At 37.7% G+C, this 72,089-nt stretch overlaps 2 protein-coding genes across 2 annotated transcripts; one reads left to right on the forward strand and one right to left on the reverse strand.

Moving 5' to 3' along the window:
* Nucleotides 1-27,572: 27,572 nt before the first annotated feature.
* Nucleotides 27,573-33,111, reverse strand: LOC103927760 (beta-amyrin synthase). The gene is given in 14 exon segments (XM_009336700.3): nucleotides 27,573-27,964; nucleotides 28,056-28,129; nucleotides 28,221-28,589; nucleotides 28,697-28,852; nucleotides 28,948-29,070; nucleotides 29,168-29,224; nucleotides 29,226-29,591; nucleotides 29,709-29,875; nucleotides 29,963-30,047; nucleotides 30,176-30,282; nucleotides 30,285-30,462; nucleotides 30,606-30,791; nucleotides 32,161-32,373; nucleotides 32,957-33,111. Coding segments are annotated over 13 exon segments (2,115 nt in total). The 5' UTR covers nucleotides 32,362-32,373; nucleotides 32,957-33,111; the 3' UTR covers nucleotides 27,573-27,918.
* A 19,521-nt stretch (nucleotides 33,112-52,632) lies between these two features.
* Nucleotides 52,633-53,049, forward strand: LOC125480894. Its single transcript, XM_048592135.1, has one exon. The coding sequence runs from the start codon at nucleotides 52,633-52,635 to the stop codon at nucleotides 53,047-53,049; it is 417 nt and encodes a 138-aa protein (XP_048448092.1).
* The last annotated feature ends 19,040 nt before the right edge of the window (nucleotides 53,050-72,089 follow it).

A 72,089-nucleotide genomic window follows, 5' to 3' on the forward strand; every position in this document is an offset into this window, starting at 1 on the left:
CCTGGGCTTGCACTGATATCATCTTGTACCGTTCTAGGTACAACTTTTATCAATGTTTTCATACAATATGAAATACATAAATCACCTTTCTGCGTATGCATAAAGGATTCTATTTACGCATTATTTCTTTGGGAGTCAAAGGGTACATTCCCTTTGAGAAGAACAACTTCCTAGTCTCACTAGAATTGTCATTCTAATTGAAGTTTATCATCATATGAGAAACTTCCTAGCATCTCATTGTCTATTTTAGGGATTGATATAATCCAATTATATCTTGAAATCTATCATTATAGATTTCCATCCCATGTATATAGACTATGTCTCCCATATACATTCTAGCATTATAGAATGTCTAAAGTCATAACTTTAACGATGAAGAATTCCTTTCATTTTCAAAATTAATATATATCATGTATATATATTCAAATTTAGGAATATGATCAACTCCCACTAATCTTTTGTAAACCTAGTAAACAAAAGATTCATTTACATCTTTATGAGAAATCAAACAATTGATCTTTTCTCATAAGACGCTTATAGCTCCCACTAGCTTGCTAAGATCCATGATGGATGGATCTCTACAACTAACATGTCTTAGAAGTATATATCATATATATATGGGTAATTGATAATGTCCAACGAACTAAATCTTATTTATGTTCATTCTTCTCCTAATGGAGAAATTCATTATCTTACGATGCTACTTTCCTTGATATTTTTCAAGGAAATTAATCTAAAGTGTTACTTTTTCCTTGGATCAAATCTAAGGAGGAAAATACTTTAGAAGTCTTACTCATCTACTTACATTTCTTGAATTCTTTGAAACCTTTTGCAAAGTATTCGGACTTGTGTTTATTCAAAATAAACTATAGTCTAACCGAGAGTGATCTTCGGTGAATGTCATATAACATGAGTAGTATTATGTTGTGGACAAGTGCCACTAACATCTAAGTGAATTAACCTCAACAACTTTGTGATTCTTTCTTCTTTCCAAAAGAATAAAGATTCGAACATTTCGCCTCTATACAATTTTAACAAGAAGGTATTGGATCCGGATCTAACGATCCAAAGCATCCATCTATGACCAACTCGTAACTTATGTTTTAGAGGTATCACAACTCAGTTGGGATTAGTCATTACCTTGCAACCTTTTGGGTTTTAAGCATCATCGTACTTTAAACAGTAAAACTACCACATCATCTCTACTATAGAGACAACTAATTAGATTACCATAATCTAATCATTCATTAATAAAGAACAATGTTTTGTCAAACAAAACATTCATCCATCTCTACAACTGTGACGGAATTATGTTCCTTTAAAATTAGGACGTAAAGACAATCTTTGGTTTTTCCAATTTCTTTGGTAGTTCATATGAGGAAGTAAGTACAATCCGCTTTCGCAGAGATCTATATTCGATTCACGTTTGGAATGTGAAGTACTTTCTCTTCTCTTATTAATCTTCTACTTCTTATTAGCACACTTTTACAACAATTGTAAAACATAGTTACTAATACAGAATCATGCATTCAAGTAGAAGAACCAACTGTTTTGAACTATTTCAAGAACATATTACAACACCTTCGAAATGTGTGTTCTTGACACTTGCAAGACATTTCTTGCAAATACCCCTTCCAATGTCCATCCTTTCATAAAGAAAGTTTGTTCCCTTGGAGTTATTTTGCCTTCTTCACTTGACTTCTCCTTTGACTACAATAGTCATGGTCCCTAAACTCCCACTATCTCTCTTGAAACTTATTTCAAATGTGTTATACACATCAAACTATTTGGAGAGCGTGCGGTTATTGTTCACTATATAGTTTACAATAAACTTAGTGAACCATTAGGATAGGGACACAAAGGTGAAGTCCTTGCCTAGTTTCCGTCTCGTTAAGTGGTTTAACACTTCAACACTCAATGATTCAAAATCATCATAAGTCCATATAAATGGACTATTTTTGTCAACCAACCATTATGTTCTAAACATAATAACAAACTTTCAAGAGTTGTTCAAGGCAACTCTCATTTCTTCATACAACAATTTGTAAGTGAAGAATCATGGCACATAAAGTGTCCATGCCCTTGTGCTTACTTCTCAAGTTCCTTGTTTATGTAACAAAGAAACAAGCACTAAAGTTTGTGTTGATTAAGGGTTGTTCAAAGCAACTCTTATTTCTTCATACAACAATTTGTATTTGAAGAATTATGACATTAAAAGTGTTGTCCTTCTCATGTTAGACTTATCTAACATATTCTTCCAATGATACATTATCAATAGGAAGATTGTGAGGATGAGACTACTTAGTTACATCTACAAGCCATTAAAGACAATCTATGGGATTGTAGAACTAAGTCCGGAAATTAAAGCATTCGGCTTTTCTTTGTCAAGTTTTGGATAGCGTTTGCAAATATATTGGTAAACAAATATATAACGAATATAAATTGATTGATTTTAAGCCATTTGATTCGGGTCTTTAAATCAAATAGCACCACCCACTATTTTTGGCAAATTCCATATCCCTCATCGGAATTCGAGAGTTTTGGAGGAAACTCTTAGTAGGGTATGGGAGGCTCACTATTACCAAGCCCACCTCACGATGATACGATATCGGCTAGCATTAATAATAATGAGAGAGTACGCTTACTCATTTGCATCTCTTGCAAGTACCCATCTTATTTGGCCTCTAGAGAATGTTGCCTCACAATGATATGATATCGGCGCCATTGCACTTAGTTAAGTTATTCCCACCATGCTTAGTTCATGAAGGGGTTCAAGAATAGCCTCACAATGATATGATATTGGCCATCCTCGTTGCCTACACTCACCTCATCATATGCGTATAGACTCCTCCTGAGTGTAAGCATGCACTTTGTACTCCCCCATGATAGGGTGAAGCCGGTGTACAAGTCACAAACGATTGGAGCCTACCACGGTGGAAGGCCACGAAGAGATATTCAAAGCATCTCTCGCTTATCAACTTAATATTGATTTGGTTGAGGGTTTTTAGGTCTCATCACATATAAACATACATTTTAATCCAATCAAAACATTTTGGTCCTATTACAACTATTGGTCCATATGATTGATTTAGTAGTATATAATACTCCCACTATGCTTTTAAAACGGTTTTTAAAGCAAGACTATATGGTACTACAAACATAAGATTTGCATTCATTGATGGACTATATAGTTGCCTTAGGGCCTTAGGATGACTATGAACCTTTGATTCGATTCAACACGAGCCTAGTGTTGAATCTCGGTCTAGGGATGGTGATTGATTTTAGTTACGCGTATAATCACATTAAGGCGTGTTGTCTTATTGGGCGTTGGACCCAACTACTCCAATTTCATGCATATCGAATAAAACAAGAAAGGAGTACTTCAAAGTAAATAAGAGCTTATGCTTTTTTACAACAATTGATCAAATCAAATTACTTTAAAGTAAAGAAGAGCTTATGCTCTTTTACAACAATTGATCATATCAAATTACAACCAAAATTTAATCTACACATTCCCATGGTTCAAACAAATTTGAAACGGCCTTTCACATAGCTCAATTATAGTAGGCTTAGGTTCATAATCACCCTTTCTTTAATTAATTAACGCTTTAACTAATTAAACTTGAATGCAACATTTTCATTTGGTTTTTGTATCCATAGAATTGATTTAAATGGAGCTAAATGAAATGAAAATCCAATTCTCATTTAAAGAGACAAAACAATTTTGTTCTCTACCTAATTTGGGCCAAAATGCTATGACCTCAACTTGTTTGGGCCATAGTGCAATTAACCTCAACTTTTGGGCTATTTTGCAAAAACTTAAACTTTTGGGGTCACTTTGTAAAAACACAAAAGTCCACTACTTCATGTAATTACAACTAGAACCCAAAAATTTCCACAAAAGCTAAAACTTCATTAAAGGAGCAAAACAATTTGTCCTTTTAGTGATTTTGGACCTTTACGTAAAAACGTAAACTTTTGGGTCAAAGTACAAATACACAAAAGTATCAAAACTTTATGTAATTGCATAAAAGCCCCACAAGGACCCTAATTGAGTAGGGTGGCCGGTTTTGAAGCAAAGTAATAAAAAAAAATTTCAAAGTTTTTGTAAGTGGGGTGTGTGTAATGGAATAAATCATTACACACCTACCCACTAAAATTTCTTTAATATTTCAAAACAAATATCTAAGATATTTAAACATAAGAAATATTTCAAAACAAAAACTTTATGAAATAAATCAAAACTTTGAATCAAAACACCAAACCTTTTGTTCTTGGCAAGAATATATCAAGAACAATGAAGAACATCCATGAAAACCCATAAGAGCTCCATGAACATTCTTCACCCAAAAAACATACCAAAACCACTCAAACTTAAGGGAAATAACATACAACCATACTAGGGTACATAGGGGTTCCAAAAGTCACTTTAAAACACTTTTAACAAGTCAAACAAGAACCCAAAAATCCACCCTTTGGATTTGGCCGAATTTCCCCAAAAACATGGCACCAAATTTTAGCTCCAAAATTCATGCTCATATGAACTACATCTACAACATTTGAGATGGCAAAATTTCTAACAAAATTTACATTCAAAGAAGCAAGAATAAAGCTTGTAACAATTACAACATTCAAATCACAAACTATGAACTACAAAACCCAAAAGGATTCACCAACTACTAGACTTAGGCTCTTGATACCACTTGAAGGAAGATTTGTGAAAAACAAGTTCATTTGAGCAACATCAACAACATGCTATTAACAATTAAAAGGCGGAATCATGTTTATATGCACTCAAAAACAAAACTTAACCCATGAACTTCAAAGCCTAGTAGATAGGTGAACCAAGACTCAACTTAAAACAAAGTGAGTTGAGAAATCAATACCTTTGTAGATTCCTCTTTGCATAAGCAAAGGCTAATCACCCAAAGAGAGGGCCTTCATTCCTTGCATCTTAGATCCATGGATTTGGATGGATGAAAAAGTTTCTCCAAGTTCCCAAAATTGAGAACCTCTAAGTCTCCACACCAAGGCATATTGTAGAAGAAATGAGTGACCTTGAGGAAGTAAGATTGCTAGATGTTTTCCTCAAGGGTGGCCGGCCATTTCTAGAGAGAAAGGAGAGTTTGTGTTCTCATCCTTACTCCTTAGAAAACCCTAAGGATGAAATGGCTATAAAGATGTCTTTATACCACCTCACAATGGAGTGGCAAACTTGCAATTAAGCCAAGTTCACTACCCTCCTCTAAATGGCCGGCCTAAGGGGATTTATTGGGCTATTTGGGCCTTTGTGAATCATTATTCATTAAGTTGTCATACAACTTAAGTCAATGGACTTGACGTTCGAAGCCCATTGGGCCTTAAGGTCCAAAACTATCCCGAGGTCTTTAGCGAACTTATTCGTTTGATTAATTAACATATTAATTAATCCTTGCCATAAGTAATTAAACCATTTAATTATTCTTACTCATCTCCGTTGAATCTTCAATCTCTACCTTACACGGTGTACGATCCATTAGGTTCCTTTTAGCGAGGCAGTGGGCGATTCAAACTCTTTCAAATCGATTGTGAATTGAAACTTACTTTCAATTCTCCCGTTAGTGATAATACACTTTTAGGGCTTCCACAGACCATGGTTGACGCCTAGCAGCATGTCATGGTTACCCAAGCTAATCAGAAGAGGTGGAGAACCTATTCAGTTTTAGGATTACAAATGCAATACAGTCTTTCTCTAATACAATACTATTGACCACATTGTTTGGTTTGATAGTTTATTCATGTCTACTATCCAATGTGAGTCTTGTGCTTATATGATTACCTTGAATGTGATTTGGAACACATTCCTAAATCTCATTCATATTTTGGCCAAAGATTCTTAATCATATCATAGAGTATTCTCCCTCAAACAGTTTGAAGGTTAGAGATCTGATGCGAGAATTACTTGACACTCAAATTAAACCCTCGTTTGACAATTGTAGTAGAATGGATAAGTGAGGGATCGTTCTAGACCGGGGATTAGGAGGGCTTGCTAAAACCTTCTAAATTGACTTAAAAACGTAAAAACAATATAAAACACTAAACTAGACTCAAAGAATGTGAAACTAAACGTTAAAACACTAAGACAAACCAAAAGAATCAAAATGCTTTAAAAACACAAACTAAATTGATTTCTAACTATATTGAACATTAAAGCAAAAGGGGGATTGAGGTTTGACGAAAATTGAAATAACGAAACAAGTTAATAACTAGACAGAATGTAATTGATGAAATAAGATGGTTGGTGAATTAGCTAGAGGTTCTTTCTCCACACATGATATTTATGCATATGAATCAATTTCCAGTTATTCCTTCATTGAATTATGAACGACAATGCCCCAAATTAACCGTGACATCACTAGTTAACCCTCAGATTTTCCTTATATTATTGGATTGGATGGCATCATTCGACAACCCAAAATATTCTCAAAAGTTCCCTACATGTCATCATAATAGAGATACAATCGAAGATCATTAAGAATAATGAAAACCATAAGCATTGACAAAGCATTTGCAACTATGACATCATGTTACTCATGCTAAGAATTAAACTTAACGCGATCGTGACAAGCGACCTTCACTACTTTCAAGTATAAGTTAGTAACGATTATGTGAGACCTTCTTAAACTTTAGCCACATATTCATGCATGCTAATTAAGTGTCGACCCTCAATCAACAAACACAAATAAGTTAATCATCAAATAGTTAAGCCAATTGCATTCACGAATCAAGAGTTCATAACCAGAATTCATCAATTCATATTACATAAATAATCATGGTATTGAAATCACCCCTAGCCAAAAAGGGTTTAGTTCCTCATAACTTTGAAATCAAAGAAACACCTAAACATTCCAACAACTCAAACTTGAATTGTATGAACGTTTAGGCACTCTTCTCTTCCATTCCTCATATTACAAAACAAAGAGAGTTGAATTTAAACATTGAAATCAAAGAAACGCGTAAACATTCCAACAACTCAAACGTGAATTGTATGAACGTTTATGCCCTCTTATCTTCCTCTCTATTGTGGCACAAGGACTAAGGGATGTTGTTGGTGTGTTGAATGGATTGGGGGATTATGGAAATGGAAGAAATGGAGAAGAAATGGAAGGGAAATGGAGAGAAACTCACGGCTAGGGAGAAGATGGAAGTGTTTGTGGTGTGTTGTGTATGAAATGAGATGATTTTTGAATGAATGAATGCAAGGGTATTTATAGGAGGAGTGGAGATGTATATGGCTATTTGTTTAAGGTGTTTGTGGCTGCAATGATGAAGAATTGCATGTGGAAATAAAAGGGAAAATGTGGTGAAATGATGAAGTAGGAAGGTGGAAATGCATGTGAGATGTTGGAAAGGAAATGGGAATATGAGTAGGCCATGGCATGGGAGTTGTTTTGTTGGTGTAAATGTGCTATGGTTGCAATGATGAAGAATAAAGGGTGCATGTAGGGTTAGCTAGGTTGGTTTTGTTTGGGTGCATGTGTGTTAATGGTGGTTTTGCATGTGAATTGATGGATTGTTTTTGATGGAATGGATGGTTCTTTGCATGGCTTTTGAAGTGATTGTGGGCTTTGGAATTGGAAGGAAATGCATGGCCTTGGGGTTGGTTTAAGAGAGAATGGGCTAGGCCCTTTGTTTTATGTCCAAAATGAATACAAGGCCTTCAAATTCGTCCAACACTTTGGCTCCAATCATATGCTATCCATTCCAAGCCCAATTTTGCTCCAAAATGCTCCAAAATGCATCTTTTTGCTTCCTTAGCCATATGAACCTAAAAACACACGAAAATGGCTTAAACTACTAAAACAACTATGAATTAACAACATGGATGCACGAAAACAAGCTAAGTAAGTCGCCTAAATATGCTCCTATCAAACTCCCCCACACTTATCTTTTGCTAGTCCTCGAGCAAAACAGAATAAAAACAAATAAACCAAACGACACTAAACACGTAAAACACAACCTACACCTTCCAACAATCGTTTCAGGGATTTCCAATGCACATGACAAGTTAAAAATTATTATTCCCACAGAATTTAGCCATCTTTACCCTTAAGTACATTCTTAATCATAGTCACCACATACTAGTTCACAATTAAGCATTTAAAACCATGTTTTGAATGTAGTAACATGCCTTAGAGAATTTGCTCAATTCCTTACAAGATATGCACTCAATTTTCACTCAGATTTTCTAACTACACACCCTAATCTAGTCATATGTGAGAAGATAGATGTAAACATGAAAACGAACACTCACATATATGTATCACAAAGAACGCAATTTTTGGAGTTAATAAGCATGTTTAGATTATGATCTCATGAATGGAATGCTACTACTTAGACGCGAGAACCAGTGACACCATATGCTCATACCAAGTTCAAACTCCACAAATTGAAACACATAACACTCAAGATTGAAGTCACGGGTTGTAATGGGGCTTGGGGCGTGTGGATAACAAAGAAGGGATATGGAAAACAAAGGTTCTTAAAGAAATAGTGAGCAAGGCAATTGAATCAACTTAGAATTCACTTTTGAATGAAAACTCAACTTTGGAACAAAAAGGGAGACAATTTAGGGCCAGAATTGGTGTTTTGAGCCCTTACTTCAATCACTCATTCTTTCATTTTTTTCAAGCTCTTTTTTCTTTCTTTCTTTTCTTTTCTGTTTTTCTTTTCTTTTGAAACTCAAAACATACTTAAGAGCAAGCATTCCTTCTCCCACACTCGTTTTCTTGCATAATGTAACTCAAAAGGAATTCATTTAAGTCATGCTCACTATCTTCTAAGAACAAAGGTGTGGATTGTCCTAAACTAGGCTAGGTGAGGATAATGTGGGTTGACAAAGAATAAAGGCTAAACAAAGCTCAACGGGGGTAAAACTTACAACATATACGAAATATGGGAAGTGAGGTTATTTGGCTATGGTGGCAATTACACAACTTCATCTTGAATATGTTATGTAAATCAATAACATGCTTTGAATGAAATGGGCATGAGTTCTAGCATTTGGAACTATATGATGAAACGCCTTCTAAGTAGTAACCAAGCAAAGAATAATGAGATCATGCAACAACTTTAGAAAACAAGAAATCACAGATTATACTCTCCAAAGAACGTTATAGGCTCAAGTCTCTCAGGGTTGTAGCGTTTGTTTGAGTTCCTTCCTTCAAGCATGTTACATTACTAATTTTTTTTCTTTTATGATTGCATGTGAAGTCATACATTATAACCATAACCAAGCATATACCAAGAGTAAATCAAACTTTTCTCCATGTTTATAACTCTTTTCAACAGTCATGCAATTAGAAACCAAATCCTTATCATTGTGTTGGAAGGTGACCTACGACACAAAAACGACTCAAAACACTCTTTTTAGGCTTTTCAAAACATGTTTTTCAAATTTTTATGTGATTTTCAAATTTTTAAGTCAAAACACACTAAACACACTTAAAAACAGCAAGAAACAACATTTGAAGTTATGGTGGATAAAACCCTACGAATTTGCATCAAAACACTTTAGTAACTCCCCCACACTTAAAACAAACATTGTCCTCAATGTTAAAAACCACACTAAACACAAACAAACATATAAACAGCAATTAAACATACTAAACATGGCAGAATGTATCTAACAAAGAGAATAGTTTAGAGATGCAAATCTGGTTATGGAGTTTTCGTTCCATCTTCTCCTTGGTGATTGCAGTGAGGCTTGGATCTTTGTGATTCCACAGGCTTACTCTTGAACTGCGCTGCTCCCATCGTTGATTTTCCTTTGTGCTACTCTTGAACTGGGCAGCAGGCTTCCTTTGGTCTCCCCTGAAGGTCTGAGCTCCCTCCTCTTATCTGTTTCTTTGTTCAATCTCTCCAATTCGTATTGAAGAGGGTTAGAGGATAGCTCAGCAAAGCTAGGTAAGCAACCAGGGAATAGAGTCCAGATAGACTCCAAGTGCCGGCTGATTGCTTCTTTAACTTTGCCATGCAAGTAATATCAAGGACAAAGGAAAAGACAGGGAAAGAGCATGATATGAGATACCTTTGCTTTTGCCCTTGATGATATGAGATACCTTTGCTTTCGAAGAGGCAGCAAATGAATCCACATGCTTCGATCCACCGTTTCCTCTTCCTCATTCGTACTGCAGGCATTTGGTATCTTCTTTGGGGGATACATCCATGTTTGAAAGTGTGTTCTCAAGAGAAGGAGAAATCTGAGCATGTTTGAGAGGGTTGGTTGCAGCTTACATTTTCGGCCGAGAAGGAAAATTATGCATTTGTGGGTGTATGCCTTGCCATGAAGGTTGATGTATATAGGAATTGTAATGGCAAATGGCAGTGCGGATGCGGCAATGTCCTCCACGCGTCTTCTGAAAAGCTGGGAGCTTTTGATAAAGTGGCACGCGTCTTCTGAAAAGCCGGGAGCTTTTAACAAAATTGCACTCGCTTTCTGGAAAGCCGGGAGCTTTCGGCTTTGTCACCCACGTTTGTCGGCTAAAGTGTGCAGCTGATTTCTCGCCTTCCACGCGTCTTCTGAAAAGCTAGGAGCTTTTGACAAATTTGCACATGCTTTCTGAAAAGCCTGGATTGCGTCTGAAGAGCTGGCGATCTTTACGCCGGGAAATCCGGTTTTGAAGAGTGGTGTCTCTTCATTTCTGAATCGGTGAACGCATCTCCTTTAATAAAGGTGATCGATCACCTCTATCTGCACACTTTGAAGACTTCCCAAAAATCATCTTCGGCCCGTCGAGATTTTCCTCCATCCAACCCTTTTCTTTTAACTTCTTGAACAATGGCTAGCTCATCCAACCCATCGAACATTTGCTTAGATTTGAGTCTAAGCAGTGACCCGGTCGCGCCTCGTCAGGGTAAGGTATGGTGCCCGTCTTTCTTATCTTCCCATGGCCCTCTTACAGATAAGGACTCTGTGATGACGGATCCCACAACGGCTACGATAGTGGCTCGGAACCTCCTCACTCCCAAAGACAGTCAGCTGCTTTCAGGACGGTCCGATGAGTTGGCCGTTCAAGAATCCCTGGTTCTGAGTGTTCAGTGCGCTGGCTCTGTGTCCAACATGGGCCAACGCCTTCTTGCTCGCTCCCGTCAGGTTGAATCCTTGATGGCGGAGGTGGAGAGTCTTAAGCAGGAGATCAAACAGCTTAAGTACGAGAACCGAAGTTTGCACGTGCTTGCCAACAATTATTCGACAGGCATGAAGAGGAAGCTTGATGAGCTTGATGACCGTCAACGGTTTGCAGCTTTCTTCCAGAGGCACCTTTTTCCTGGGTCATCCAGCGTTCCACCAAGGCTTGGGGCCTTGAATGATATATCTTCGGTGCCTCCCGCTCCTATGCCTCCTGCTCCGATGCCTCTTGCTCCGATGCCTCCTGCTCCGATGCCTCCTGCTCCGATGCCTCTTGCTCCGAGAGTGTTGCCACGTAGTGGGGCCTCACGTACACAACCTTTGTAAAGGCTCCATCTTTCTGCCATGTTTAGATACAATTGTAATTTATCGAAAAAATCAATGAACAAGCAAAAGTTTTATTTACTGTATTGGGTTGCCTCCCAAGTAGCGCTTGCTTTAACGTCGTACAGCCGGACGATGCTCCCTTGCAGGTTTATGGAACCCCACGGCATGGAGGGGTGCAAATACAATCTGTCTGACGAACCACTTCATGCTTTGGGTCCTTGAATGGAGTGGGATAATGATCCTTTCTTATTGTCGTGTTTTGCTTTTCTACATCAACACGAATTCTCCCACGACGTTGAATTCGATTAGGTACCTGCACCACACAAGGTAACAACCTATTAGTTGAAATGGGAATCGAATTTGGAATAGGTGGCTTACCTTTGTACGGCAAAGAATTGGTAGCACAATGGACGGATGCACAAGGGTTGTTCATGGCCAATCATGGTGCTTTCAAGGTTGGAGCCGTGCATTCCTTGTGCTCTACTCCAAGTTCCTTCTCGGTGGTAGTTCGAGAAACATCCTTCTTGATCTTTGTTGAATACTCCGTCCCTATGTGTTCAATTACATTAATGGCACAACAAGAACGAACATCATTAGTATTCTCAATCGATTCAGGAATCTTAAAGTTAATCATATCATCACCAAAGGTCATAGTGACTGCTCCCTTGGTCACATCAATCTTGGTTTGAGCTGTTTTCATGAAAGTTCGTCCAAGTAAGAGTGGTGATGATGGAGAGTGTGCCGAATCTTCCATGTCTAGGACGTAGAAATCAGCCGGAAAAATTAAATGGTTCACCTGCACAAGCACATCTTCCAAAACTCATTTTGGATACGCGTTAGAACGATCGGCCAATTGTATAATTACACCATCTTGTTTTAATTCACCCAAATTCATAGATGCATAAATAGAATAAGGCATGACATTTATGGATGCACCTAAATCAAGCATGGCATGTTCAAAACGATTATGTCCAATCACACAAGGAATCGTGAAACTACCGGGGTCTTTGCACTTGGTAGGCAGTTTACGTTGCAAAACAGCGGACACATTCTCGCTTACCTTCACTACCTCTTTGTTTGCCCTTCTTCTCTTTGTATTGCATAGGTCCTTGAGGAATTTAGCATACTTTGGAACCTGTTTGATTGCATCGAGAAGCGGTATGTTCACTTGCACCTTCCGGAACGTTTCAAGAATGTCCTTCTCGCTTTTTTCCTTTTTTTCTTGCATGAACCTGCGAGGAAAAGGTACATTGGGCAGATTAGGACGTGAAGTACATGAATTTGAACTTAAATTACCTGATTTGGCCGAGTTAGGGTGATTGGGGGCCTGCGGCATTGGGTTTTTCACCCTTGCCGTGGGTGAGCTAGACACTTCCTCAGGTTGTGTCGTCTCTTCATCTACTTTCTGGGCAGATTTGGGATTGTTTGGCTCGGTCCCAACTTCTTTTCCACACCTTAGGGTGATGGCCTTGGTGGATTCGAATCCTCCCTTTGGATTGACTGTGGTTGAGATAGGAAGCTTTCCTTGCTCTCTAATCTGTCCAAGGAACTCAGAAATCTGCCCTATTTGTTTCTTCATATCCATCATCTCCTTCTCGTTATTTGCTATCCGGTTGTTTTGATTTTGCAACCCCTGCGAAATAGAGGTTAGTAATTGCATAGCTTGATCACTTTCCAAGGACGTACCTGAATGAGATGATGCCGAAGGTTGTTGGGGTTGTTGGGGTGCATACGGCTTGGAATAAAAACCAGGGGGGTTTGGCCTAAATCCTCCTTGTTGGGCAGCTTGTTGTGGCTCCCTCCATTTGAAGTTTGGATGGTCCCTCCATCCGGCATTGTAAGTGTTCGAGTATGGGTTGTTTTGATTTTGTCCTTGGAAACCAATTGCATTGGCAGATTCCCACCCACCATTCTCGATTAGTTGAGGGCACTTGTCGGATGGATGCCCTTGAATTGAGCACACGCCACAAACTTCGTGTTCTTGTGCTTTTGGACCAATCACAACCTGAGAAACAAGAGAAGTAAGATTAGCAAGTTGTGATTGAATTTCAGAAATAGCACTCACCTCATTTACACTTTGTTGTCGTGGGGCTTCCCTTTGGCCCACTCCTTCATATTGTTGAGCGTTGAGCGCTCGGTTGGCTATGAGAATCTTAGCATCCCTTGGTGTTTTGTCTACCAATGCTCCTCTCGCTGATGCATGATAGGAGCATATTCATGCGACTCAATTAGCTTGTTCTCGTGCATTTATGTTGTGTTTACTTAGCTATTTTAGTGTTTAAGGCTACTTTTGTGTATTTTCAGATTATAAGGCCAAAGTGTGCAAGAAGATGCAAATTGGAGTATTTTGGAGCGAAAGAGGAATGAATGAGTTGAAGATTTGAAGAAACGACGAATTCCTACTCCAACGATGAATTCTTACCAAAACGAGGAATCCTACTCAAACAAGGTTTCCTATTTTAGGAAAGTTAACCCTAAGTTTCCCGTTTTGGTAACTGATGCAAACTAAGTAAGCACACAAATTAAAACCCTCTTGTGACAATTGTAGTATATAAATAAGTAGGGATCGTTCTTAACCGGGGATTAGGAGGGATTGCAAAATCACTTGGAAACTGACTCAAAAACGTAAAATAAAGTTTGAAATACTAAACTAGACTCAAAGAATGCAAAACTAACAATAAAAACACTCAAACAAATCAAAAGACTCAAAGAATACAAAACACTTATAAACACAAATTAAAACACTTTCTAACTAAATTAGACACTAAGATAAAGGGGGATTGAGATTTTTGACGAAAATAAATTAAATGCACAAATTGTAATTTAAAGGCAGAATTTAAATATGAATGTGATGAAATATGGAATGAATGCTAGCTAGAAGGTTCTTCTCCACACATGTTACACTTGCATACATTTTGATTTTCAGTTGGTCTTTCGATGAATTATGAAACTCAACACCCCGGGTTAATTAGGTCCGCTTAAATTAACCGTCAAGTTTTCCTTAAGTTAATGAATTGGATGATTGCATGCGACAACCCAAAGCATTCCTCACAAGTTCCCTACATGAATTGCATAATAGAGATACAAGCAAGAATCATTAAGCAACATGAAAACTATAAGTGTTGACGAGGCATTCGTTACTATGATTGCATGAAACTTATGCCAAGAATGTGTTTAACGCGATTGTTTATAAGCAACCTCCACTACTTGTGAAAATAAGTTCATAACTATTAGGTGAAATTCACTTATATTCTAGCGTCATATTCATGCATGAAAATTAAGCGTGCACTCTCAATCAACATACATAAATAAGTTATCGATCAAGCAGTTAAACAAATTGAATTCACCATTCATGAAATTCCAACCAAATGTAATCAATTCATATTGCAAGCATAAACATGGTTTTGAATCACCCCCTAGCTAACTAGGGGGATTTAGCCTCTCATATTCGCAAAAAGAGAAATACAATTGAATTTAAACATAAAGCACAAAGGATTGATTACACCTAGAACGCACGATGAATCCACTTGAATTTCCACGCGTCGAAGCTCCTCTTTCCTCTTCTCTTTATTGCGGCAGAGATGGAAAAAGTGGAAGTGGCTGCACGGTTTTTGGGGAGAATATTGGCTGAATAAAATTATGGGAGAATTTGGGAGATGGTGGGAAATGCCACGGCTTGAATGAAATCTGAAATATGGTGGCTGCCGCTGGAATGTGTTTAGGTGCGGCTGGAAAAAGAATTCTCCAAATGGTGCTGCGGCTGTTTTGGAATGGAAGATGTGTTGCGGCTGTTTTGGAATGAAAATGAATGGGATGATAGGTAATGGAATGGAATTAGGGTACGGCTGTTTAGTGTATGGGAGAATGCGGCTGAATATAAAAATGGGATATGGTATGCACGGCCTTGTGAATGAATAATGGGAAAGAATGGAGTTGCGGCTGTGATGTCTTTTTAGTTTATTAGGGTTTTTTTTTGATAAATGGGGGGGGGGGGGGGGGGGGGGGGGGGGCGCCACGGCTGAATGGAATGGTGGGATTATGGGATGGTTTCCTTGCGGCTAAATGTGGGAAAAAGGATGGGAATGTGGGAAAAAGGATGGGATTTGCGGCTAGGGTTAGGAAAATATATGATTTCAAAAAAAACTAACCCTAGCTTATTTAAAATTAAATCAAAGGCTTACGAAAATAGGAAATTAAAACATAAATATAAAGGTGCGGCTAGGAAGGGAAATAGGGCTAGGGCCTTGGTTTTGTGTCCTAATGTGCCTATAAGGCCGTCAAAGTGGCTAGAAAATACGGACGTTTAAGTTTAGGAAAGGTTACCAAAACGGGAAACTTAGGGTTAACTTTCCTAAAATAGGAAACCTTGTTTGAGTAGGATTCCTCGTTTTGGTAAGAATTCATCGTTGGAGTAGGATTTCGTCGTTTCTTCAAGTCTTCAACTCATTCGTTCCTCTTTCGCTCCAAAAGACTCCAATTTGCATCTTCTTGCACACTTTGGCCTTATAATCTGAAAATACACAAAAGTGGCCTTAAACACTAAAACAACTACGTAAACACAACATAAATGCACAAGAACAAGCTAATTAAGTCGCATGAATATGCTCCTATCAGTAACCTTTCTTAATCTTAAACGTCCGTATTTTCTAGCCACTTTGATGTCCTTGTAGGCGCTTTAGGACACAAAACCACGGCCCTAGCCACACCCTTTAATCTTTCCCTCTTTAATTTCTGATTTTTCCTAAATTCTAGAAGCCTTTGAATTTATTTTAGTTAATAAAAATAAACTAGGGTTTAAATTTCTAAAACCCTAGGGTTTCCACCAATTAGCCGCACCTTAGGGACTTCTTATTATTTCTTTTCATATTTTTTCAGCCACCAAAGATATATCAGCCGCACCCTAGTTTTAAACATGCATTCATTCAAAAAACCAAAGCAGCCGCACCTTTTTCCTAACCTTGGGGGGATTATTCATTCACTTCTCAACCTGCCACATTCATCATTCACCCTAAAAACACAAAGGATGGACTCTTGCCGCAGCACCATAAGCCATTCATTGATATTTTTAATCAGCCATTCATCCTAAATATTCTTCTAAGCCGTGGCCCCCCATATATTATTTTACCCTAATAAACAAAAAAAAAGAAAAGATCCCAGCCGTGACTAATATATCCTATTATTCTTCTAAGCCGTGGCTGGGGGGGGATTCAGGAAAACCTAATTCATAAGCCGCAAGCCTCCATCACCTTTTCCAATAATCAGCCGCACCATTTCCTCTCCATAATCCGTGCACTTCCAAATATATACCTATCACTAACTCATGATTCCTCTCTAATCCGCACCATAACCCTAATTTTTCATCCATTTGAGCCGTGCATCCCAACTCCCAAAAACCGTGCAGCCTTCACACACAAAACATCACAGCCGCAGCAAGGAGAAAGGAGAAAGAGGAGCTTGGACGCGCCGAAATTCACGTGGATTCATTGGGCGTTCTAGGTGTAATCAATCCTTTGTGCTTTATGTTTAAATTCAATTGTATTTCTCTTTTTGTGACTATGAGAGGCTAAATCCCCCTAGTTAGCTAGGGGGTGATTCGAAACCATGTTTATGCTTGCAATATGAATTGATTACTTTTGGTTGGAATTTCATGAATGTTGGATTCAATTCATTTAACTGTTTGATTGATAACTTGTTTGTGTATGTTTATTGAGAGTGCACGCTTAATGTTCATGCATGAATTTGACGCTAGAATATAAGTGAGTTTCACCTAATAGTTATGAACTTATATTCACAAGTAGTGGAGGTTGCTTATAAACAATCGCGTTAATTGAATTCCTGGCAAGAGTATCATGCTTTTCATAGTTACAAATGCCTTGTCGATGCTTATAATTTCCAAAGAACGTAATGATTCTAACTTGTATCTTTATCATGCTGTTCATATAGAGAACTTGTTAGGAATAATTTGTTTGCGATGCATATTCATCCAATTCAATGATTCTAGGGAAATTTGAAGGTTAATTTAAGCAGACCTAATTAACTTGGAGTGTCGAGTTCCATAATTCATCGAAAGACCAACTGAAAATCAAAGTGTATGCAAGTGTGACATGTGTGGAGAAGAACCTTCTAGCTAGCATTCATCCATATTTTCATCACATTCATATTTATATTCTGCCTTTAAATTACAATCTGTGTATTTAGTTTAATCTCGTCCAAAACCAATCCCCCTTTACCTTAGTGTCTAATTTAGTTAGAAAGTGTCTTAGTTTGTGTTTATAAGTGTTTTGTATTCTTTGAGTCTTTTGATTTGTTTTAGTATTTTTATTGTTTAGTTTACATTCTTTGAGTCTAGTTTAGTGTTTTTAACGTTTGTTTTACGTTTTTGAGTCAGTTTCCAAGTGATTTAGTAATCCCTCCTAATCCCCGGTCTAGAACGATCCCTACTTGCATCTTTACTACAATTGTCACAAGAGGGTTTTAATTTGTGTGCTTACTTAGTTCGCACCAATGCATCAAGCATTTGACGTTCGATAGGAAGGAGGCCCTCATAGAAATATTGAAGGAGAAGTTCCTCCTTCATTTGATGTTAAGGACATTAAGCTACAAGGCCCTTGAAGCGCTCATAATAAGCCGGGAATGTCTCACCATGATTCTGTTGAATACCACTAATTTTCTTCCGTAGGAGAATCACTCTCAAAGTAGGGAAGAATTTTTCCAAGAAAGCACGCTTCATACTCTCCCACGAAGTCACAGTTTCCGGGGCTAGTTCGTAGAGCCAATCTTTGGCCTTGTCCATAAGTGAAAATGGAAAGGCCTTCATCTTCAATATACTCCCATCCACAGTGACGGGGGTCATGCTCTAACAAACCACCTCGAACTCCTTCAAGTGTTTGTTGGGGTCTTCCATAGACAAGCCATGGAACTTCGGAATATGGTGTAACAAACTGGATTTGAGTTCAAACACCTCAGTCTTCCCCTCTGCAGCCGTGGGGTATTGGATACAAAGAGGCAATGCATTATCCAAACCCGAGGCCGAAAGCTCCTTGATGGTTCTATTATCTGCTGCCATGGCTTGTTCTTCTTCAAAAATCTGATCCGTGGGCTTTTCTTCTACACCTACTTCGTCTTCTTCAAGCCCAGGTTGTGGTGGCTCTTGTTGACTCCTCGTTCTTCTCAAAGTGCGTTCAAAATCACCGTCAAAGTCGGAGATGTTCTCTATAATAGGCCGAGAGCTACGAGTCATACACAGTACCTGAAAAACAAGAAAACAAACAAACTAAGAATCTGAAATAAGAATGCACGAAAAACAAAAAAATAAAAATAAAGACAAGGGACTAGCAAAGTTGCTAATCCCCGGCAACGGCGCCAAAATTTGATGCGAGAATTACTTGACACTCAAATTAAACCCTCGTTTGACAATTGTAGTAGAATGGATAAGTGAGGGATCGTTCTAGACCGGGGATTAGGAGGGCTTGCTAAAACCTTCTAAATTGACTTAAAAACGTAAAAACAATATAAAACACTAAACTAGACTCAAAGAATGTGAAACTAAACGTTAAAACACTAAGACAAACCAAAAGAATCAAAATGCTTTAAAAACACAAACTAAATTGATTTCTAACTATATTGAACATTAAAGCAAAAGGGGGATTGAGGTTTGACGAAAATTGAAATAACGAAACAAGTTAATAACTAGACAGAATGTAATTGATGAAATAAGATGGTTGGTGAATTAGCTAGAGGTTCTTTCTCCACACATGATATTTATGCATATGAATCAATTTCCAGTTATTCCTTCATTGAATTATGAACGACAATGCCCCAAATTAACCGTGACATCACTAGTTAACCCTCAGATTTTCCTTATATTATTGGATTGGATGGCATCATTCGACAACCCAAAATATTCTCAAAAGTTCCCTACATGTCATCATAATAGAGATACAATCGAAGATCATTAAGAATAATGAAAACCATAAGCATTGACAAAGCATTTGCAACTATGACATCATGTTACTCATGCTAAGAATTAAACTTAACGCGATCGTGACAAGCGACCTTCACTACTTTCAAGTATAAGTTAGTAACGATTATGTGAGACCTTCTTAAACTTTAGCCACATATTCATGCATGCTAATTAAGTGTCGACCCTCAATCAACAAACACAAATAAGTTAATCATCAAATAGTTAAGCCAATTGCATTCACGAATCAAGAGTTCATAACCAGAATTCATCAATTCATATTACATAAATAATCATGGTATTGAAATCACCCCTAGCCAAAAAGGGTTTAGTTCCTCATAACTTTGAAATCAAAGAAACACCTAAACATTCCAACAACTCAAACTTGAATTGTATGAACGTTTAGGCACTCTTCTCTTCCATTCCTCATATTACAAAACAAAGAGAGTTGAATTTAAACATTGAAATCAAAGAAACGCGTAAACATTCCAACAACTCAAACGTGAATTGTATGAACGTTTAGGCCCTCTTATCTTCCTCTCTATTGTGGCACAAGGACTAAGGGATGTTGTTGGTGTGTTGAATGGATTGGGGGATTATGGAAATGGAAGAAATGGAGAAGAAATGGAAGGGAAATGGAGAGAAACTCACGGCTAGGGAGAAGATGGAAGTGTTTGTGGTGTGTTGTGTATGAAATGAGATGATTTTTGAATGAATGAATGCAAGGGTATTTATAGGAGGAGTGGAGATGTATATGGCTATTTGTTTAAGGTGTTTGTGGCTGCAATGATGAAGAATTGCATGTGGAAATAAAAGGGAAAATGTGGTGAAATGATGAAGTAGGAAGGTGGAAATGCATGTGAGATGTTGGAAAGGAAATGGGAATATGAGTAGGCCATGGCATGGGAGTTGTTTTGTTGGTGTAAATGTGCCATGGTTGCAATGATGAAGAATAAAGGGTGCATGTGGGGTTAGCTAGGTTGGTTTTGTTTGGGTGCATGTGTGTTAATGGTGGTTTTGCATGTGAATTGATGGATTGTTTTTGATGGAATGGATGGTTCTTTGCATGGCTTTTGAAGTGATTATGGGCTTTGGAATTGGAAGGAAATGCATGGCCTTGGGGTTGGTTTAAGAGAGAATGGGCTAGGCCCTTTGTTTTATGTCCAAAATGAATACAAGGCCTTCAAATTCGTCCAACACTTTGGCTCCAATCATATGCTATCCATTCCAAGCCCAATTTTGCTCCAAAATGCTCCAAAATGCATCTTTTTGCTTCCTTAGCCATATGAACCTAAAAACACACGAAAATGGCTTAAACTACTAAAACAACTATGAATTAACAACATAGATGCACGAAAACAAGCTAAGTAAGTCGCCTAAATATGCTCCTATCAAGATCCCTTGTTGCGCATTCACTTGCCTCCATGGCTAAGTGGCTTAACCCCAACGATGCCATGGACACCCTCCTGATGGAGTGACTTTGACATAATCAAAGATTAAGGACCTAACCACAAGATAACTGTGATGCCTCAAGTCAAAAGACTAATTTGCATTATCCCAACCATGAGTTCTCATGTGACATGAATATGAGAACTCTTCGTTGATCGTGTTCAGTGAACTCATTCTCTATTGAGCACCTACGTACTTGTCTTGATGTCACACACACCAATGACTCGAGACTAGTTACTCTCCCTGAGAGAAGACATAGCATGTACTGATCTTAACGGACTGTCAATGCCCAATTGACAATCCTATGATCAGGAACGTTTAGGATGTGTCAACGAAAGAATGGCCTCATGAATCTAACTTCTTTAGATCGCATTCTTCCAATCACATATTCCTTGGACTTATCGTTTAAGCATATAACATTTATATGAGACGGCTCAAACAATAATCTTTGCCCTTTACATTTAAACTACATTAGTTTGAAATGTCCGTAAAGTATCATCATATGATTGGTTTTAGGGAACATTTCCAACAAGGAGCAGGTGATTGGCTAGCCGCTAATATACCGTGTCATGTGGGAGGTGCGCTGCCCCACCCTCAAGGATGGTCCAGCCTTCCAAGGAGGTGTTACGGCGTACGTTAAGTACGTCCATCCTTGCCGGTACGTTTGTAGCGGGTGTATGTGATCTCGTCACCTTTGCTAGATCAGTAAAAGTATCTGTATGCTTTGAGCGATGCTCTAAAGATCTAGAATATGTTGCACTTCAGTTTCAGACTGAGGGGTGTGGAGATCTAAATGAGACATAATAGGAGTAATCCATGACAATTCGTTACGTTTTACAGGAACATTAGTGATCTTATCTCCCCCTAATGACAAGAAGACTGTATCATTGAAGTGACAATCCGTAAAACGTGCAGGTAAAAAGATCTCCTGTCAAGGGCTCTAAGTAGCGAATAATGGATGGCGAATCATAACTGACATAGATTCCCATTTTTCTCTGAGGACCCATTTTGGTACGTAGTGGCAGCGCTATTGGCACATGGACTGCGCACCCAAACACATGTAATATATGAGACGTCAAACTCGTATCTAGTAACCAACTGTAACGGTGAATGAGGTTGGGTAGCAGTGGGCCTCAGGTGGACCAACAAAGTTGCGTGTAATATCGCATGGCCCCAGGCATATACCGAAAAATTGGTTCACATAACCAAAGTCCGAGCTATCGTTTGAAGGCGTTTTATGAAAACTTTTGCCAGGCTGTTTTGGGTGTGAACATGGGGTACAGAATGTTCAACTTCAATCCCAACAGAAATGCAATAATCGTCAAAGGTCTATGACGTAAACTCTCCAACATTATCCATTCGAATCGACTTAATCGGATAATCAGGGTGGTGAGCCCTAAGCTTAGTAATTTTATGCTAGGAGTTTCGCAAATGCAGCATTGCGTGTGGACAATAAGCAGACATATGATTATCGCGTTAATGCATCAACCAACATCATGAAGTATCTAAATGGTCCACATGTTGGTTGGATAGGTCCATAATTTGTAAGTGAGGGTTGAATGTTCAACTTCCCTAGGGAACATGCTTTGCAAAGCGGATGGTCGGGATAAGATTGTAAGTGATGTCTATGTGATGCTTTGAGGATACAACGCATCATATCTCGACAGGGGTGTCTCATTCGATCAAGCCAAAGCTGCAAAGTGGTCTGGAACTCAGTCGTAAGGCTGGCCATATGATAGGTCTGAATGGCAGGAATGGTTGTTATGTAAAACCCACTCGGGAGATGTTACAGCTTCTTGTGAATACGCTTCTGGCTATATTCATAAGAAGTGATACAAAGAAATTCAGAACCATTCTCTTCAGTGGTTTCAACATGATATTGATTATCTCGAATATCTCTAAAACTCAGCAGCGTTTTTTCGGAGCGTGGAGAGTAGAGTACCTCTTTAATGGTTAATTTAGTACCATTGGACAACATTATACAAGCTTTTCCTTATACTTCTATCAGGTTGGATGGCCCTTAGAGGGTAAAGCCCAATAGCATTGGGCTTGGGTGCCGTGAATAAGGCAAATCCCTAAAGGAACATATGGGCCTTAGATGGCTGCAGAGCAGCCCAAACATGGTTGCAGGCCAAGGGCCCAGAGTCTGAGAAGCCTAGCAACAAGGCTACTGGCGATGTGGGCCAAAACCAGTGCACGAGGCAAGCCTAGCCTAAGGTTGGCTTGCAGGTGGTGCAAGGAAGCCCAGCCGAAGCTGGGTTTTGGGTCGTTGGGCTGTAAGGACAAGCCTACCGCATAAGCTGGCTTATGGAATCACGGGTTGTGGCAAAGGCAAAGCCCAACAAGCTTTTGGCATGCTGACATCACTGTTCTAAAAATCTCTGCCTAACACCACCTAGGTGCTAGGCGGTTGGCCATCGTCCTGATTAATGCCTAGGCATTTGAAAATTAAGAAATGAAGACTAGATTTGCTGAGGCGTCGGCTTAGACCGCCTAAGCACCCGCCTAGCCTACCCAGACCCACCTAGTTTGAAACTTACTTAGATAGAAAATAGATAACTTTTATTTTGCATTTTATTTTTTTTCAGTAAATTGTAAGAGACTTGTTGAAAAACTTAAATGAACACACATTATATGCTTGTTCCCGTGTTTTCATTATATTCTAATACTTCATAATATATATATGTCATTCTATTTTATACTTTATGATGTAATTACATATATTTTATGTAGAAAAGCACTTATTTACATGAAATATAATAGATTTATTTAAATCCACTTAGTCTGCCTAGGTGCCCGTCTAGCCGCCTAGGCGCTCGACTCCAGCCCGCCGCCCCACTAGTGCCTAACGCCTTTTAGAACCTTGACTGGTGTGGGTTGAGGCTTTAGGCCTAATCAAGGACAAGCCCAGCACAACTTCGGGCTATGCTGGAGTGGGCTTGGGTGTGGACTGGGGCTTCAGGGCCATGTGTAATTCAACCCAGACCAAAGCCTGGTTGTGGGATAATGACAGCAAGCCCAAAGGGCTGCTGTGCTTGGTCCAAAGTGTCGAAAACGACACTGTTCTCCACGCGGCTGGGCTACAAGCCAACCCGGTGGTCTGTGATGGTGCCACGGTGGTGCAGTAGTGATGCCGCATAAATCCCAATTTGCACTTTTTTTGTTTTTTTTTGAAATTCTAGAGTTAAAAACCTAATTGCTTCTAAATTAATTTCGATACTTTGACTCACAAATTCCACATAGCATAATTGTGCATTGCATGAACAAGTATATATATTGACAAAATATATGAACATATATACAATAATATAATTGAAAGGAAAATATAAATATAAGGGGTTCATGCATCATGGGGAATGTTTTTATGCTTCAAGGTTTTTTCAAATATCTTAATTTATTTTAGAAGAACCTGATTGGTAGAAAATAATTGAAAGTCTTTGATTTTGTAGAAGAAAACCTCCTCCACGATCCTTCAGTTCCTTAGCTTCTGATAAGAGCATGCTGATAACATGTCGTAGGTCTATTTGACTGAACTGTATTTAGGACAGAAAGGGAGAGAGGCCAGCGGCAACAGAGAGAGAAGAGAGATGTAATTCTGAGATGTGTGTTGTATTACCCTATTGTGCCTTTATTTATAGTAGTAGGGACGGTTAAATCCTTACCCTATTAGGATTACAACTCTAATACTAAAGGGAATATACAAGATGCTCTTAGATACACTAGAATTTACACAATCACATTCCTAATCCAATAGGACTGCAACACATATGAAATTATAAAATTGTCTCTTAAAAAATATAAACAAATATGTAAATGAAAACCAGTAAAGTCTGCAAATTCAAATGGAAACAACAGAGGTATCCAAATCAAAAAGAATTCAACAACGACAAATTCAAAAATATGATCGACAAATTCAAATGACCCACACACAAATTATTCTTCTACTTTTTCAATGGAAACATAATCTTCTACCTCTTCTGTAGAACCGTCATCTTCCACCTCTTCAATGAAAAAGTCATCTTCTAAGTCCAATTGTATTTTTTTTTACTTTCTCTAAATGAAAGGAGATGAAAATATGAGTTAGGGTTTAAGGTAGACAAATCGTCTCTCACGCCAACCATATTTCTTTTAAAATTAAGCCAAACAAGATAATTAATGTCCTTATTAGTCTTTTTGCAAATGGACTAATTTGTAATTAGAAAATTCATTAAAAGGTAGGAGGGAAGATAAATCATTAAGGTGAGAATAACATCACACAATTAAGCATGCACAAGCATTTTCTTTTCTTACAAGCTGTAATATTTTGGGTCGCTTCTTTTTTTTTTTTTTTTTTTTTTTCTTTTTTTCCTTTTTTGAAGAAAGTACTATATTCATTAAGGAGAATTGGAATACGTACAAACTAAGGATAATGTGCATACTAGGCCTCGATAAAAACCTTGCTGGGGCTTTCAACCCGGTCGAAGGAAAAGAGTGTTCCGCACAACACTAGGCCTATCTTCAAATGAACAATATAAAGAGAAATTACAATCCTTCCTCAAATAAAATGTCTTGAATCAAGTCCGGAGGCTCCTTTAACCACACCAAATCCTGAAAACCAGCAATCCCCATTCGAGCAAGTCGGTGCGCTGCCAAGATGGCTTCCCTCAGGACATGGCTACACACCGCATTCGGCAATTCCGTAAGAAAATATCTCAAATCATTTATAACAGAACCACACACCTAGAATCACCTTCAAAATTAACCTTCAGATCGCTCGAAGAACAACTCTTAACGAGCCCCACCGCACAACGGACTGCAATCAGCTCCGAGTGAAGAGCAGACACGGGTCTCTCAATGGGACCCGCAATGGCAGCCAAAAATTTACCAGTGTGCTCCCTAACCACGACACCATAACCACCCCACCCCACCCCAAGGACCACTAGGACTCCACACCCCATTGAAGTTACACTTTATCCACCCCTCCTCAGGTTTCCTCCATTTCTGAATCTCCCTGTTAGTCTTCCGGGTCTCGGGCTTATGCCATTTATGATACTCATGCATCCATCTCTTAGCATGCACATGCGATTTTCTTTTCTCAAGTGGTTAAACCAAAAAGCAAAGTTTGATTTGAAGCACCCACCATGTCTCATGCAGGAGCGGAGCTAGTGGGGAAGGCTATAATTAACTTTCAAAATATTCAACAAAATATATATATGGAAAAACACTATTATTAATATTTTTTATGTTGTAAGCTGCAACCTATTTTTCATATTGAATAACTTATTTATTACAATTTGCAAAGGGATAAGTATAAATGGGGCAAATTAGAAAGAAGTCAAAGTTTATTAACCACCCGGAATTTAATGGGGGCCGATTAGCTTAAAACGGGGCAAATTTCGGTCAAAATTTGCATGATATTGTATTGCGTTGGTAGAAGATTAGGACGCGGGCCCCGTCCCGCGATGTGGCTCTGCCATAGGTCACATGTTATCTATATTAACTAGTTTTTTTGTAAGTGCGCATAACAATGACTAATTAATAAATTCACATGTTTTGTGAGAATTGGTACATTTACTTAGTTCATATATTATTTAACGGTTATATATCATCACTAGTGCTGCAGCATACATCGAAGACGTACAAAACACTGATGGATCATGGTACATGTTCCTTGTTTGAAACATTTTTGTTTCCCTTGTGTTAGAGGAATAAATCTAAAAAAAGCAATCGGATTAATTCACAGGCATGGAAACTGGGGAATCTGCTTCATGTATGGAACTTGGTTTGCAATTAAAGGGTTAGAGGCTGCTGGCAGGACTTATTACAATTGTAAGGCGATACGAAGAAGTGTTGAATTTTTACTCAAACAAGGTCCTGTTCCCCAAAGTACTCATAGTTACAACATTTTATCTTTAACCATCAACTGGTCTATTTTCAAACTTATCTTTCTCGTTGGATAATAGGCGGAAAGAGACCCTGCTCCTATTCACCGATCTGCAAAGCTGTTGATCAATTGTCAATTGGAAAATGGTGAATTCCGTCAGCAGGTAGCAGTCTTGAATACCATATATTCTGCAACAGGGGAATATAAAAGGGATAGCCCTTAGTTAATAAGTACTAGCAAGTAGTAGTCGCGGGTCACTCATCCTTTCCGTTTTTTTCCTCATGGCAGGAAGTCGTAGGAACTTTCTCGAGGAATGTCACATTGCACTACGCGGCATTCAGGAGTACTTTTCCAATTTGGGCTCTTGCAGAATACTGCAGTATGTTACAAAAATAGAAGTAGAGGTTGACAAAAGGCTAAGCAGTAAGCACACTGTTAAATAGAAGGTTATGTTTCTTCTTCTTTTCTTTAGTTTAGATACCAGATTCCGAATTTGCTATTGCATAACAAGGAACACTTATTGTATCTGACATGGACTTCCTTCCTTGACATTTAATTACAAAAGTAGAATAAACCCTTCAGGTTCTGTAAGAGTAAAAAGCCGGCATCGAATGAAGATTCATATGGTGTGAACTGGAATTTGGTTATATATTTAATCACTGCCCATTTCTTACAGCGTTTCAATGGGGAGTGAATCAAGTTGGAGAGCAGAAAGTACTAAAATGTAACAGATTTTCAAGGAAACCTCGTATTCATTTAGTTTGTATGAGATATGACATTTCGCAATGCATGATACATGTGCGTTTAAGTAAAATATATATATATATATATTTGCATAGATTTCATTCTTTAGCGGTTACAAGTTCATCAACTCTACAGATATAAAAGACGAAAGGAAAAAAAATGACACAACAAGAACTAGGTTTTATTGGTTCTGGTTGCATTGGCAAGTCCAATGAATTTCCTTTAGCTTGTGATCCAAGGCTCAAGCAATCTTTTTTATAGGCAACGAAACCAGCGTGCGGTATTCTCCAAGAGCCCACAATGGGAAGATGTTTCTGTATGCTGCATAGTGCAACATAGCATTCCTCATAAAAACTCCCATCAGTTCCTGTTGTGGGAAATCGCCATCATCCAATTGACCGTTCATTAACAATGCAGCAGCACGGTGAATAGGAGTTGGATCTCTCTCAGCCTATAACAAAGAAAAAAAATCATTTAGAAATTTATGTTTGGAGGAAATTGTAAAACAGAACACCTCTAAAATGTTTAAATCATATACTGACCTGTCGACGTGAATCAGACCCATTAATCCGAGTGCAGTTTGGACCAAATTTGTGCTATCTTGAGCTGTATATTTCTGAGGACATAGAACAAGTAAAATATTAGGATTATGCTTTCTTTAAGGTCAAAAATGTTACATTTTCGTTACTAATGAACTTGATTGGTACCTTGTTTGTGCATGAGGTGTAGTGCTCTCCCCAGCCACCATCTGCTCTTTGTGTTTTGAGCAAAAAGTCAACACCTTTGCGCACCGCCTCGCAGTTGTTGTATGTCCTACCAGCGGCCTCCAGCCCTTTGATTGCGAACCATGTACCATACACGAAGCAAATTCCCCAGTTTCCATACCATGAGCCATCAGGGTACTGTATGTCTTCAATGTAGTCTGCTGCCCTTGTGATGAAATTGTTGATCTCCTTCCTTCTATGGCCAGGGTACAACTTCCTAAACAAAGTTAAGGCCTGGATCGAAGATGAAGTGCATTCGATGTACTCGTACTCAATGACAAGGTCCTCAAGAAACTCCACAGGGTTGAGCCACTGAAGAGGGAAAACAATATAGTATATGCAAGTTATGAGACATAGTGAAATGACGAAATCTTTTAAATTCTTTGAAAAAAAGTATTAAGATTTTCAATTTTTATTACCTCCAACCATTTTGGTGCTCCTGTTGGCTCCCAGGCTGATACACCACCATTTGGACTCTGAAGAGTCAAGATGACATTGACAGCATCATACATACACTCAGCTTCCATTGGCTCACCAACAAGTTCTGGGGACATATTTGCAAAAATGCAGCAACACTGAAACAAAACATATTACAAGTTAGCAACGTTTTCATCATAGATGAGAGGCACAATCTTCAACTTGAGTTAAGTGTACGAGTAAAATCACTCACCCTCAGTGCTTCTGCGGTACAATCCGACACTTGCCATCCATGGTCTCGGTCAGAGAATGTCCACGCGCCCTTAGAAACGTGACGGAAATGAGCTAGGTAGTCACCAGAAGTATTCACCCTCACCTACAATGTTACATATAGGATGTGTACTTTTAGGTCAACTGAAAATCTCAACACATTTGAGTATGTCAAAGACAGTTTCCATGACTTGAATATGTACCTGAGATATCTTAAGAAATTCGTGTGCTTTCTTAAGGGTAGGTGCCATTTCCTGTATTTAGATTGCCAGCCAGCAAAGCTTGAATCACAAGAGCACAATCCCATGACTGGCTTCCAAAACTTTGCATCTTGATTCCATCCTCTCCGAGCCAGATATAATCGGTAACTCTAGGAAGATGCTTCTTGAAAGCTTCTCCACTAGGATCTTCGGCCCAGCAAGCAAGCATCATTAATGGCTTTTCCACACATCCGATTGTAATGTAGCGACTGTTCTCATCTTCGTAATGAATTTGGTCAATTGTGAATTGAATGGCATTGTCTCTGATCTTCTTGAAGGGCCAGCGTTTTAGGAGAGGCTCAACGATATTGTAAAAACTGTCCCACATAAAACGTTGTACACGACCATGGGGATAGTAGTTATCGTCCTGAATTAGTCAACAATGCAAAGAACAGTTAGTTTATGCATGTGAACAAATTTCTTCAAGAACATAATAAAGTTGAACAATAGCGAGAACTATGCAAGGACAAAGAGGTAAACTCACCGGTGCACACCAATGGCGCACTTTAGGCCAGTTGATTTCGCTGTAAGGTTCACAGTAAATTTCTTGTCTCAATTCCTCAACCAGAGGAGTGATCGGGCCAACAAATCTTGTGGCATAAAAGTAAGACATAGGTAGGTAAGTCAACCTACAGTAGCAGAACATTTTTGCTGCAGATATGAAGTAATACCAGTTAGAAAGACATGAAACTATTTTGAGTAACAAAAAACTAGGGTGTGGAAGAAAATTGTGCTTACATGGATGAAAAGGAAGCAGTGTAGACCCTGTCCAGAATTCCGGGGGCATTGGGTTGCTGCCTTCCCAGTCATACACACCAAGAATCTGCAATACAAATCAAGTTAAACCATTTGAACAATATAATGATCTCTTAAGATACATTCCTTAAGCGTGCATCCTTTTGCAGTATGAAATACTACTTTTATTTAAATCAACAAGTATGTTATACGTACCGCCATCCAAGTTTTTCCCCATGATGCAGAATAGTAAGCACCACCACGATCAAGAATCCACTTTCGTGCCCTTGCGCATGCATTGTCACGCCCACCATCAGGGCCTCTCCGAGAATACGCATCATACAGTAGTTAAGGCATGTTGTAAACATCATACTAGGGCCTGATATGTGCAGTCCCCACCCACCATCTTCATTCTGATGGTTGTATGTGTAACGCAAGATTTCCTTCTTGTGCTCAGCTGAGAAAATAACATTGAGATACCCTGGAATGTATGCAGCCATGACCTGTAATTTTTTGGCATTGGAAAAAAAAGAAAGTAACAATTAGTCAGCTGTCATATACAAGTGCACCAAAAACCCAATTTTTTACTGTCACTTGCAGCGTCTCAATTTTTTACGATATGGTAAATAAGGAGCAAATTACTCACCAAGGGAGGGAAGTAAAAGTTAGGGCCTGCATTTTCAGCAGGCCAATGTCCATGGGGTGATTGCAAAGCATTCCAAAAGGTAGCAGCCCTTCTGAATGCAGCTGTGGCCTGATCATATGTAATCTCCTCACCTTCCCCAATTCTTACAGGAGGAATTTCTTGTTTGAAGTTTTTCTCTCTTAAAATCTGCAATTGGTCATGGTAAAAAATATATATATTAGTCAAATAAAATTAGTATTTATTTTTAAACATTGCATTAATTTGTACCCAATTAAAAAAAATAAATTGTTTATCTGATATGTCATCATACAAATACATGGAGAAGTCATAGGCAATCATGATATCCTTCCCCCTTTCCCTTTCACTCACCTAATAATACAAGTCCATATCTGTCTTATCACATATGAAAATTGATTATTAATTTCTTTGAATTAATGCAATATAAAATATCATTAAGCTAAATTTTTAATAGAAGTATAATATGCTTACAATAAAGAGATCTTATTTGGATCTCTTTCACCAATACCACCGGATCAAGTGATCCGGATCTTTGAAATTTCATCTAACGGCTCATCTGTTTTGATCTCTTAAAAGTTATAATAATTTTTTGTCGTTTGATGAAATTTCAAAGATTCGAGCCACTTGATCTGGTGATCTTGGTGAAAGAGATTCGGAAAAAACCTCTTTCTATGCTTACCTACCCACCAACTCAAATTTTGTCCTCTTCTAAATTTTAAATTATAAATTTTATATGAAAGCTCACTTCTATTTAAAAATAGAAAATAAAAGAATGAAATCGTAAGCATTAGTGTACCTATATAAAAGTCCAATTAGTTCAAGGGAAAGTTCCAACTAGGGGCCAACTTTGTTGACCAATAAAAGGAGGGCTTGGGAGAAAAAATAAAAAAGACAGTTAATGTTAAGGAGTTTAAATTTGTAGGTAAAATTTGTAAACTAGGTGATGCGTCATTAATAGCAATAAACATATTTATTAAAGCTTAAGTAATAAATCAATCATCTTCCATATTATTTAATTTATAAAATTTTATCTACATATATAATATCTAGCATTACGGGTAATAAACAATGCTAGACCTACCCAATGAAAACAAAAACAATGCTACACCAACCCACAAACTAACGAGGCATGCATCTCACACGGAGTTCCCTTTTCTTTGCCCGGCCACCACTCACAGTCTCACACATAAACAGTTGGGAGTTTCCAAGTTCACAAAAGTTGACCAATGTTAATTATTAAAATTTTTTGGTGGAGTAATTTGTAAACGTTGAACATAATTCTTGTTATCTGAAAGGGCATAATCTCTCGAGATTCATTTTAATTATTATTTTTATAGCATAAATATATTCAGCAATTAAGATCAGAAGTTTATAATTTATTTATTTTTTTAATAAAACAATATATTTACATTATGGAATGAAATTTAGACACAACAATAGAACTTAAAACTTGTCATCATTTCTATATAAAAAGAAATAACACTGCACTTTATTAGTAAGTAGCTATAACTCATTTATTAGAAACATTTAATATTACCTGAAAACGCCATAGGAGGTCACTGCTAGGCGTGACCTTGAAGCGGTTTTGATAGAAATGCTCACGAGCAGCTTCAACTTCTGCTCGCTCCTCCTCGGTACCTGCATCTGGGTCGAACTCCCATGTCTGCCTTCCATGGAAGTTGTTTGTGCTGAACAACAAGGGGTCGTTTGCACCTTCTCCAAACTTAATCCTCCACATCTTCTTTGATCACTTAATACAAATACATAACGAAATTAATTAGTAAGGGATTGAATATAGATCCAAGCAATTAGTTCTATGTAATTAAAATATATTCAAGTAGGTTTTTATTTTTCCGAAGGAAAGAAAAAAGCTGGTTGAATACGATTGAAAAATATTTATCTAGAGGCTAATGAAATGTTGATCCATCTATGATGGAGCTCCTGTTAGGGTTTGTAGCTCTATTGATTGTGAATATTTACCCCAAATGTCAGAGTTCGAACCATCTTTCCGTTTTAACCTTTTTGTGGAAAAAGGAAAAGGGAAAAATAATGATAAAAGAGGTTTAATTGAAAAGATTGATTGAGTTCTACAACTCACTGAAAGCTCTTCTTGATCATACGTAACTCAACCTCAATCATCCATTTGAACTCTTGCTACCCAAAATCTCTATGTAATGACCGCGAGAGAGAGAGAGAGAGAGAGAGAAAGAGAGAGAGAGAGAGAAGATGATGGTGATGAACTAATTGTAAACTTTAGGATATATATTTTTTGCAGTGCGAACTGCAGATAAACAGTACTGAAAAAGCTCTGGCCCTTGAGCTTGAGGACTCACCGATTGCAAAAACTGGCTCCGATGATGAGGAAGGAAGGGAAAGAGTTTGCTTGAGTTGCTTGGCACAAACGCTATGTCTCTGTGTGTTGATTGATGCACGGGAAACCCCACTTTATATGGTCACATACCCTACGGAGGCCGACAGTAAAAAGTAGCCATCATCCCCATTTTAGCAATATTTAATCACCTATCTTGTGCGTGTTGCATGCGTTGTGTGAGTATGCGTGTAACCAGAGAAATTAAAACGTTTGTCGCCTTTGGTCAACTTTGGTGTTTTTAAAATGAATAATACTATTTTTACCATATTTTTGTACCATAATTGTATATCATCTTAAGTGGCATCTGATGTGGATAGCCATATCATCTAAATTAATTAACATTTAATTTCAAAATGTAAATCAATAATTAATAAAAATAAAATTATTAATTAAATAATGATTGTAATATACGAGGGTTTTCTTCTGCCATCTAAAATTATTTAAATGTTTTAATTAATAAAAAAATTGAAATTAAATGATCTAACTTTCCAACTTATCTGTGATATAAAATTATGGTAAGAATAACATCACTATTTTTGAATTTCTAAGGCTCTTTTTTATTTGCTAATATTTTTTTTCTCACAATTTCAAGTGTAGATTTGTCATATCAAAATTGCTTTATCCTCGGACCTTTTTTTTTTTTTTCTTTCCTTAAGGTATTGAAAAAAAAACAAACTTGTATTAATGAGTGCACAAAAGTTGGATTTAAAAAGGAGTTTTTTAAAAAGAATTCATTATTTCAAAAAGGAAAGTGTTATTCACATTTTTTTTTTTTTGCTTCACTCACTTTACTTAATTTTTGACTATTTCATCAAATGAATTAAAAAATATCAAAAAATAAATATTAACAAGGAATCTATAGGAGATAAAAATGAATAGGTGAATAGCAGCACATTTCATAAAAATGGTCCAGCCATGCCCATGCACAGTATTAGCCTTCTGGCTACCCTATTGTTCAAAAATAAAATTCAGTCCATATGGTAGGCAGTACAGATTAAAAGTATAAAAAAAAAAAATTACATTAATCCATTCATTAATGATGCTATATGTGGCTGTAATTGTTGGTGCAACGGATACTGAAAATCATATGGCATGTGGATGTGGTAAGGGAATCATTCTCCTCAATTGTCCAAAATGTGTAATTTACAAAAAGGCACATTACAAATGTTTTTTTTTTTTTTTTTTTGGCATAAACCGCCGGATAGAAACGGTCAAAAAGATATATAGTATCAAAGAAATAAAATCATTCCTGGAATCCTCATGATGCTATATTTTGGATGTATGTTGAAATTTTACACCCCAAAGGAAGAAATGTGCCGAATGGAAAAAAAGTGTAAAAATTGTCTCTCAATAAAAGTCCTGGTTAGAGTGGATGAAAAAATTATTTTCCTTAACATGCGTGTGGAAGTCAATCTTAGCACACTATACTTGTTTTAGCCCACTAAACCAAACAAAAAATGGAAAAGAGCTATTTTATCTATACCCGTGACGAAAGGGCTCCTCCAGAACCCTCTCTGGCTTTCAGGATCTTCCCTCTGTTTGAGGGTGCTTCTCACCTTTTTGTGTGAGTGATCCTGATCAGGATCGTACTTTCCTTTACTGTCGCCGGTTCTAGCTACGGCTAGGATCGATGGGTAGCTTTTTGTTTTTGTTTTTTCTTTCTTTTCCCCTTCCATCTGCTGCTGGTTCTTCCAATTTTCCTATGTGGCTTTCCCAATTCTTCAACCCCCGTGGATATCCCTTTTCATGGCCCTTCCTTGCTTCATTTTTTTAAGCATGTTTTCTATTGAGTTTGTGTGTAGAGTTCTGGTGTTGTATCCGGCTCGGGTGTCTCCCACACCACCATGTTCTCCTTGTTGTCTGCCGTTTCCGGCGGTGTTGCTCGGGAATTTCCCAATTCTTTGTTTTTAGGCCCGCTCTTTGTTTGTTTCTAGGAATAAATTGGGTCTTGGTTTGGCTTGTAAGTATGTGTTTATTTTAATAAAAGTTCCTCGTTGGTGATCCTTTTCAAATCCCACTTCCAAACACAAAAACAAAAAAAACAAAAAAAAAAAAAAAAAAAAAAAAAAAAAAAAAACCAAAAAAACAAAGAAAAAAAATCAAAAAACAAAAAAACAAACAATGTCATCGTTCTTGTTGTCTGAAACAAAATGTTTTATTTTTTTAACTCTTAATTTAGAACTGTTTCACTCCTAAATTAGTAAGGAATGTGATTGTATAAATCCTTGGGATTCTATATATCGTTTAGAGAGTTTCCTAGTTTTCATGTATTACTTGAAAGACGAGGATTCTCCATTCCTCACAATTATAAATAAAGGGACAATGTGGTGAGAAATCATCACCATATAATCACAAATTCTATCTTCTCCCTGTCTAGCACGCTCCTGATGCTGTGGTAAAGAACTAAAGGTTCCTTATTGCGTGAACGTCACCATATTGCGGTAAGGAACTAAAGGTTCCTCTAATCAATTAAAGACTTCTAACTTCAAGAATAGGTGCAAAGCTTATACCAATCAAGCTTCTACTGATCTTGATATTTGTCACCACTGTGGGTCCAAAGAACGTTGGTCTTGCGCTTACTAAGCTTCCTTTGACGCTATTGATGAGTATCATTCACGTTGTTAGAGATTGAGACAAAATTTGCACCAGTGGATAATACCAAAGGCACAACCACTGAGATTTATGATTTTCAAGAGGCATCTGCTCAGTTTTTTAAACATGTTGGCCGAGTTCCCCCTAGTGGCTGTACACATGAATGGCTGAACACACAAGTGGTCGAACCCCTTATTTTTCATGGTTTAATTTTTCAAACAATTTTCTATGTATTTGGATTATTTATTTGGGTTTTTTGTTTTAAACTTTTGGATAATTACTTTATAGATACTATTTCTTGATAATTAATTGAAGGAATGGAATTTGAATTTTTCCTTATATATGTGACCAATTCAATTAATTTATTTCTAGCTATATCTTGTGGGAAAGTTAGTCGTCTGGCAGATAGTTCTACTAGCTTCATACCTAAAATTTCACCTCTGACAACCCTTTCAGGCCACTCCAACTTGATTGAAGGGTACGACATTACCAATATCATTTTGTCCAGTGGTACTAAATTAACCATTAAAAAGATTTTTTTCTCACCTCGTTACAGACTGATGTCGTTTAGCTTTAAGGATATTCAAGAGAATAACTATCATGCTGAAACCACTGATGATAATGGTTTGCAATATCTTTGTATTTCATATGAATAGAGCTAGAAACATATTCATGAGAAGATGGAACACCTTCAGAATGGATTATATGTTTCAACAATATGAGCCATGGAGGCCTGCTATGTTACCAGCCAAAAGTCTGGGTTTCAGAGTACTTGCTTACTTTGGCATGATCGTTTAGAATATTAAGAAAAATATATGATGCGTTGTATCCTCAATCATCTAAAGGGCATCCTCTTACTAGAAATTTCAAAATCATTCATAAGAATATGCCATTTAAAGCTTGATCTTTGGCGAAATTGTTAACTCAACCCTTAAATACAAAGATCATCCATGACCCCTTAAAGTTTCTTCAGCGGATTTAAAGGGATATTTGTGTACCTATTGAACCAACATGTAGTCCATTTAAATAATTTATGGTGTTAGTTGATGCATCAACATGTTGGTCACTTGTTTTCCTATTATCCTACCCAATGCTGAATTTGAGAAACTCTAGCACAAATTATTAAGCTTAGGCTCACCACCCTGATTATCCGATTAAGTCAAATTCTTCTGGATAATGTTGGAGAGTTTACACCGTAGACTTCTGATGATCATTGCATGTTAGTTGGGTTTGAATTTGAACATCATTTACCTCATTTTCACACCCAAAATGGCCTAGCATAAAAGTTCATTAAGTGCCTTCAATTGATCGCTTAGGCCTTGGTCATGCGCACTAATCTCCCGGTCTTTGCTTAGGCCTATGTAATTTTGCATGCAGCTATGTTGGTCAATCTGAGGCCTATTGTTACCCAGTCATTTTCACCATTATAGTTAGTTACTGGGTATGAGCCTGACATCTCGCACTTACGTATATTTGGGTGCATAGTGTATATGCCAATAGCACGGCCACTACGTACCAAAATGGGTCCTCAGAGACGAATACGAATTGGAATCTATGTCAGTTATAATTCATCATCCATTATTTGCTATTTAGAGCCTTTGACAAATGATATCTTTACCGTACGTTTTGTTGATTGTCACTTCGATAAGACAGTTTTCCCGTCAATAGGGGAAGATAAAAACGTTAACGTTTCTAAAGAACATTGCAAATTGTCATGGATTACCCCCACTATATCTCATTTAGATCCCTGCACTCGATAGTCTGGAACTAAATGTGTCATATTTTAGATCTACAAAGCGTTGCTTAAAGCATACCTGATGAACTAGCAAAAGTGAAGAAATCACATATATCAGCTGCAAACGTGTCAGTAAGAATATATGTACCTCACATACGTCAAAGCATCACCCCTGAAGGATGAGTTACCCCCAAAGAACTGTTGGCCGCATCTGCTACACGGCTTCATGCATTGCGACTAGCCAATCATCTAATCCTACCTTTAACTGTGGCAAACCTGTTGATTCGAAGAATTCACAACCTTGAAAGAGGAAGCCTACGAAACACCCTAGTAAAACTAGTATGAATCTGACCATCGCCTACTCAATTGTTCCAACGCATAAGGTTATTCTACATTACAAAAGTGTTTAGAAAAAGACGAAACTACTCCCAAGAATTGTGAGATTTCGGTCTATTATGCTTGGATGAGGTTTGGAATCGGAATGAGATAATAGTCGACGATGCATTTACATACATTATAGTTATTGATATCATGCTAAGCGATGACATTGAAGCACATTCCGTTGATGAATATCGATGTAAAACTAATTGGTTAAACTAGAAATAAGCAATCTAGGTCGAACTTGATTCAATTGTAAAACACAAGGTGTTTGGGCCCATAGTTCCTACACATCCATATGTGAAGCCTATAGGCTACAAGTGGATTTTCGTAAGGGAGCGTAACGAGGAGAATAAAATAGTTGAGAATTGATTACAAGGAGACGTATTCCCCTGTAATGGACATTATAATGTTCTGCTACCTTATTAGTTTAGTAGTTTTCTTAAAGCTGAGTATGCAGTTTAGGACGTGGTAACCGCGTATCTCTATGGGATCTTGATACGGAAATTTATATGAAAGTTCCCGAATGACTTATATTGATTGGATTAAATAGTTCTAGATTACGGAACATCCTTCTTATTAGATTGAGGCATTCACTCTACGAATTGAAACAATATGTGCGGATGTGGTATAACTGTCTGAGTGAGTATTGGTTAGTCAGGGATATATGAATAATGAATTATGCTCGTGCGTGTTTATTAAGAACTCACGTTCTGGATTTGTGACAATTGCAGTTTATGTTGACGACAAGAATCTTATTGGGACTTTCGAAAAGCTTAAGAAAAATCAATATTGCCTAAGGCTGGAGCTTGAGCATTGTTCAAGTGGTATTATGGTTTATCAATCGAACTACATCCATAAGGTGTTTAGACGCTTCAATGAGGATAAAGAGAAACGTTCGCTTACTTCTATGGTCGTTTGCATACTTGTTGAAAAACAAGATCCGTCATGTTCTAAAGATGATGAAGAAGAGGTTTTGAAGCTTGAAATTTCCATTTGAGTGTAATTGATGCTTTATTGTACTTAGCTCAATGCACTAGACCAAACATCCCCTTCACTGTTAATCTTTTAAAAAGATATAGCAACATGTCTACATGTAAACAGTGGACTAGTGTTAAAGACATCTTTCATTACCTCAAAGGTACTGCAAATTTGGGCTTGTTGAATCTCTATGCATCCTCAAGTGAAACCGTTGCCTCCCCTTGATCCTCTAGTTGAGTCTCACCTTGTTGGTTATGCTAATGCAGGTTATTTATCTAATTTGCATAAGCCACGTTCTCAAACTAATACTGTTGAAGACACCGCAATATCTTGGAGGTTAACCAAGCAGACCTTAGTTGTGATTTCTTTGAATCATGATGAAATTCTCGCCCAACATGAAGCTATGTGTGAATGCTTCTAGCTAAGAGTCGTTATGGTGTATATTCAACACACTTGCAGACTTAATTTCGTCATTCACAATCCTACAACAATTTATGAAGCCAACGACGCATGTATCGACCAGATCAAGAAGGGTTGCATCAAAGGAGACAACACCAAGCATATTACGCCAAAATACTTCTTCTCACATCAGGAACAAGAGCATCAGAAGATTGAAGTCAAGTAAATCCATTCTCAAGACAACCTTGCCAGCCTCTTTACGAAGTCATTGTCGATATCTACTTTCCCAAAGCTTGTTCAAGGAATTAGTAAATTATCTGATTTGAATTGCTTGTAGTTTTCATTTGGAAGTTTTGTCAAACTCAAGGGGAGTATCTAGAAACATACTCACTTAATCTTAATGTACTCTTTTTTCCTATGATCAGGATCATTTTTTTCTTTTTGAATTTTTGCTACCGAACAAAGTTTTAACGAGGTAGCTATCCTGGGCTGGTATTATCTGTGTGTGCGGTCTACTTGCGTCATAAAGGAAGTTTTGACTTAATGCAAACCCTCATTTTTCACCTTAGACTATTTGTGTTTTATGCTATCATGGGTCTTACCATAGCGAGATTTTGTAAGTTTTACCCTTATGTATTCTTTTGTTTGTTTTGAGATTCACATTCTCTCATTGTGCCGATGATGTCATCAACTGTTTGTTTGAAAGTTGAAAACCTGATGCGACATTTTTTTAGCATGTTTACACGCTCAAGGAGGAGTGTTGCAGTCCTAAATTAGATAGGAATGTGATTGTGTATATCCTTGTGAGATTTTACAATATCTTTAGTTATATAAATAATGTATTTAAAACTTATGGTACATTTAGATTCCAAATGTACCAAGAAACAAAATGTACGAGAAATTCAAATGTATGATGAAATCAAATGTACCCATATTATAGGTAATCAAACGTACCAATATAATCAAATGATGGTACAATCAAACTTACCCATAATAAAATTATAGAAATTATAGAAAAGATGTTTGATCAAATTCTTAAAAGAAACAAATGTTTAATCAATGAAAAAAAAAAAAAAAAAAAACCAGACGCTTGTATCAAAACGCCTCTAAATTTAAAAGTGCATTTAGATTCCAAGTTTTGATTCTACCCTTCAAATTACATTTATGAGGTAATACTCAAACTTGGAAAAAGATTATTTGACAGATCAAAAGATAGCACTTGAGTTGTTATTGTTGGTTTTTTTTTTTTTTTTTTTTTTTTAACAAATAATATTACATTTATTGAAGAAAATAGGATAGATTTAGTTTCACAATAAGTTGGCAATCAATGATAAATTTTGAAGCCAAACAAAGCAATTTTTTTTTTTTTTTGAAACAAAGTACTGTATTAATTAAGTAAATAAAGATTACGTACATCCTGAGAATAGTGTGCTCAATGAGCATCGATAAAAACCTTACCGGAAATATCCTGCACAAACTAGAAACTCATCCTCAAATGAACAATCAACATCAATGAAACGATAAATTACATTCCCTTTTTGACTAATATATCCTGAATCAAGCAATTTTATTATGCAGTACGCAGACTTTGACTACTTTGTCTTTTGGGTCCAAAATGTTTGACTACTTATTTGTGGTGGGATATTTGTTGAAGCTTCTTGCAATCTCACAAGAGAACTTTTGGTGTTAAAAATATAAAATGGCGGGCTTGACCTTTTCAACGCCAATTATTGAAGTATTTAATCCACCACCATCATCAACATTTAGAGATTCATAATTAGATTTTATCTGATTTAAGTATAGATTTTTCGAGTAACCCACGAATTAAAAAATTCGTGCATTTGTCACTTTCAAAGAAACCGGTAATACAATTTAATAATATTTTTATTTATTTATAAATAAGAAAATTTTAAATTCATTTCAAATGAATAATGATAAGATATAATACGTATAAAGAATATATTTCCTCAAAAAAAATATAGAATATATTTCCTTATACACAAAGAAAAAAAAATGTTTTAAAAAAAAAATACTAATAGATTGACATTTGAAACCGATGCAATCCATTTCTGTTGAATTCAAAGTTGGCGAGCATACATGAAATCAATGATGCTGAGATTGTATTATCTCTATTAATTAATGAAATTTTTTTTGTCAATCAAAAGAGGATGTAAAGATAACTTAATCTTCTATCATACAAAAAAAATAATGGGCAATAATGTAATTTCACAGGTCCAAATTTTACTGTTTTTTATTAAAACCTCACCTACAGGTGATGACACACCCCGAACAAGATCAGGGCGTGCTGGCCGTCACGTGGAAGTGACGTAGCCATGTGCACAGTACGGAAGCTAATAAAGTAGTAACGTAAAAGTACGAACGAATAAAAACTAGCATACAAAAGGTCAAAGTAATAAGTGTTAGCGTAAGTGAGACACTAGTTCAGAGCAGAAAGCCTAAAGCAGTCCAAATTAAAATAGCGTTACAACAGTGCACCCAAAGGTGGACAATATCGTGCTACGGTGGTGGAGCGGGTCCGGATTGTGATGGGGGCCCGGGCCAGGATGTGACAGGTGATATTAAAATATCTCTAATATTTAAAATTAAAAATATAAAATAAAAAAAAAAAACCAAAAACCAAAAACAAAAATCTCTCTCTCTCTCTCTCTCTCTCCCCCTCTCTCCTTCTCATTTTCTAAAAAAATGTGTTCATACATACAAAGTGTGTAGTATCAATAAAGAAAAGAATGGAAGTCAGATGGACTACCAACTCGCACACGGGGAGCTCCTGGTTGAAAGTAAGCAAGTTATATATGTAGTGTGCTTACTGCTTGGAGACCAAGTAAATTAAACTACAAAGTAGCTTCCACATTTAACTACAGACGAATCTAAGTTGGATTATAGGTGCATAATCTGATTAACTTAATTAGTTAGTTGATTGAGTGTCAAACCCTTAGTTCATGTCACAAATACCTAACTAAAGCTTTGACCTTTTTTATTTGGGAAAGTAGGGAAAACTACTTCCACCGCACGAAAGTTTCTCAAATTATATATGTCAGGCTTTTGTCATATGTGTATTTGATTCTATATTATAGAAATCAAAAGAGTTTTTACTTTTCCAATCATAATAACATGCAAGCATCTTCGTTTTCAAATAAATAAAAAATATTTATGATTTGTTGGACACTTAAATAAAGCTCAAACATGTGAAAGCATAAAATTTACCTCAAAATTATCTTAGAGCATGTCTAATGGAAGTCCCTATTTAGGGACTCATACCACCACCTTTGAGTACTCATCTAAGGATTTAAAGAGAATCTTTATGTCATTGAAGGAATATTGCCTCTAATGGGATTGTCCTAATGGTAGAATGTCTAAATTTGAAGTTTTTATGATTTTATGTGATTCTTTGATTAGGTGCATATTTTTTTGTTTATGTTAGCATTTTTTATTTAATTAAAAGTGCTAAAATTAAAAGCATTAAAATCTTCAATCAAGTTCATGGACTTCCTTTTCCACTCAAGGTGCACATTTTTTGTTTATGGTAACTTTTTTTTTAGTAAATTAAAAACATTAAAAACTTCAATCAACATTGTGGGCCCTGTTTTCCACTCAAGGTTGTGTCCCTATGCAATCCCTATATGTGAGAATATACATTATGTACCCGGTGGGTCCTTGTTGGAGATATGCCCTGAAAAGTCAATCTTTGGAAGAAACCTTTCAGGACAATGTTTGTATGTATAGATGACTCTAATACAGAAAAAGGCAAAGTCACTCATTAGGACTATCTTAATAAACGATATACATCCTAAATAGTGAATCCATGGACAATGGATCGATGGAAGAAGTAATCTAATGATGTTAGGCTGCAGTGACCTTTTTCACATAACCGTAATGTCCAAAAGGTTCCTGGTCATAGGATTGTTAGAGGGATACTGACAATACATAGACTAGTACCTACTATGTCCCCTTCAAATGGAAGGATGGAAAGTCTCATGCCATTCGTGTAGTGACACTAAAACAAGTATGTAGGTGTTCATTACGGGAATGAGTTCACTGAACACAATCAAACGAGAGTACTTGCATGGAGGTCTGCTCACATGTCAAGCAAGTAACTCTACTGGTTGGAATAATGTAAGTAATCCTTTGACCTGAGACATCATAGTTGTCTTGGGGATACGTTGTTGATCATTTGATAATGAGACGTGACCACATCTCATCTTGGATATGTTCTATGCATTGTTGGGGTCAGTGATTTATTCTCAGAGGCATGTGAATGATCAACAAGGGATCTCTAATCCTCATTATGAGAGGATGAATACTCTTAGATATGATTCGGAAATCTTCGGCCGAAGCATCGAGCGTAATGATGGAAAGTGTTCCTATACGACTCAATAGAATCATATAACTTGATATAATCATATTAGGGGTTGGACATTAAGTATCCATACCCTAGTAAAGTGATTGTGAGTATTGTATTAGAGAAGGACCGAATTACATTGTAATTCCAACTGAATAGGTTCTCCGAACAAATTCTACATTAACTTGGGTAGCCATGATATATGATTAGATGTCACTCATGGCTTGTGGGTTCTTCTAGATGATTAAATAAGTAGTCATCAAAGAAGAAGGAGAATTAAAAGTAAGTTTTAATTCATAAGTGATTGGATTAATACTAATCAATTGGATTGGTACCAATCACCTCACTGCCTAGCTAATTAGAACCTAAAATAATTGTACACCGAAACACTCTTGTGGTGAGACAACTAAAGGATGATGGAATTAATTAATTGGATTAATTAAGTGTTATGATTAATTAGAAAGTCTAAAGAAATTAGATCGTTTAGGACTTAAAGAAAAGTTCGGGTTCATTCGGACCCATTGGGTCCTTTTATTCAAGCATAGAATGACTTGAGATGATACAAGGCCAAAGTCCAAATCCACACTAAGGGGCCGGCCATTACTAAAGAAAGAAGAGAGAGAAGGAGTCAATTTGTTGACTCACTTCTTTGACATTTATAAAGAAAGTTTAATGAAAAAGTTTCATTAGGGTTTTGTGCGTTCTTTTCAACAAGACGAGAAAACAAGTCACTCTCTCTACCTACATACAAGGCTGGGCACCAAAAGGGAAAATTAGCTAATCATCTTTTCTCCCTTTTGGTTATTCCAACAACCATCTCACTACACTAGTGGGTGTGGGTCTTTAGAGGTCTTCTACCTTGGAGACTCAAGGAGAATCAAAGGAGTTCCAAATCTATCAAGGTGGAGGAAGCAAGGAAGGAGGCTAGACTCAAGGAGTTCCAAGAACAAAGAACTTGGAGGTGGTCCATCCTTGGTCTAAAGTCTAGATCAAGAGGTATAAAACTCAACCTTCACTTTGTTCTTCAATATTTTGTTTGATGAATCATATATGAACATATGCTTCTTGAAGGGGATTTGCATGACTATAGCTTTGATAATATGTCATAATATGCTTCTATTGCTTATGTATATAAATTTAGAATTGTATATGCATGCTAGTCACTTGAAATCCCACATAAATCTCATTATTTCCCTTCAGTCCTTATACTTTAGGGCCTCACTATTTAATCCATTGGAGATTCATTTTGTCCCTATATTTGTTTTATAGCCATTTTATACGGTGGTTATCCTTATTTAGAGACTACATTGGCGATGCTATTAGAGATCTAAAACTCATGGTGAGTTGTCAATGTTTATGAATCAAATTGCTTGGAAGACAAGTAACTTTTAAGACAAGTTATTTACCTTCAACATGATTCAATACTAATTGGAAAGAATCATGGAACCAAGAGACACACAGTTGACTATTTGAAACCCTATTTGGTAAGATACATTGTACATGCCTTGGTGGAACAACATTAAGATTAATGGTGATTTGGTTTATCCTTCTAATAACTACAATAGGCAATTTCAGAGGAATCCTTATTGCTATGATAAAGATGTCCAATGTCTCACAAGAACATGGTTCCATTATGAGCAAGCAATATTCTTGTTGGAGCACTACAAACTAGAGAGAGTGAAAGACAACCTTGTGATGTGAGAATGTGAGGATAAAGTATGATATTAGTGAGGAACCAAACTATGCAAGAGCTTGTAAGAGGTTGGGTTGCTATTGGCAATTGGTTTTATGGTGAAACCTTAACTTTCTTCATGGTATCATAGCAAGTTATCCCCCGTGTGAAGCTTAATGGCCACAAACGCTCTACGTCACCCGGTTTGTCTTGTCCACATATTATTCTTGAAAATTTGTCACTTGTGAGGGGGGCATGTTGAGAATGAATCCCACATTGATGGGAGGAGGACCTTGCATGGGCTTATAAATAAGTTGGGCTACTTCCCATATTGCCAATTAGTTTTATGGTGGAACCTCAACTTTCTTCATGGTACCAAAGTAGGTTAGCCCATGTGTGAAGCCCAACGACTACACGTGCTCCAAGTCATTCAATTCATGTTGTCCATGTGTTAGGCTTGAAAAGTAAGGGGACATGTGAAAATGTGAGGACAAAGTCCCACATCAGTGACAAACCAAACCATGCAAGAGCTAATAAGAGATTGAGCTACTCTCCATGTTGCCAATTAGTTTTATGATGGAACTTCTAATTTTTTTTTCATGTGATACTCAAAACCATCAGGCCTCCAATCATTGCATGTTAATACCATTCATCCTTCTCATCCTTGTTTCGTGATGCTTGTCAAACTTTGATCCTTCAACCATGTTGTTTAAATCTTTAATACATTCTAACAAGGGAACAATGTTTAAGTGCACTCTCAGGTTCAACTTCTTAATTATCCATCCATTTGTAACTAGGGGTGCAACTCGGACGGCTTGGACGGGTTGGAAGGTCAACCCAATCCTAACCTAACTTTTACAATTCGGGCTCGGGTTCGGGTTGGGTTTCATTCGGGTTCATTTGGGCTCGGGTTTAATTGGGTTAGGGTTTACTCGGATTGAGTTTGGGTTGCCCAACTTTTTCAAGTTTAATATTGTAGCAACTTAGTTTCCAAGAATTCCTAAAAAAATTAAGCCAAATAGCATCAAAGCTAGCTAACTTTAATTTCATAAATCCATCTACTATAAAGCTTTAGGATTTAGAGACTACAAATATTGATTGACTAATCAAAGCCTCTTATTCCCTAAAAGCTTAAGTAATTATAAAGGGTAATTTATTAAAAAAATATTAGAAAACGGGTTGGTTTTTGGACTTGACTCACTTGGGTTTAGTATGAGCATTAATTGATATGGGTTACAATCTGGTTAGATTGGGTTTAGTTAGTCAAGTTGGGTTGGGTTGGGGATGGATGGGCAAATAATCAACCCAACTCAACCCAATCAATGAACGAGTTGAAATTAGGTTAGGTTCGTGCGGGCTATAACTAAAAAAAAATCCACTTATTCGGGTTTAAAGTCGAATTGGACATGGGCGGGTTCGGATTGGCCCAACCCAAGTTGCACCCCTATTTGTAACTAATTAACGAACTCTTATTATACTTGTACACATGTTAGTAATCAGATCATTTATTTGGTATAACATTATTTAAGATTTTCTCTGCAAATAATTAATCAAATTGATCATCTATATTTATCATAAATGGAAGGTACTTTATCAAAATGATTTTAATTACCAAAATCGTCAACTTTTTCACCCATAAATATTGGGCCAAGCTCAAGTTTGTTCTTGGTCTAGTGCCATTCTAGAATTACTATGGATCGTCCAGCTGCCATAAGCCACCCAATCAGGTTGGCTGAGTCTTATTGTAAGGAGGTTGATTTGGATAAGGGCAAAGAAGTTGAGTTCTGGTGCAACAAAGGGTTTCAAAGTTGAAGACGCTGAGAACTCGGAAATGAATTTGATTCGTTATAGAGATTGGTTCAGAAACCTATCAAAACTAGGATTGGCCGAATCCTACATAGATTAGATTTGGGAGTTTTAGTCCAGATACATCTTTGGTTCGGCCAGAGGTAGGTTCTCTGCTATATATATAGGGGGAGTGCATCATTCAAAGCTTCTCCAATTCAACACACAAACTACCCTGCACAAACCCTCGCTCTACTCAAAACCTCTTAACAACCTTGAGATTTTTATTTTCTTTTTCCCGCCGACACATCTTCAACTTGGATAAACAGCACTGTGAAGAAAACTAGCGACAACTTTAGTTTGAATAAACAACACTGGGGCTGTAGAATCAGCTGATCAAGGAGCATATTTAGTTTGGACAAACATCACTGCTTCTCGACCGAGTGATTACCTATCCAAGTCTTGGTTGACAAGGATTTTCAAGTCCTTGTTGGTAGAGGTCATCTCATTAGCCTTCTCGGTGAAGTGAGGTGTTACCATGTTCTTACATTCGGCACATTGAAGGCCGAATCTAATATTGAACTTCGTAAAACTAACAACCTTGCCTTCAGGCTCTAGAACCCGAAGGTCGAGACGTGTTCCTTCCTCGGCTGCAATAGCAAGATCAAAAAATCAGCAGCGCGCTCAACACAACATCAACATATTTTACTCTCCAGTCGAGCTCAACCGATGAGTTGGCACACCCCGCACATAACCGAATAACGTAGTTAGCTTATTAATTACTTGGCCTGCGTGCCACGTAGGCTTGGTAGTTTTTAGGGTCAACATTTTGGCATGCCTAATGGAACCCAGTGCTAAAACTAAGAAGTTCATGACCATTGAGACATGATCAGTTAAAAAGAAAACAATCATGGGAAAGTCCACGACCAACCTTCCAATCCATGACCTAGGACAAGATGACTCGTCACAAGCACATAATCCTTCTATTGCCGTGACACCTGAGGCCACAAGTGCGGCACGCAGAGAAAAGGAAGTTTGCCTCGGCGGCCAGCCTCATAATGCAGAAACCCCTAACAAAACCAAGGAGTTTTAATTGACAAGATAGTAGAGGATTGCGATGAGGATGGTGGTAAAGGTTCTGATCCACCGACTAGATCATTTCTCCGAAGAAGACTTGAAGAGCAATCTCAGATTTTTAACTGAGAAGTAAAAAACATACTTGAGGTAATACGTAGTAATGGTGATGCACATAATAGATTGCTTGAACTATTGGTTAGTAAAGCTTACGAAGGTGGACTCACAGATCGTTCTTGATAATTGCCACCTAAGAGTAATCCCTTATCAACGATACAGGCCGAAACAAGATCTGCTCAGCTTAAAACGATCGACTTGGAAAAAAGAAGAAGATCAAGCAGTAGATCAGACAAATCCGACTAGAAAGCAAAAACAACATCCGTCGATATGAACGAGGTCCAAAGAATGATCGATTTGGCCTTAAAAAAAGGGCCGAAGTTCCCAAAATTCATCCATCCATACCTAGCTTATGTAGAAAAGTTTGAATATCCTAAAGGCTTTAAAATCCCAGTTTTAGCCTTTTTGTTAGAGAATCGTCCCTGTCATTGTTAGAACATGTAACTTAGTTTACTGCGCAATGCGGAGATGTTAATAGTGACTTCCATAAACTACGACTATTCAACTTCTTGTTGACAGGCTTAGCATTCGTGTGGTACATCAGCCTCCTACCTAACTCCATCCAAAGTTGGGAGGAACTAGGCGAAAAATTCCATGAGCAATTCTATAGGCCAGGAATGGAAATGTCAGTTTCTTCATTGGCTAAGATGGCTCAAGCATCTAATGAGTCACCAATGGATTATCTTACAAGGTTTAAATAGGCCAAAAACTGGTGTCGAGTACCTTCTCTTGAAGTCGAATTTGTTAGGCTCGCTTTGAATGGGTTGACATGGAATACAAAAAGAAATTCCTGGGGGCAAACTTCCATGACGTGTATGAACTAGCTCAACATGTCGAGCAATATGACTATTTACTCCGAGAAGAGAAGGCCTCAAAGTCCCCATCCCAAGGAACATTCTACAAAAACCCCACAGTCAGTTATGCGTCAGCTGAAGCTGAAGAATATGCCAGTATAGACGCAGGTGAGATAGTAATAGACAAACCATATATATGCAAGGTGTTGGCTCATGCCAATCCCAAAGATGCCAAAACTCGCTCACCCCTTGAAGAGTCTACCATCAAAACAGCAAAAGTTTATACTTTCAATATTACTAAGGCCGATGCCATCTTTGATCAACTACTACTTGCCAAAATTATCAAATTTTAGCCTGGGCATAATATCCCCAAGGCCGAAGAATTGAAAGGAAAAACATATTGCAAGTACCATAACTCAAACAAGCACACGATAAACAACTGCGTCGTATTTCGAGATGCCATCCAAAGCTGGATTGACAACAGTAAACTCAAGTTTCCAGAAAAGAAAATGGGCGTTGACACTGACCCATTTCCTACGGCAACAATAAACATGGTAGATGCTCCTCTGCCTGGGGATAAAGGAAAAGGAAAGGCCGAGTTCGTTCCAATGCAACACGTCCCAAAGTAGAACTCTCAACCACGACTCAAGATTGATTTAATTTCAGCTATCGTTGACCTCATGGTAGACTCCAGCATAGAGGAAGCGGATGGGCCGATGATTTTATGTAGTCGGTGCAAGGCAAATGTTATCTTCACTGAGCTAAAGGAGAAACCAACTTAGGCTACAATACAACGACTGCCTCCTACGGCCGCAACAACACCTCAAAATGTGCTCGGTGCAGGCCAACACTAAGGAGTTTTCGATGGGCTCGGCCCTCAAGCATAGATTGACGGGTCACCTTCAGCCAGACAGTGCCTTGATTTCGACACACCATTTTATAACGAGGACTATTATGCGCGCAACTCTAGCAGCTCGAGTTCTTTCGCGAGCCAGAAAATTTTCAAACCGCATGAGCCATGTGACCAACGATGATATAGCTATAATTCTCCTATAGACATGTATACCTCACTTTCTAAATCACAAAAACTTTGGTGCTGGCGAATAGACTACATGGCCCGTCGACAAGTGGTTCGGGCTACCTCAACTGCCAAATGGCAGCCGAAAGAAATAACTGATAATGAAGATGACTGATAACCCCCAACAATAATGGTCGAATTACTTCAGGAAAAGAAGGTGATCAATCACAATTTTGAGACCACAATAGAAGAATCTAAGAAGCGAATCAAACTCCTTCTTTGGCATATGGAGATGAAGGTTTGTTTCGAAAACTTCAGGAAGGAAGTGGAAAGCAAACTTCCTTCGTTGCCTTCACAAGAGCCCTCCCCTCAATTTCTAAGTGAAGCCTTGAAGTACATGCAGGAGTTTCACAAGAAATATTCTGCTAATGACTTGTACGGCCTACCAAAGGCATGTCAAGAGGCTCTTGACCAGGCACTAACTTGTCCTGATGCCGAGAAGATTATTCAAAAGACCGCTGATCTAGGGATGAAGGCCAGGTTCTAGTATATACATGAAGCTCGAGTTCTCAGCTTCGAGGTTGATTTATATACTGATATAGATACCACCAAGCTTCCTTTCTCCCTCAAGGACCTCCAATATTTACGATACCATTTTGAAGTCTTGTCAGCCGTGTCTCTTTTCAGCTTGACGGCCAATGAGAAAGAGCACATGGCACGGCTAGATGCTTACCTAGACATGAGGATGCCCGAATTGCCTATTAAGAGCGTGCCCGTAAGGCATCGCAGGGACAAGATCAATCTCCAATGTTGAGTGAGCTCAAGGATAGCAATCAGAATGAAACAGATTTGGTGGACGCACACAGAAACAATACTTGAAAAGAAAAATGATCAGGTTAAGGACACTCAAAAACAGGATACTTTGCTCGATAGTTCGAAAGACGACGACCATGACCCAATGGGCCATTCGGTTCTCGACAACAAAGAAATTAGCATGGTCCACGTTCTACCAACTAAATTTCAGCTAACCACGTCCCAACCAAATTTCTTGGATGGTGACGTGGTTCTGAAGAAGCAACGCAGGTCGACTTCATCATCATGGAGGAAAACGAGCAAGTAAACAAAGAAGACAAATTCAAAGCAACCTACTGCCGAGCTGTTTCCCTGCTCTTCCTTAGCCAATCTCCATCATTTGAAGCAGTTAGTATGTTATAGCTCACATCGCAGGATATCCAGTCTCCAAAATCTTCATTGATTACGGAGAAACCATCAATATCATGCTCATCTTCATCATGAAAGCACTATGTCGCTTTAACGACGAACTTATTCCATCAGGGGTCACCATGACTAGCTTCATCGGAGACAAATCCCAAACCAAGGGGGTACTTCCTTTAGAAGTAAATATCGCAGGTCGCAATCACATGACTGCATTTTTCATAGTCGACTCAAAAACCAAATATAACGTACTGCTCGGTCGGGATTTGATTCATCAAACATGATGCATCCTTTCATCGTTATATCAAGTTTTCATCTTCTGGGAAGGCAAATCGATTGTGGTTCATCCATCCAAAAATCAGTTGTTCGAGCTAACATGATCCAGGCACATTACTACAATGACCACATCAGCTACATCACCTTGCAAGGTCTTAACGATGAAGGACGGCCGACTCAGATTTCGGTTCAAAAAGCCATCGAGGTTGGCACTGAGATTATTCACCAAGATTCGACGAGACTCAGGTTAGCTGACCTTATTACCGATCCCAATGTGTGACACTAAACACCCCGAATGCCGGGCCGCGATTTCATCTACAATGAAACAACTGTTACCCCACTATACTATTTCCAAACAACCGAATTCGGGCATAAACCTCGTGAAGTTTCTCATTAAAGGAGATAATGGTTCCATCATTTCCCTTAACAAAGTACCAAGTTGCCTCTGCCGAGCTCAAAGACAGTCGGCCTAAGTCAAAGACTTATTAGAAGAAATAAATGTTGGAATGGTCGATGACCCTCGGCCATTATTTATCAATGCTTTGTTACCCCGACCCATGAAAACTGAACTTTGTAAGTTACTATACAAATTTAAAGATTGTTTTGCTTGGAGTTACCATGAGATGCCTGATCTAGATTGAACTCTCGTCGAGCATGAATTACGCATCAAAGCTGGTTGTAAGCCTTTTTGCCAACCCCTCCGCAATTCTCGACCAAAGTACAACTCGGCATAAAAGAAGAACTAGTTCGACTTTTAAAGGCTAGGTTTATTCATACTACTTGATACGTCGAATGGTTGGCGAATATCGTACTAGTGCTAAAGAAAAGCGTTGCTCTACGCATTTGCATCGATTTTCGTAATTTGAATTTGGCAACCCCCAAAGATGAATATCCGATGCTAATTTCAGATTTGTTAATTGACCCCGCGACCAACCATGAAATGTTGTCCTTTATGGACGGTCATGCTGGCTATAACCAGATCTTTACCGTCGAAACCGATGTTCACAAAATTATCTTTCGTTACCCAGAGTCACTCAGGACTTACGAATAGGTAGTCATGCTATTTAGCCTTAAAAATACTGGTGCCACGTACCAACGTGCCATGAATACCATTTTCCATGACTTGATTGGTACAATCATAGAGGTATATATCGACGACGTAGTTGTCATATCGAAACGTCGCCGAACCTATTTAAATGACCTTCGACAAGCTTTCTTTGTATGTGCCAGCATAGCCTTAAAATGAACTCAGCCAAATGCGCATTCGGCTTATCAGCCAACAATTTCTTGGGTTTCCTTGTGCATTATCCTGGCATCAAGGTGGACAAAAACAAGGCACGAGCAATAATCGACGCTCCACCTTCGACGACCAAGAAGCAACTACAGTCCTTACTTGGCAAGATTAATTTCCTTCGCCACTTCATTGCTAATTCTATGGGAAAAATGAAGGTGTTCTCCACGCTTTTGAAAGTCATGGATTCTGACACATTTGAATGGCGCGAAGAGCACCAAGACGCTTTTACGCAAATCAAGGTTTCCCTCCACAACCCCACCCGTACTTGTGCCTCCTCGGTGCAACAAGCCTCTCAAGTTGTATATTTCGATGGTCGAGGAATCCATTGGTTGTCTTCTCGCACAAGACAACAATATCGAGAGTGAGCAGGCTATTTTCTATCTTAGTTGGAATTTGAATTCACCTGAGATTAATTATTCACCCGTCGCCGTCGAGAAAACTCTGCTTGTTTTTGTTTTTCTCCGCGTCAAAACATTGACATTACATGCTCCCTTTGGTTATGCAGGTCATCGCCAGACAAATGTCATTCATTACATGCTCACTTGGCCTATAGTAAAAAGCCGAATTGGGAAATGGAGAATGGCATTCTTTGAGTTCATTTTGCAATATGTGCCCCAAAAAGTAGTCAAAGGGCGAACACTAGCCGATTTTTTGGCTCAACACCCCTCTTCATATGGTTTCGGGGGCAATGAAGTCGAAATTGGCATGGTAGAAACACGTGATAATTATTGGACGATGTACTTTGATGGCTCTAGTACCTTAACCTTGGCTGGTGTTGGCATCGTCATTCAATCCCCAGATCACTGCCGCTGGTATTTCTCTCTTAAGCTAGATTTCAATTGTACGAATAATCAGGCCAAGCATGAAGCTCTTATCATCGGCCTTAATGTCCTTCACAACTTAAGAGCAGCCCACATCCTTGTCCTTTGTGATTTAGAACTTGTGATTAACCAACTCAATGACATTTTTCATTGCATGAGTTGTACTTTAGCGCTCTATCACATGGTTGTCAACTATTTGGCCAAGTTGTTTAAGGGAATCACATTTGAGCACATCTCGCGTGTTCGAAACACTGATGCGGACGAACTATCACAAATAGCCTCTGGAGCACACTCTTAAGGGGCAAACAAGGCCGGGTGATGCGAGAATTACTTGACACTCAAATTAAACCCTCGTTTGACAATTGTAGTAGAATGGATAAGTGAGGGATCGTTCTAGACCGGGGATTAGGAGGGCTTGCTAAAACCTTCTAAATTGACTTAAAAACATAAAAACACAATATAAAACACTATTTAATGCTCGAAGAAAGCAAAACTAAAAATAAGAAAGATTAAGACTAAGACTTCAACGAAATAGGGAGGAATTGGATTTGGACGAATTTAAACTAAAACGTAAAAACAATATAAAATGTTAAACTAGACTCAAAGAATGTGAAATTAAACGTTAAAACACTAAGACAAACCAAAAGAATCAAAATGCTTTAAAAACACAAACTAAATTGATTTCTAACTATATTGCACATTAAAACAAAAGGGGGATTGAGATTTGATGAAAATTGAAATAACGAAACAAGAATGTAATTGATGAAATAAGATGGTTGGTGAATTAGCTAGAGGTTCTTTCTCCACACATGATATTTATGCATATGAATCAATTTCCAGTTATTCCTTCATTGAATTATGAACGACAATGCCCCAAATTAACCGTGACATCACTAGTTAACCCTCAGATTTTCCTTATATTATTGGATTGGATGGCATCATTCGACAACCCAAAACATTCTCAAAAGTTCCCTACATGTCATCATAATAGAGATACAATCGAAGATCATTAAGAATAATGAAAACCATAAGCATTGACAAAGCACTTGCAACTATGACATCATGTTACTCATGCTAAGAATTAAACTTAACGCGATCGTGACAAGTGACCTTCACTACTTTCAAGTATAAGTTAGTAACGATTATGTGAAACCTTCTTAAACTTTAGCCACATATTCATGCATGCTAATTAAGTGTCGACCCTCAATCAACAAACACAAATAAGTTAATCATCAAATAGTTAAGCCAATTGCATTCACGAATCAAGAGTTCATAACCGGAATTCATCAATTCATATTACATAAATAATCATGGTATTGAAATCACCCCTAGCTAAAAAGGGTTTAGTTCCTCATAACTTTGAAATCAAAGAAACACGTAAACATTCCAACAACTCAAACGTGAATTGTATGAACGTTTAGGCCCTCTTATCTTCCATTCCTCATATTACAAAACAAAGAGAATTGAATTTAAACTTTGAAATCAAAGAAACACGTAAACATTCCAACAACTCAAACGTGAATTGTATGAACGTTTAGGCCCTCTTATCTTCCTCTTTATTGTGGCACAAGAACTAAGGGATGTTGTAGGTGTGTTGAATGGATTGGGGGATTATGGAAATGGAAGAAATGGAGGAGAAATGGAAGAAAAACTCACGGCTAGGGAGAAGATGGAAGTGTTTGTGGTGTGTTGTGTATGAAATGAGATGATGAATGAATGAATGAATGCAAGGGTATTTATAGGAGTAGTGGAGGGAACATATAGGGAGAGAATGGATGAGAGAGCATGTGAATGATAGCTAGGAGAATGATTAAAGGGGTGTGAATGGTTGGAAATGCATGTGGGTGAATTGGTGGTGCAATGATGAAAGAATAAGTGCATGTGTGTGTTTTGTGTTGGAATGAATGTGGATGCATGATGAAAAGTTAATAAATAATGCATGTAGGGTTAGGAAATAAAATCATAACTTAAAGGGGGGATGATTAAAGGATGTGGCTAGGTTGGAAAGGTGTGGAAGATGGATGGAATTAGGGGGAATGCATGGCAATGATGGGGAGTTCTTTGGTGATGAATGAAATGATGAAGAGTGAATAAATAATGCATGTAGGGTTAGCTAGGTTGGCTTTGTTTGGGTGCATGTGAGTTAAAGAGGGAGAATGTGGTGAAATGATGAAGTAGGAAGGTGGAAATGCATGTGAGATGTTGGAAAGGAAATGGGAATATGAGTGCATGTGGGTGAATGATTTGTGGTGCAATGATGAAGAGTTGCATAAAGAATGCATGTAGGGTTAGCTAGGTTGGCTTTGTTTGGGTGCATGTGTGTTAATGGTGGTTTTGCATGTGAATTGATGGATTGTTTTTGATGGAATGGATGGTTCTTTGCATGGCTTTTGAAGTGATTGTGGGCTTTGGAATTGGAAGGAAATGCATGGCCTTGGGGTTGGTTTAAGAGAGAATGGGCTAGGCCCTTTGTTTTATGTCCAAAATGAATACAAGGCCTTCAAATTCGTCCAACACTTTGGCTCCAATCATATGCTATCCATTCCAAGCCCAATTTTGCTCCAAAATGCTCCAAAATGCATCTTTTTGCTTCCTTAGCCATATGAACCTAAAAACACACGAAAATGGCTTAAACTACTAAAACAACTATGAATTAACAACATAGATGCACGAAAACAAGCTAAGTAAGTCGCCTAAATATGCTCCTATCACCGGGCAATACAAGTAGTACGACGACCATACCCAACCCTGGTTAATCACCAAGTTCTCGAACACAATCGCGTGATTTATACACGAGTCATGTCCCTACCTTCATTGTTGGAATGAGAGGTTTCTGTAGATGTTTGCAATGTCGAGACATTACCAGACAATTGGAGAAAGTCGATTATGTGATATCTCGATAACCCAGTGACAAACACGACCGGAAAACAAGGGTCCATGCAACAAACGACATGTCATACCAGAATGAGTTGTATCAGAAAGGTGAGGATGGTTTATTTTTACTGTGCCTCGGCATGCAGGAGGCTGCCCAAGCAATTACAAAAGTACACGAAGGAATTTGCGGAGCTCATTAATCTGGATGTAAGATGCGTTGGTTGCTTTACCGACATAGCTATTTCTAGCTGAGTATATTGAAAGATTGTATCGAGTACGCAAGGGGATGTGTACAGTGTCAAATTCATGGGCTTATACAGAAAGCCCCAGCCGAATTAATCCACTTGGTCACCAAACCATGGCCGTTTAGAGGATGGGCCATGTATGTAATCGGTAAAATTACATCATCTTCTGGAGCTGCTAAACACGCATGGATACTTGTGGCAACCGACTACTTCACTAAGTGGGTCAAAGAAAAATCATATGTCGAATTAAAATCCAAGGAAGTTCGCAATTTTGTAGAAGAAATCATTGTCACCAGATTCAGCATACCTGAAACGATCATAACTAACAACAGCATAATCTTTACAGCCGATAGGTTTAAAGAATATATGGTGAAGTTGACAATCGACTTGAACAATCCACACCATATTACCCACAAGCAAATGGACATGTCGAAGCAAGTAATAAAGTTTTGATCAGCATTCTAAAAAAAATGATAAAAGAAAAGCCTAGCACTGTGGCATTTGAAGTTGAACGAAGCCTTATGGGCATATCAGACTTCACTTCGATCAGCAACAGGATGACCCCGTATGCATTAACTTATAGACATGACGCGATGCTATAGGTCATGTTAAGAATAAATTCATTGCGCGTAATTGAGCAAAGTAGTTTGTTCAGTGCCGAATATAATCAGGCCATGGGACAAAAGTTAGAAGACTTGGAGGAAGTTTGGCTTGATGCTTATAATTTATTAGTGGTACAGAAAAAGATTGTCGAGCAAGCCTATAATCAACGAGTCAGAAAAAAAATATTCGGCAAGGAATAGTGAGTTTGGCAAACCGTGTTACCTGTAGGAATTAAAGACCCTAGATTCAGGAAATGGTCACCAAATTGGGAAGGACCATTCATCGTACACAAAGTTCTCGGCAAGGGGGCATACCACCTTAGAGATTGAATTGGTCTAATTCATAAACTACCGATCAATGGGAAATTTTAAAAAAAATACTATCCAATCACTTGAGAGATGCGAGAATAAAAGTTTATTTCAATAATTTTTGCAAAAAGGGTGTACAAGTAGAACTGATCGACCAATTTATAAAGACAAAGTTCTAAGGGGTCGAAGGAAAGAAGGCATCGAGGGTGGCTTTCAACTTTAACCTACCTCACTTCGCCCATTGTGATTTCAGCTTGCCAAGTTCTCTTATCCATCTTCAGTTGCTCGATCAGTTTTGCGCTAGCTGCGTATTCAGTCAAATGAGGTTTGCTTGACTAAAAATCTTTTGTGAGATCAGAGGCAATGGCCGACCTCTGACATTGGAGTGCGGCAATTTAACGGTTGAGGTCGATAATTTGTCGGTCGAGGTCGGCCAGTTGTTCGTTCTTCACTTTTATCGCCTCGACCTCTGGATGAATAGCTTATTGAGCAACCGATGCAGCCTTAAAGTCATCTTTTACCCGAAGAGCTCTTTTGAAAATATTAAAGTATTTTCAAGTTCGTTCTAGGATAGAAGACATATAAGTGACAGTTTCATTGCTCAGTAGGCCGTCAGCTACAAGGTCGTTCAAACATTCTCCTACAAGGTTGAGGCCTTTGCATTCGAAGATTTGAGATACTTAGAAAGACAAGAGCTCCTGTAGCTTGGCAAAGGCATTTGACTCGGTTGAATGCAGAAAGTCCGACTGTAGTGGCAGAAGCACTGGTTTCCCCCGAAGAAAAGTCAAGTCAGATAAAAGGAAAAAATGAAGGTTTGCTCTAAAACCTACCTAGATGAGACTTAGGCTGTGTCTGCTAGTTCGTTGCTCAAATCTAAGGAACTTAGCGGCCAAGCCTAGTGTTTAAGAGAGCCTCTTAACTCATGCGGCCGATGAAGGCTATCCACATTTGATGGCCACTAGGGTGGCCATGAAATATAGATAACACCCTTCGACGTATATAATTTTCTATGAAACGAGTAATTGGGCACCTGACATTTAATGTTTTCTTGGTTTAGAATTCTAAAACAGAAAGTTAATAAAAGGATAATGAAGGTTCTTACAAAGGCTGAAGTGACCTCCTGGGGAAGAATGCTGAGATTCTTATCTTGGAGATTTATCGGCATCTCTGTTGTTGCTTCCATTTCAACAGGAGGTACCATTTCATGCCCCACGTTTGCTTCGGCAGTAGAAGGGTTAACTTGGCCAGCCGCTTCGACCACCGGCTGAGGATTGGTGAGTGGCAGCTCAGCTGATTGGGGGCATCTCACCAACAAAGGTTCTTCTCTTTCATCTTCCTAGATAGAAAATGGTTGTTCATTAGTTGGGAGATCCAGTTAGAGAGGAAAATTACTAACAAAATGGTCATACCTCTTCTTCAATGATAATTATTGATTTCTTTTTTAGATTTAGGGAGGGCTTTTCTCAGCCAGAGTGACCGCTTTCCCTATAACAGTAGTTACTGAACTAACAGTAGGAGTAATAGCCAGCCCTGGAGCAGCAGGACCCTCGACCAATGGAGCGAAGATTGGTTTGATCAGGGCTGAAAAAGTGGGGTACACTTTAGTCACTTGATCCATTGGAGGATTTTGCAGTTCTTTAGTCGAGGCCTCGACGACAAGAGGAATGAGAGAAACGCTAGAAGTAGTTGTGACAGTAGCATATTTATGCGACATTATTATCTTATTTCTTTGCATCTACTTCGTTAATTTCCATTTATTTTGGTAGTTTATGTTATTTTCGTATTATTCTAGGTCCAGTTGGTAAAGATGACAATAAATAAAATGGAGCAATTTGGAGCAGTTTTGGACTTGGATTGGATAGCATGCGTGGATAGCATATGGGCTGGACATTTTTATTGTTTAAATGGTGTTAGACATGTGCTAAAATCTGGAGAAATTAAACTTGAGGCTTCGAAGGCAAGAAATTACACAAGAAAGAGGAATCCTAATTGGAGAGGAACATTATCTTATCCTATCTTATCTTATCTTACCTTATATTATCTTATCCAATCTTATCTTATCTTATCTCCAGCTACAAGGAGGAATTCTAATCATATTCCAACATGTTCTACCAGATTTTTAGAGTCCTAAAATAATTCAAAATGCCAAAACTTTTCCTCCTTGGATTTAGTCGTTCCCCCTATATATATGAAATTTAGGAGTGTGCCGCGCCTACCATTCATCCATTGAAGTTGCTGGAATTTTCAAAGTTCTTTCTATCTTTGTTTTAAGTTTCAATGTTTATTTTACATTGCTTTTCAGTTATGATGAACATGTGTAACTAAGTTTCTTTTTAGCTAGAGGTGAATTTGAAGCCATGATCATATGTTTTATATAAATTGATTACATCCAATTATTGTTTCATAAAACATGAATGCGATTTACTTATCTACTTTATAAAGAACTTATTCTTGTATGTTTATCAAGGGTGCGCACTTAGTTTGCATGCAGGGATTTGATACTAGAATATAAGGGAATTTCACCTAATCATTACGAACTTATATTTGCAAGTAGTAAAAGTCACTAGTCATGATTGAGCTAAGTAAATTCTGGCAGGAGTACATGCTTTTCATAGTTACGAATGCTTTGTCAATGGTTATGATTTTCACAAAACTTAATGATCTTTGAGATGTATCTCTCTCATGCTTTTCATGGTTAGGGAACTTGAGAAGAATAATTTGGTTGTGTTGCTGAGTCCAATTCAATGAACTTAAAAATCTGAGAGTTAATTAGTGATGTTCACGGTTAATTTGGGACATTGTTATTCATGGTTTATAGGAAGAATAACTGGAAATCGATTTGTATGCATATGTTTCATGTGTGGAGAAGAATCCTTTAGCTATCCTTTCATCCATATTTCATTCACAACTTAATTTACTTGTTGCCCTTTACTTTTTGTTTTTAATTAAATTCATCCAAAATCTCCCCCCTCATTGTTTTGTTTTTAGTTTAACTTAGTTTTCAGTTTCTAAGTTTAGTTTGTGTTGATTAACATCCTTTCTAATCTCCAGAATAGAACGACCCTTCTTACTTGTAACTACGATTGCATAATTTATAAGGTTTAATTTGTGTGTTAGTTTTTACCACATCAAGTTTCCCCTGTGGTTTGACTCGAGATCACAAGAATCTCTCACTCACCCTTCTTTGCTTTCTTTTTGATGCGTTTTTGGGGTGGGGCAACATTTCTAGCCGTTCCTATCTCAAGGCAAAGCCGTTTGCTTGGTGTGACTGGCACAGTAGTGGCCACCATTGGAATAGGAGAAGTCGCAGGAGATTGAACAGTTATAGCCTTCTTTGGAGGAGTAGACTTCTTTTTGGCTGCAATTGTCCCGGCCGTGTCGGCCCGTTTTATTGGATGACCCACTGTAAATAAACTCAAGTTAGGATGATAGTTTTGAGTGAGAAATAGAAATAAATAAAAGACGTATACCTTGGGCCGCTTCTTTGGATTTTGAGGGGAGAGCTTTTGGGCGATCGTCGAAAATCTTTTTGACAATATCCTCGATTGGTATGCCAAATTTTTTTTGGATGTATGCATCCCACCAATCAGCAAAGGTGCTAGTGCTATAAGTTTTAGGGACGTTCGGCAGGAGGCAGAGTTTTGTACACCGCTCTTGAAATTCTCGCTCAGCTTCTTTACACTCTCTCTCAGACGAACCATGGAAACGTTCTCGACTTAGAAGAGAGTGGGAGGTAAGTAGAGGCACAGGGCAGCCGTAGAGGTAGCTAAGTTGTCGAGCAGTAAAATGAGGGTAGTAGACTTCCTAACTCACACGCCGAGCATCACAACTGAGAGGAAGGTCGCGAGCTAGCACTAACACCTCCTAGTTTGTAGAAAATCAGCGTCTTCGGTCTCATCCCATGCCGATGATGGAAGCTTGATGGAAAGAGGGTACTCCAGACGACGGCAGATTAGGAATTCGGCGTCAGAAAGATCTTTTAGGCAGAAGAAGTACTTGAAGACTTCTTTGACCGAATAAGGAGGAGTTGGTTTAGAGGCTAATTGGAGACCTAGCGCTTTGGAGGACTTGAAGCTAGGGATTTTTGGCCTCAAGGTGGTGAAGTAGACTTGCAGCCAGAGATAGAAAATCCAAAGTGGGTCGTTTTGGTACGGGTTAATTTTGGCGACAGTCGTTTTGACTAGGCAGTGCATGAGGTTGGCAAGGATGGCCAAACTAAGAGCTAGGGTGTGACCACTGGCCAGGGCTTAGGCCACTAGCATGTTTTCGACCAAACATTTATTTGACTTAATGCAAATCATAAATTTGGTGTACCAGTAGAATAGGAAGGCTTCATTTTCCATTTTCCGTAGGTCTTCCTCCCCTCGGCTAGCAAAGTGGTGGATGAGAGTGTTATAGTTGAAGAAGTTCTTGTGGAGCTTCTGGACTTCTTCTTATGGGGCTTATTGTTTATTCTTCTTTAAGGCTTCAATAGCACGTTCGTCGAATAATGATTTAAGGTCTAAGTCGAATTGATACCCAAGAAAGACGACATCAACTGGAAGACCAGATAGAGAAGTGCCAAGATGGCTGATATGTCGAGCACTGGTAGGGCCAATGGGGCCGAGGGGGAGTACCATTGTGTTGGTGGCCGAGCACCAAAAACTCAGGGTTGCCGTGAGAAGCTCATGGTCCATGGCAATCTTAATAGTCGAGAGCTTAATAGCATCATAAATGCCAAGAGTTTTCCACTTTATGCTGAAGAACTTCTCCATTCGTTCAACCCAATCTACCCAGGTTGCAATGGTCGAAGGCCAAGCTCCTTGAGGCCTAGCCGAATCCCACTTCGACCAATCATACACTTGGAGCACGGACTTCAAGCAGTGGGTCTTCCGCATTTCGATAATGGCCTTTGGGACGACATCTTTGAAAAACAATCCCAAGATCTGGTGGGTAGCATCTGAGTCTCCTTCAAACTGTAAGGTCTTGATGACGTTTTGATGGATGAAGTCTTGCACTTAGGGTACTCATCAGAAAGCTTGGTAATAAAGATGTTGGACGCCATTGTTGAAGATTCGAGGAATTTTCTGGGTTTTGAAATCTTCTGGGTTGTGAGAGCAAATGGCAAGAGGTTTAAGAGTCCTAAAAGCGTAGAATATGAATGAAGAAGAGTTGGGTATTTATAGGCATTCTGGGAAGAAGATCAATCATTTGGTTTTTAAATAGGGGGTAGAATCGATCGGAGAAAATGATAATCATGATGGATATTTAGAGAATCCAGGTGAAGGGACTAAAGATCTCGTTGTTTGAGGATGCATGTTTGCGTATGACGACAAATTTAATGGTGAATAGACATTTCGATGGTTGCACGTTTCAAGGCGGACGAGTAAGCTGAGGAATTGCCACATGGTAAAGTATCTGACAAAATTAAGATCGTGAAATCGTGCTTCATAAATGCGCCTAAGTGGATGGAATATTCGAGACTTTTCATTGTCTTTCAAAGATACTTGGGTATGATTTTGCTTCTTCAAGGTCGAAGCTCGACCAGGAGTTTTAGGCCGAAGACCTCAGAAGCGAGGGGGCAATGTTTGGGCCAAAAATAATATTATTGGGCCGAGCTCAGGTTTGTTCTCGGTCCAGTGCTCTTCTAGAAGTGCTATGAGCTGTCTAGCTGCCATAAGCCGCTCAATCAAATCGGCCGAGTCTTATTGTAAGGAGGATTGATTTGGATAAGGGTAAAAAAGTTGAGTTCTGGTGCAACAAAGGGTTTCAGAGTTGAAGCCGCTGAGAACTCGGAAATGAATTTGATTCGTTATAGAGCTTGGTGCAAAAACCTATTAAAACTAGGATTAGCCGAATCCTAATTAGATTAGATTTGAGAGTTTTAGTCAGGATACATATCTAGTTCGGCCAGGGGTAGGTTCACTGCTATATATAGGGGGAATGCATCATTCAAAGCCTCTCCAATTCAACACAAAAACTGCCCTGCGCAAGCTCTTGCTCTACGTGAAACCTCTCAACAACCTTGAGATTTTTATTTTTTTTTTCCCGTCAACAGATCTTCAGTTTGGATAAGCAGCACTGTGAAGGCAACCAGCGACATCTTCAATTTGGATAAATAGCACTGGAGCCATAGAATCAGCCGATCAAGGAGCACCTTCAGTTTGGATAAACAACACTACTTCTCGGCCAACTAATTACCTATCCAAGTCTCGGTCAACAAGGATTTTCAAGTCCTTGTTGGTAGGGGTCATCTCATTAGCCTTTTCGGCGAAGTGAGATGTTACCAGGTTACTACACTCTGCACATTGAAAGCGGAATCTAATATTGAACTTCGCAAAACTAGCAGCCTTGTCTTCAAGCTCTAGAACCCGAAAGTTGAGACGTGTTCCTTCCTCGGCTGCAATCGCAAGATCAAGAAGTCAGCAGATCGCTCAATGTGACATCATCATATTTTACTCCCTGGCTGAGCTCGACCGTTGAGTTGGCATGCCCCGCACATAACCAAAGGACATGGTTAGCTTATTAATTACTCGGTCTACGTGTCACGTAGGCTTGGTAGTTTTTAGGGTCAATAGGTGTATTCAAAAATGTTAATGAAGGGTGGAAGTGATGGTTAAGGAATTAGTCATTGGTAAAATAGAGAAGACCATAATTGAGGGAGACGAGTTTTGATTCGTAGGAGGACAACAAAATAAACAAGTTTGAATGGTGAATGGGAGTATTGAACTACCAAGTTGAGGGAGACGACTTTGGATTTAACTACCAAGTTGTATCTATTGGGAATATTGAAATCACTTCCCAAAATAGTGTTCCAACCCTTTCATATAGGGAAGAAAGTATAATCCAACCAATTTTTACAATAAAGGTGAAGGAATTAATAAATTAATATCAAAATAGTCATCACAAAATTCAAATCTCACAAATTTTTTTCACTGAAAAAAAATTACTAAATATCATTAGACAACTATATTAAACAGCAGTACCCAACCAACTTAAAAGTAGACAGCTCATGTGTTGTTGCATCATTAGCCAAACGGAAAGGCTGTTATACATCAATGTCTCATGCATTTATTGGGCTGGTACTCGGCCATATCAAGCGGAAGAAAATCTTCGGATTTCCTCGGTGGCAGATTGTGTGCCCTCCTGTTTAGGTGATTTTCTCATTTTTTTATTTATGTGGTCACGGTTAAGTCACGTTAATATTTTATATTCCTATTACTTTTGTCTTATTATATTTATAAAAAAATCAATATAAAATGTTGACGTGGCTTAACCGTAACAGCACAAAATAGGAGGGGATGGGAAGGGCATCAAACAGGAGGGCAAACAATTTGCCCCCGATTCCCTTTGTGGGAATTTTAAGGATCTCTACATTCTAGCCGTTCATCATACATCGTGCAGTCAATTTTCGTCAAGTACTATTTGTATTTAATTTTATTAAAAAAATGTCAAATGATTTTTTACCACACGATGCACGATGAATGATCACAATTTGGATCTGGATGGATCCAAATCTATATCAAGCATTCATATGCTTGTGCTTAAACAAATTGATTGAAAGTTGATTTTGTTTTTTTTTTTGTTTTTTTGTTTTTTTTTTTTTGAACAAATGATATTATCTACGCTGACGGGGAGGGATGGACTTAGCCTCACAATGGGCTAGTAATAATATGATTCAAACTTATCTTTGGCGATAATCGAACCTAAGATCTCTCACATATAAGTAAAGAGGAATACAATTAGTACATAATACTAAATGGTTGATCTAAAGTAACTTAAGGGACACGAAGAATGCCTAATTAGGAGAAATTGTCAAAAACAAGGAATTCTGTGTGTTCAATGTGAAGGGAGGTAGATGAAGGGAGTTAGTATGATTTTATTTTATTATTTTTTTCTCTTTGAATAAACGATAATATCTACATTAAGGAGATGGGGGGTGGACTAAGCCGTACATTGAGTTTGCCATAATAATATGGTTCAACCATGCCTTTGGCGAGAATGAAACATAAGACATCTCACTTACAAGTGAAGAAAAATATCACTAAACTGTAGTACCAAATAACAAGATGCTTAATTATTTGTTCGCAATAGTTTTCATAGATCCATTGACATGGGTTTCATGTTTAAGTCTCACAATATACAATAGATGGTGATTGATCAAATATTCAAAATTGATAATTTTAAGTCGGCTTCCAAGTCGTGGGAAAAAGTATGCATCGATCGGAGGCTATTGTTCTATATAAAAATATGTGTATGCCTATCAATAGTTGGACAATATGTACTACTTTATTTTTATTTTTTATTCTTAAATTTCTGTTTAGTGTATGCCTCAAATATAGTTATCTTTACTAATTAATAAAACATTTATTGTCAATCAAAATCTTATGAAATTATCAGTTTAACTTTCTAATTAAAACAGAACATGAAGAAGAAATATGAGGTAAAAATGTAATTTCACACAACCAAATTTTTTTTTTTTCAAAAGCCTCATCTACATGTAATCCTAACATATTCCTAATTAAAATTAAAAAAATAAAAAAAAAAACTTCACACTTCCACATTCTCTATCACTCTCTTCCTCTCTCCTTCTATTTCAAAAACAAAAATAAAAAAAATTTCTCACTCACTTTATGTGTGCCCATATGTTAGTATTCTTTACATCATGGTAATGCCTACCGACTACAATTGTATGAATATTTAAACCTCGGTTGAACATTTTTGTTGGACAATATTTTTATTTATAAAAGAGGTTGGATGGCCCCTTCCATTCATCGAACCTAGTAATTCGCTTTTGAAATTTATTCTTCCGTTTAAATAACAGAAATCTTTTATTTTTGTTGTAAAGGCAAACAAAAAATAATTTAAAGAGTTTTACTTTTTAGAAAAGTCTCATATTTTTTTATTTGAAATATATTTGTTTTTCATTTTAGTTAAAATAGTCTCTGAAATTTGTTTAACACATCACTTTGGTCTATAAGATTGAAAATCAATGGAACTAGTAATGAGATTGTCCATCCTTCATGATTTTCGTTGTCTCACTCAGTCTCTATCATGTCATTGTTTATTTGCACTGGCACAATATTCAAATCTTTTATTGTATGCAGATCCCTAGCCAGTTTGCAATCAAATATTAAAAGCCTATCGGCTAGCATAAATATATATATATATATATATATGAATTTAGATTCCATCTAGATTTAAATTGTGGGGATCCTAAGAGCATCCCTAATGTGGGCTTTATCTTCCTTGTGGCTTTCACATTTGTAACCTTAATGAAAAATTTTATCCCTAATGAGTCGGAAAATAAGATTACATTCATCACATTGACTAACAACTTTAATTCTTGGATAGCAAAATGTTAAACTACCTTTAGCCCCAAAAAGTAGCAGGGCCCACACCAAATAAGGGCCCCAATCTTAGTCTTTTGTTTGTATTTTAGTTTAGAAATGGGTGAGCCCCATTTTTAGTTTTAAAACATGATTTTAAGGGTTTATTTTTCAAGCATTTAGGATTTTAAGGGTTTATTTTGAACCGTTTGTTTGATTAAGAAAACATATACAAACAATGACTATTTTTTGTGCGATTGATTAGGAAAAAAAAAAACATAGTGCTTTGTGTTTAATTTTCTAGATTGAAAAATTCATAAAAAAAAAACAAGTGATGAAATTAACATTGGTAGTTTAGAGATCTAAACCGAAAATATAAACAATAACATAACTAAATTGTGATAAGATAATCCAATCCAATAGTTGTTATGAAATGAAAATCTTGTTTGATTTCGGAGAATGTGTCAATAAGAGAAATAAAACAATTGATGAGATTGAGATAAGATAATCAAATCCAATGGTTGTTATGAATGAAATCTTATCTTGTCTGATTTCATAGAAACAAACCAATTGATGAGATTGAGGTAAGAGAGCCTACAATAGTGCATAAGTGATGAAATCTAACTTTGTTAGAATTTGAATTTTTTTTAGGTTAAAAAGTTCATAAATTAAATTTAAAATAACACTTCCAAGAATCAAGGTAAGAAAAGTTAAACAAAAATAAATTCATCACGTAATCAAATTACTACATAATTAAAATATATAGCCCCATATAGAGTTTGAAAGATATATAGCCCCTCATTGGGAGAAATTCTTTTTTAGAGCTCCAAAGATTCCTCAGAGCTCTAAATTGGGCTATATCCACCACTTTTCTAGCCTTATATGGAGCCCCTCATTGGGGATGCTCAGGATCCTCACATCCTAACCGTTTATTGTACATCGTGCAGTCATAAATTATTATAAGTTTTTTTATTTAAGAATAAACACAAATAGTATCTAACGAAAACTGACCGCACGATATACAATAAATAATCATGATGTAATGATTTCTAGAATACCCACAAAGAAGATCCGGAGAAGATCCTCATCCTATATATATATATATTATATATGTATATGTATATGTATGTATGTATGTATGTATGTATGTATATGCTCCTTCTTGGACACAACTTTCTTATCATTTGTCAAGCAATTTCATTGATGCTCGGAACATGCAGAAATTACAGATTCCTGTACTTGTTATTTTTAATTTTTTCGATGGGTCTAGAATTGATTGTTCATGATCTTGGGTGATCGATTATTAATTCATATTATATATTATAATTTTGGTCCGTAGTGTGACAAATATATTCCATTTTTTTGAGAGATTAAAGTGAGACAATGTTGCCAACACATTACAACACAAGATGCTGTGCAATTTCACCAAAAAACAGAAAAAAGAAGTTAACGTGCTCTTTGGTACTAGAAAATGGCATCTCTCTAAATGGAAAAATAACCCTTTTAAATTTGTTTTACAGTTCATTTTAAGGCCCAAATCATTGTAGCTAATTGTGATGAATTAGGTGGAATTACTGCAGGAAGCAATTCCTCCTCAACCAATTCAAAATTGAGAACCTAGCCATATTAACCAATATGAAGATGGAGATGTAGAAATACATTTCAATAATGATAGGTTAATATGGCTAAGTTTAGGTCGTCGAAGGAGTGTTGATTCCCTTAGGCCTATCCCTTTCGGAACTAATTATTTCAGAAAAAACAACACTTGAATCAAACTCGTATGAGCAAGATCATGAAAAAGACTATCCTAGAAGGCCTTAGAAAGACCCATGAACAAGCGCACTACCCATTTTATAAGGTTGACATTACTGGAGCCACAACTCCTTCTAGGAACTCTAGGAATCCACCTCAATTAGAATTCACATGGGATGATGTTGAATCTAACATTTGTGTCAGCAAAATTTAATCCAGATAAGGAAATTATTGAGAAAGATTATCTCAATGAAGAAAATGCTATGAAAAGAAAAGGGCTAGAAAAAGCGTCCAGTCAAGAAAGAAGAGTTTTATTGGAGAAATGTCACTACACCTTCATGATTGAAAAAGAAATTAATACAAGATTCTCTCCTTGGTATGAATGGTGTGTTAAAAGGTACAAATTTTCTGAATACACTATGTACAAGTACTTTCGATAACCCATTTAAAACTTATACAACGAAAGAAGGAAAAGCAGAAATGGATATACATCCACCAGATAAATCCACAAAGAATAATTGCTTCTCCTTATAAGGAAGTCCCATAAGGAGGACAGAATGCTTCTCTACAAAATTGAGTTGCAGATTTGATAGCAAAATAATTATACAAATTTGTTTCTCCAATCTTTAGGTCAACAAGCTTCTAGGATAGATAACTCATTAAGGGAAAATGATTCTCTCAAATCTAGAATTTGGAATCCAAGAGAACCAGGAGCATATTCTAGTTCTTCTGAAGGAAAGAAGAATAAAAATGAAAAGGATAAGGTCAGCCAAACCATGTTCAAACTAACTCCTGATCTTACAGACTATAAGTTGGGAAAAACTCTAACCAATGACAATTTTGTTGATGCTTTAGGCAAAAGATTAAGCTCAATGAAAATAACTGAGCCAAAAGCATTAATCATTACTGAAACCCAAATTGCTGATTTAGAAGATGAATTTACCAAGTCAACCTTAGACCCACAAGTGAATAGGATAAAACAGGGCCACAAGGTCACAAGAACACCCATTTTAAAAAATTATTATCCTAGGCCAACTCTAATAGATCTTCAATTCCAAGATACTGATACGGGTGAAAATGTGCCATATGATGGACGATCAATTGTTGAATGAAACATTGATGCAAACAGAATATCAAATCATGAATACTATGAGATAAATAATGATGTTCCCATCTACCAGCAAATTACAACGAAATTTTGATAGAGCTGTTGCACACACAATTGTCACATGATTTATTAGACAACTTCGCTGATGGTTGGATTTTCACTTGGCGAACAAGCAAAGGGACAACTTTTTGCTGCTATAAGGACATTTGAAAATGCTAACGGAGAGCGAGTAGTTCATGAGGACGCAGTGAATAGCTTGATTTATACCATTACCCTCTATTTTGGATCTACTGAGCTCCAATGTGATCGTGAGAACTCCTAATGAACCTAAAATGGGCGACTTTGTCTCATTTTAGGTGGTATAAAGATGTTTTTTATGCCAAGGTTTTCACTAGATCTTATTGTAATGCTGATTTATGGAAAGAAAAGTTTCTTTTTGGATTACCTTCCTTATTTGTCAAAAAGGTACGAAGTTGTATAAGGGCAAAGTTCAGAGGAGTTATACCTTACGGACATTATGCTTATGGAGAGCTTACTTCTTAAAAATGTGCTAAAGGTTTAGAACTTTATAACTATGTGAAGCTAAAAAGACAGTTTGGTAAACAATGATCTTTGGATCAAAATAACTGGGAGATTTTTGTGAACAATTTGGGTTGGAACCTAAAGGCCAAACATCCTATAAAAAACCTTTAGGTAAACCAAAAAATATCACAAAAATATTCAGAAGATAGTCCACATGGATCCTCAAAACCTTTCAATGTTTCGTAAACGAAAATTTCAGTCTCGCAAACAAGAAGGGGGAAGGAAATGATTGTTTGCTATAAATAAGGAAATGTTGGATATATGAGACCCCAATGTTGAATGAAAGAAAAAATCAATAACCTAAATCTTGATGAAGGTTTGAAGAAACAATTATGCCAGCTAATGCTAAACTCTTTTGATTTTGAAGTATTGGAAGAAGTCCTAGGGTTAGTCTAAGTTAACCCTAAACCCTAGTCGGCAAGCATGGGTGTATGTAAGGTACATTGCAGTCTAACAACTAAGTATGGCTGTCATTGTTGTCATAGTTGTCATGGTTGTGTATGGCTGTCACAGTTGTCATTCTCACTAATTCAAGGGATTTCTACCTTGCTTTAGTTGTTAGCTGATTGTCCTCACCTTTAGTTGTTGGTAAAGCATAAATCAAGGAAGTGTTGTTCCTTGATTTCTTCTTCTGCTTTTTCCTTTCTTCCGCTCATATATATGAGCTTTCCTTGTACTTTGTTTCGATATAATAAAAAAAAAACATAGACATTCAAAATTCAATATAGTATCAGAGCAGTGATCTCTATCGACCTGCTTCTGAGTACTGTCTTCCTGTTTCCCTTTCTTCTCTATCATGGCTGAAGAGAGCTCCATGCATGGCGAAGAAGTAAACTCGCATGCTGCATCTCCTTCATCTCATCTAGACGTTGATATCAATCCAAATCAACGTCTCAGTTCAGTCCTACTAAATGAGTTCAACTATCTCCCGTGGGAGAGAGCTGTCTCCCTTGCGTTAGGAGGACGATCGAAGCTTGGTTATGTTAATGGCATGATTCCAGCACCTGATGTGTCCTCATCAGATTACAATGATTGGATGTGCAAGGACCAGCTGGTCATGTCATGGCTGCTCAACTCTATAGATCGAAAGATTGCAAAAATCTTCAGTTATGCAGAATCTTCATACGTTCTCTGGAAAAACCTCAAAGAGATGTATGGAAATCGAATAACGCAGCTCGAGTTTTTCAGCTAAAGAAGGATATTGCTAGTCTACAACAGGAAGGGAATTCATTTGTGCATCATCTTAGGCAAGTTAACCACCATGTGGAACGAGTTAAATGTTTATCGGCCACACACCATTGATGCTGCCGTGTTGATCAAGAGAGCTAAGGAAGATAAAATCTTTCAGTTTCTAGCAAGTTTGAGCTCTGAATATGAAGATCTCAGGAGTCATGTTCTCATGAATCCTGAACTCCCATCCTTCTCAAGTGTGTGTGCCACTATCCAAAGGGAAGAAACTCGCAGAAAAATCATGACTGTGGAATTAAAGTCAAATATACCAGAATCTAGGGTATATTTCTTAAACCACAGGCTAGTGAAGAGAGGAGATATAAAGGAAAGAAACCTACTGTGAAGTGTAGCTATTGTGATAATGGTGGACATACACGGGATCATTGCTGGATTCTTCATCCTGAACTAAGGCCCAAGCATTCAAGGGACAGCAACAAGAGCTTCACTAGAAGAGCACACAACCCATCACCCAAGGCAAATCATACCATGACCTCTCATTCCGAGGAAGCACAGATGTTTACCTCTAATCCGGCCATGCTGATAAATGAATTTGCTGCATTCCTTCACAAGAAAC

Source organism: the organism of the source record quoted next, unplaced genomic scaffold (assembly GCF_019419815.1).
Source record: "Pyrus x bretschneideri cultivar Hongxiangsu unplaced genomic scaffold, Pyrus_bretschneideri_v1 Contig37, whole genome shotgun sequence".
In the NCBI taxonomy this organism is placed as follows: Eukaryota; Viridiplantae; Streptophyta; class Magnoliopsida; order Rosales; family Rosaceae; genus Pyrus; species Pyrus x bretschneideri.

Excerpts from the sequence above, each read along its gene's own strand:
- LOC125480894 (XM_048592135.1), top strand. The coding sequence starts at position 52,633 with ATGAACTCAGCCAAATGCGCATTCGGCTTATCAGCCAACAATTTCTTG.